Genomic DNA, 72,089 nt, shown 5'->3' with positions numbered 1-72,089 from the left:
TATATATATATACATATATATATATATATATACATATATATATATATATATATACATATATATATATATACATATATACATATACATATATATATACATATATATATATATACATATATATATATATATATATATATACATATATATATATACATATATATACATATATATATATACATATATATATATATATATATATATATACATATATATATATACATATATATATATATATACATATACATATATATATACATATATATATATATACATATATATATATACATATATATATATATACATATATATATATACATATATATACATATATATGTATATATATAGTCCTCTCTGCCTTTGGTTAAAATATATATTATCGCTTAAATGCTCTATTGGCACTCTTCCTTATAAAATACTTGTATAAAGGAAAAATTCTCAAAACACAACTTTCTCCGCCACTACACGGGTTTTGCATAGACCCCGGGGTTAACCCTCATCACAATCGCTATCGACTATGTCAACGGCTCATACACATATGAACCATCCCCCTTCTCTGACTCTGATCTTTGACTATCGAAGCGATAACACATGCTTTACGTTAAAAGGCCCACACCATATAACTATCGGAAATATTAACCATTCGGGAATACAAAGGAATTCCCACTCCGAACCGCATACGCCAGATTTCAAATCTTATCCAACCGCATTCATAACTATCATCGGGTTCACCTCCTCTACGCTGCCTTTGTGCTCTACGTTAGCCCGACACCTGATCGCTGATAAACCCAACGCTGATCGCCGATATCGCTATCGGTGATATCGTACCATCACAATCGATGTGTTTATTATCACCGCCCTTTGCACTTCCGACGGTCGATTGCGATTTAAATCGTGACCGTTGATCTAGCCACGATCCAACAGTCCACGGTTAATCGTTGCTCGCTTTTCACAAATCTCCAAGACTCGTTCCGATGACTTAAAAGGTTCTTCGCCGATGCGACACGATCTGGACCATTGATCTTAAGAGATCTAACGATACCTGTGTCTCACTCCTCATTCCTCCGTTCTTCCTTTTACAAAGAAATTACGCTAAGTCTTCAGTATTTCCTCTGTGACATGGTTTCTTCAAAGGTTCTGGTCTTCTGTTCTTTCGCTTCCATTGTTTAGCTTCCTCTGAACTGGACTCCTTATCGATTCTTGCTTCTCAACTCCTCTTCAAAGCTAACTCTGGGTTTCACTTGGATTCAATGATTCCTCGTGATTCCTCTAAAGCATATTACGCCTCTGCGTACTTCAGAACTCTGCTTGCAATTCATTACAGAACCTACGAGTTCATAATTTACATGTAATCCAATCATTCATTATCCATTCACACATCTATTCAGTTCCAAATGAACCTCTGTATATTAACATGAAAAATTGATTACAATTGAGACTCCCAGTCTCTCACACACACATAGGCCTGATTCTACCATTTGTGGCCTCCTCCCTCTTGAACATGCAGGTTCACTATTTATAAGAATGCATTGGATTGGATCATTGGAGGATCCGATCATCCCTCTAACAAAATCCTAAAGCTCTCTGCATGCATACATATGTGGAAGACTTTATCTACTCCATCTTTTTCTTTGTTTTAAAACATAAAAGACTCCTTATCAGCTCAATGGTCCATATCTACTCTAATTAATTCCTAAAAGCTCTCTCTTGCCCCTAGAGAGTTGGATTTAACTTCTACAGTTCATGTTCTCATTTATTTATTTTGAGAGCATTTACATATTCTCTCATTATCTAATTAAATCACACTTAAAAGCCTAACTATTTCCTAAAATGCATGACCCCCTATGTCTACTATTTACAATGATTTTCCCTTGGGTGAATGCTCCTGGATCAGACTCCCAAAGTAGAAAATATTCATGATCTCCTGATCATGTGTCTTCTGATCTTGGTCTTCTTGGATTCCACACTTTCATTTGTAGTGGTCCAAATGCTTTGTACCTTTGATGTTGTTGTGTGTCTGTTGTCTTTTGCTCCATGTTCTTCTTCTTGTCAATCAACTTCAAACTCTGATTGATCATCCTTCCTGCTGCTACCATTCTCCTCCAGTTGGACTGCTTCATCATCAGCTCCCACATTTATTTAATTTCTATGTCCAGCATATCTTTGAACTGGTCCATTTTCTACTTTGTATTTCTGTCTCTTTCTCTTTGTTTCAGGTTACTGTTGCTGTCTTCTATGCTGACTTTTTCTTTGCTTGCTCCAACTTTCGGTTTGCTTGCTCTCACTTCAATGCTTACTGTGACTCCTATGCTGACTTCTATTTTACTTGCTTCATTCTTTGGTTTACTGACTACCTCTCTATCATCCTTACCCTCTTTCATGATTAAATCATGACTACTCAACATTCTTTCCAGCATATTAATTTCTCCATTCCATGGATTGATTTCTTCCATAGAATTCTCTTCTTTCACCTTTATTTGGTTGTTCACTTGTGCCAAATCCCCTCCATAATTTGCAACAAAACCTGCACACTCAAAACACTTGTTAAAATAAAAAACATAAGGCTATTGTGCCTTATTTCCCTTTGGCAGCAATTGAGTTTGCTGCTCTATTTTCTCCTTCTCCTCTATCAACACATCAATATGCTGATTCGAATTCTCAGCAGAATTCATGAGACTATCCATTAGTCACTCTTTCACACCATTTGTTCTAATGATGTCTTCCTGCTTGGGTTCACTGTAGTGAATTTCTCCTCCTTTAACCTACTGCTGGTTATCTTCACTTTGAAATTGTTTAATTCCATCTTCAAACAACCTCTACTCAATATCTCTAATCACATACTCATACTCATTAATGCTTTTTAATGAACCTACCAAAAAATTATTACATCTTCCTGTCTCCATGGCTACTTGAGACACATCTTCTTCTTCAGAAACTATAACTGCAACTTCTGTTCTACTGCCAGGTTCTCTCATCAGTTTCTCCAGTAGTTTAATCTCCTCTTCACACTTAGCAAGCACTTCATCATAATGCTCTCTTCTTCCAGCTTAATCCTTTACATGCTGTGCTACAATATTAAAATATTGTCTTCTTCTGACCCTTGTGATCTCAAGGTCTCTCTGTTATAGCAAATCACTGCTTCCCTCATTCAAGAGGTCTTCTTCATCATACTTTGTTCTCCTAGAGTACTCCTCCAGACTTTCGACATCTTCAAAAGACTATCCATCCTCTTCAAAACACTCCTTTGTTAGTGTTCCTTTTTCCAAGGTTAAATCCCTTGCATAGGGTTCCTCCTTCTTAACATCTTTCAGTAGATGTCCTTCCTCCGTACTATCTGTCTCAACAGTTTCCATGGCTATCTCCACTGTGCCTAGCATCATAGTGAATTGATGATCCTTTACTATGTTTTCGGCTAACATAGTCTCTTCCTCAAGTTTTCCTTCAGTCCCTTGTTGTTTATCTCCTACGAAGATATCTTCAAATGGTTGCTTTTCTCCTGCAATATCTACCATCATACACAAACTATCAATTTTAAAAATATGAGACCCTATGGTCTCACTTGATGGTTCAGACATCATATCTTCTTGTTGTTCTAAATCATTCATATGATTCAGAAATTCTTTGATAGTCTCTTCTTCAATCTCCTCAAGCCCTTCACTTGGTTGCTTGACATCTTTCTTCAGCTGTATATGAGATTTATCTATCTCATCCTTTTCCATAATAAAATTTAGATTCTGTTGGTCTTCTTCCTTCTTCATGACAATATTAGCCAATTTTCCTTCTTTACATGTTTCACCTACAATCATACACAAATTGTCAGATTTAAAACCATCAGACCTTTTGATCTCACTTGAAGTTTCAGTCTTCAAGTCTTCATCTTCACTTTCTCCCAGAAATTCCCCTTGTTCTGGTTCATAAATGGATTCTTCCATTTCTAACTCAACTTCCTTGAGTTTTTCCTTCAACCACCTCACTTGATTTTGTTATAGCCTTCTCTGTATTTCATGCCATTCCACTAGCTTCTTCCTCAAGACCCAACCTAGTCTCTGGCTTTCCTCAAGCATTCTCCTTAATGCATTGAGTTGTTCTTTTAATTCAGCAACCTCTTTGTCAATTTCTTCTTGACTCATCCTCTTGCCATTTTCTTTGGCATCCTTCTTCTCATATCCTCTGTTGTGGCTTCTCTCTGAACCTCTGTTATGACTATCAGTAGTCATCTTCTTCTCTTCTTTCTTCATGAGCTCCTTTGCAACAAGCCTATGCAACAGCTAGTCCTCCTGGCTGCAATCTTACCTCACTAAGCTCTCCTTACTCAGTCTTTTGGTAAGCACAGGTCCTCTATCTAGAACCTCCACTTGAGAAACACCTTTGCTTCTTCTAGGCTTCTACAATCTCTCACTCTCTCTTGAGAACACTTCAGCTGTCCTCTTTGTCCAATCTCTTGTTGGATTCTTCAGGTTCACTGCCACTTCTTCTTTTAGAGTATTCTCCTTACTCTATCTTCAAGAACTCACTTGGTTCTTCTCTCACAGCTTCTCTTGCTATCACCTGTGCATTAGTATAAAAACACACATTCTTAATTTAAAACAAAACACTTTAACTCGCCTTCAAGATCTCATCACGATCTTGTTTCACCCATTCTTCTGCACTTTTGACTGGATTATCCTCTGGTTGGTTTCCAAGTCCTCTTTCTTTCCAAACTTGCATTAAGCAATCTTTCTTTCTCTTTCCTTTAAGGAATCCTCTATTCTTGTTTACTTCAAGCCTCTGCTGGAATGCTACAGTCTTCTAAGAACTTTAAAATTTCTCCTTTTACAGATTACAAATCTGCTCTGATACCACTAATGGTGCAGGGGTCCCTGGCATATAACCATCCTTAGTCAAACTGATGCCAAGGTAACACCTGCACATACCCACAATATGCATTTAACACAATAATGAATCCACAACTATCCCAGGTCATTCGACTCTACAATGGAGTCAAATCTTTAGACCTTAAATGGTCACAATCCATTCATCAGCAATTCCTATACATAGGAACTCAATCACCCCGCCAAACTCCTATCGGGATTATATGAACCCTTCAGAACTTTAGTTCAAACCTTTAGCCACAGATATATATATATAACCAACCCTCTCTGCCTTTGGTTAAAATATATATTATCGCTTAAATGATCTATTGGCTCTCTTCCTTATAAAATCCTTGTATAAAGGGAAAATGCTAAAAACACAACTTTCTTTGCCACTACACGAGTTCTGCACAAACCCCGAGGTTAACCCTCATCACAATCGCTATCGACTATGTCAACAGCTCATACACATATGAACCACCCCCCTTCTCCAACTCCGATCTCCGACTATCGGAGCGATAACACATGCTTTACGTTAAAAGGCCCACACCATATAACTATCGGAAATATTAACCATTCCGGAATCCAAAGGAATTCCCTCTCCGAACCGCATACGCGAATTCCTCTCCGAACTGCATACGCCGGATTTCAAATCTTATCCAACCACATTCATAACTATCGTCGGTTCCGCCTCGTCTACGCTGCCTTCGCGCTCTCCGATAGCCTGACACTCGATCATTGATAAATCCCAATGCCGATCCTTGATATCTCTATCGACGATATCGCACCGTCGCAATTGCTGTGTTTATTATCAACACCCTTTGCACTTTCGACTGCTGATTACAACTTAAATCGTGATCGTTGATCTGGCCACGATCTAATGGTCCACGGTTAATCGTTGCTCACTTTTCACAAATCTCCAAGGCTCGTTCTAATGACTTAAAAGGGTCTTCACCGATGCGACACGATCTGGACCGTTGATCTTAAGAGATTTAACGGTACTTGTGTCTCACTCCTCGTTTCTTCGTTCTTCCTTTTACAAAGAAATTACGTTAAGTATTCATTATTTCCTCTGTGACATGAGTCCTTCAAAGGTCCTGGTCTTCTGTTCTTTTGCTTCCACTGTTCAACTTCCTCTGAACTGGACTCCTTAGCGAATTCTTGCTTCGCAACTCCTCTCCAAAGCTAACTCTGGTTTTCACTTGGATTCAATGATTCCTCGTGATTCCTCTGAAGCATATTACGCCTCTGCGTACTTCAGAACTCTGCCTGCAATTCATTACAGAACCTACGAGTTCATAATTTACATGTAATCCAATCATTCATTATCCATTCACACATCTATTCAGTTCCAAATGAACCTCTGTATATTAACATGAACAATTGATTACAATCGAGACTCTCGGTCTCTAACACACACATAGGCCTGATTCTACCATTTGTGGCCTCCTCCCTCTTGAACACGTAGGTTCACAATTTATAAGAATGCATTGGATTGGATCATTGGAGGATCTGATCATCCCTTTAACAAAATCCTAAAGCTCTTTGCATGCATACATATGTGGCAGACTTTATCTACTCCATATTTTTCTCCATTTTAAAACAGAAAAATCTCCTTATCAGCTCAATGGTCCATATCTACTCTAATTAATTCCTAAAATTTCTCTCTTGCTCCTAGAGAGTTGGATTTGACTTCTACCACTCATGTTCTCATTTATTTATTTTGATATCTTTTACATATTCTCATTATCTAATTAAATCACACTTAAAAGCCTAAATATTTCTTAAAATGCATGACCCCCTATGTCTACTATTTACAATGATTTTCCCTTGGGTGAATGCTCCTGCATCAGAACACTTATTGACTCTAGGAAAAATGTCAATATTTTGAACTCAAAAATAGTACCTGCAAGGTATTGGGTAAAATCCTTTAGACAAGTGATTGGGTTAGGAAGCAAAGATCTACTGTATGAAGTCCCTCAGGCCTCTATTTGCTTTAAAGCGAATTGCATCAAATTAAAATTTGATATTGCAGAAATTCCTGTTGACTGTATTTTGGGGAATGCATTTTTAGCAGCTGTGTAGCCACATGGATCAACTAGATTGAAAAATGGCAAGGCTGGTTGTTTTATATCTGTACCAAGCTCAGATGGAAAATTACAAACAATCAAGTTATCTTTTGTCTCTACTCCTAGAGTGTCTACTATGGTACAAGCAATGCAACAGATCGAAAAAGAAAAAAATAAAATTGAAGAGCTCAAGGAGCTAAAGACCACCATAAATATAGGACACTATCTTCAGACTCCTATAATTAAACAAAGGATCTCAACTCTAAGATCATAGATAGAAAAAGAATGTTGTGTTGAAGAACCAAATGCGTTTTGGCATAGAAAACAGCACTGTGTAGAATTTCCCTACAAAGATAAGTATGAAGGGAAACCCTGCAAGAGCAAAGCAATCCCTATGAACAAAGAATATAGAGATCTCTTTCAAAAAGAGATACAAAGCCTCCTGGAGATAAGATTAATTAGAGAATCTAGCAGTCCTTGGAATTGTTATGGTTTTTATGTTAATAAACATTCAGAACAGTTAAGAGGTATCCCAAGACTCGTCATAAACTATAAACCTCTGAATATTGTCCTCTCAGATGATACTCACCCCATTCCTCACAAAGGAAATATTTTAGAAAGAATAGCAGGGGCTAAAGTATTTTCTAAATTTGATATGAAATCAAGATTTTGGCAGGTGGCAATTAATGAAGATGATAAGTTTAAGATTGCTTTCAGTGTCCCAGCAGGACACTATGAATGGAATGTCATGCCTTTCAGACTAAAGCATGCCCCCTCCAAATTCCAGAAGGTTATGGATAATATTTTCAAGCCATATTTTGATTGGTTACTAGTATACATTGATGATATACTTATATTTTCTAAAAACGTCCATGAACACTTTAAACATGTCCATAAATTTGTACAACTTTTCAAAACCAATGGATTGGTTCTTGGCAAGAAAAATATTGAATTATTTCATACAAGTATCAAGTTTCTTGGTCATACAATTAAATATGGGCAGATCACTCTGCAAAAACATGCTCTGGAATTTGCTGATAAATTTCCAGATATTATCACTGACAAAAATCAATTACAGATATTCTTGGGATGTTTAAACTATGTAAGAAACTTTTACAAAGATTGCACCAAAGATAGATCATTACTCAACAGAAGACTGCAAAAACATCCAGAACCTTGGTCTCAGGCCCACACTGAAGTTGTCAGAAGAATTAAAATGAAGGTAAAAAATCTTCCTATTCTTCATATCGTTGATGAAGATTCTTTCAAAATTGTTGAAATAGATGTCAGCAATCAAGGGTGGGGAGGAATTTTGAAGCAAAAGAAAGGAGGAGAAGAACAAATAGTTAAATTTGTCACAGGGACTTACAACCCACCTGAGAAAAACTATTCTACTATAGAAAAACTGGTCAAAGCAGCATGGAACTACATTGATAAATTTGATATCCACCTGATACACAAAAATTTTCTCTTAAGAACAGATGCCTCTGCACTTAAGAAAGTACTTAGTAAATCTATAAAGAAAGCAGGAGAAGCTAAGTTCACAAGGTGGCAGGCTCTATTTGCAAATTTCGACTTTGAAGTCAAACACATCAAAGGCGAAAAGAATTGTCTGCCTGAATTCCTAAGCAAAGAATATTTAAATCAGAAAGACATTGCCATGGTGATAGTAACAGAATGGGACCCTTCCTAACATACAGAGACTTTGAGAAGTATTTATGAGACACAGAATTGGGAATAATATTGTTCCAAATGGAAACCAACATGGCAGCTAAGAAACACAAAAGTGCTCGATGCAAATTTGCAACCTCATTCAGATATTCAGCACTTAGTACTTGAAAGGAAAGTCTACCCCAAAGGTAGCAAATGGATACACGACATGGTGTATTAAAGGAGTATGATGGCCGCACATTTGGCTGAAGAATCCCTAAGCCAAAATTTTAGAGATATCACTATGATTTGGACAGAAGGAAGCAACCAGAGGATAATCTTCAACAAATATCTTGCCATAAATCGAACCAGATGGCTGGGATGGTATGACATGCCAGAAATATGGCCACAGGGTAATCCAAGCATTATCTTCCCAAATACCATTTACAATGTTTTAGACTACAAAAAGTTGTGGTGGGACATCATGAATGTATATGGAAGAAACGAAACTCAATACATGAGTAAAATTTGGGGCCACGAGGACCACACAAAGACAACGGCAAGATGAATGGCTTCAACAATGGTGGAACGATTTCGGCCTCAACAAGACTGCTATGGATCCTCTTTTCTTCCAACGTGACTTTCAATATGAATGTGACACTTGTGGATTTTTAACTGAATTTCTCCATGTAAAACTATTGGAGATGTCAATAATTATCAAGACAATCAAATTCTTGGTTATTTTATGAAAGGACACCATGAATGGTTAGTTGTGACTAAGATTAAACACCAAATCATCTTAAGAAAGCCTATGATTGTATGAAGAATTTATACAGAGGCTTGGGATTCTTGTAGATATTCTCAGATAAGATTCTAAGGGCCACACCCTTGGGGGACTAATGGTTCTCATAGGCTTGTCCTTAAAGCTTCCATAGCGTAATAATGATGTCTAGTCACAAGACTGAATGTGACCAGTTTTCTCGTGGGCCTTTCTGTTTAAAAGTGTCCACTATGTAAAAGTTATTTACAGTACAATGTTTTCCGTGGGATTTGTTCAAATCTTCCACAGTATAACCTAGTACGAAGATTCTTCAGTAACGAGACTCGGAGCACTTCTTTGACTTTTGGTGAGCTTTGAGCCACATCTATTCGACTGACAAAAGATAGTACTGAATCTGTCTGCCTGATTGTCGAATGTTTGTCCCCTCATTTTCCTATATAAGGAAGAAGTAAGGCTCATTTTGGGCATTCAGAGTAGGAGTGTGATTTTGGTTATGTTTTTGAGATTTTGAGTTTGAGGAGAAAGTTCTTGCTTCCATCTCTTTAGAATCGAATCTGAGAAGCTTGCACATCAGAGTAAGAGCTCTGGTGAGAACCTAAAGTGGCCAGATTCTTAGGTTTTTGAAGTCTGTATTTTTTCATAAGAATTAAAGTTCCAAGACAAAGTCTGTGAAAGGCCAGGAAGCCTTCAAATAGCTTCTTGCTTGACAAGCCGCAACATTTGATAAATGCCTAAACAACCTATCTCTGGAAAGGAGCTTCAGGATTTCTCTCTAAATTTGTAAAGAATATTCTGCATAAATATATGAGTATCCATTTTCTGAGCATGATACATTCCACTTAAGTACATTTTTTTTTCTGCATGTGTTAAAATTGTTTATTTAGGTAGTATTTATGAGATAAGAGGTTCGCTTGAGGCTTGTCGAGGTCTGAGGAACACCAATCTGTTAAAGGTAGGAGGCCGTGTGAAGGATGCTAGAGTGTGAAAGTCCATAGGTTCATGTACGGGTTCGTGTATTGATCACAGAGAACAGACTCAATGAGAGCAAGTTTCGCATCTGAAGCCCCTGTAGCAAATTGGTATCAAAGCCAGTAACGTCTTCTTCATTACGGTTAGTACTCAAAATCTATAAGTCTCTAAAATGGATAATTCTAGAAGATCAGTCTCTTTCAAAGAGCTTGAAGCTTAAGAACAAGCTAAAGAAAACCCATTAAGAGATATGTTTGCTTCATCATCTAAAAGGATTATAAATTTTGTAGAACTTGAATATTTTGAAAGCCAACCTGCACCTAAGTGGTGTCTGTCTAGTATCTCCTCGTCAGAATTATATGATGACTTATCTATGTTCCATCTTAAAGCTGTAACTAGAATATCTATCAAAGAAAGTATTATTCAAATACAAGAGAACTCAGATTTTGTACAAACACTTTCTCTTCTTGACACTAAGAAACTTTAGGCTGAAGCCAAAAGACTGGGAACCAAATATTTGCATCTAGGGTGCATAAGGGTAGGGATCAATCCCTTAGTCCATAGAGGACTAAATACTTTTTTTCTTGTCACAGTCAAAGATCTGACACATAACAAGTATTCAGATTCATTAATAGGAGGAATGGTTGTTCCATTATCAAATGGAACAGTATACTTTTATTGTTATCCCAAATTTTCTTTATATACATTTGATGAGAACATCAAGGATATTTTACAACTATAGATTCAAACAACAGGGTTTGATATGAAGAAAAAGATAAATAATATTGCCATTCAAACTCGTTGTTTTAGACACACAAATACCCTCTATCCTATACTTCTCCATTCTCCCAGCAAAGAATCAAAATCTAGTGTGGTTGTTCTAACAAAAACCCAGAATCAAAAGTTAGAACATCAGATTATTAAATGGGAGGAACTAAGTTTCCCAGAACATTGGGTTGTTGATAACCCAAAACCTCCAACAATGCAAAGGATTACTTCTGCTAATATACAAGAAGGACCATCATCTATTGTAGTATCATTTGATCTACAATAGATTGCAGATGAATGAATTTATACACCCATCACAGATGAATGAATCCTTACAATAGGAGTAAAATTGCAGATGAATGAATCTATAGGAGTAAATGAGTTGCAGGTGAATGAATCTAAGGAGTAAATTAGTTGCAGATGAATGAAAACAAAATCCACATGGCCTGTTTGTACAACTTATTTACTCCTGGGCACGCTTGGTTTAACGACGCCATGATGCTCATATCATTCAAACAATTGGTATTGTACTGCAAATTTTATTCGACTTGTGAGAACAATATGGCAAAGGATGCTAAAGTACAATGTTTCATTCCTGCAAGGGATGAGGGTGGGATCACTGCACACATATGTTTTCATTCTAGTACCAATATATACACTGCTCCGATTTGTTTCCCATTACTGAAAACAATGGTATTGGCTTGGTTATGTAGGAATCACCATGCCCATTGCGCGTATGCTTTCATTGCACCCTTTATTTGGTCTTCTTCTAAATATTATGTTGGGTCCCTATAATACTATTGATTACCCCATTACTATTGTAGTTGTATCCCTTATTAATATTTTTGTGCCCCTATTGTCCCCATATTGTTATCACTGTGCCCCATAGAATCCCTCTTTTGTTATTTTCGTGGCTTTATATTATTATTGTTAGGTCGGCTAGGTTATGTTGTGACTCCTTAGACTCCCATATATAGAAAGTAGGTTTTGTCATTTGAAGTATCCAAGAATTGCTCATTTATGCAATGTAAAGGAGGTTGCCCCCTCGAAGAGGCTGAATTCTAAGGCGTGGATCTCTCTTTTCTATCTTTTTGTGAGCTGGTTTCATAACATTTGGTATCAGAGCTTTGGATTCTAGGGTTTCGCTACTCCAAACAGGTCATCGTGGAATTTTCTCTATAACTTTTTTTCTGCAACATTTCAAAAGCTAAAAAAAAACCATTTGAGAAGAAATCGTGCTGAATCTCGAGTCTGAATTTCAGAGTTTTTCGCACTATAATTGCGGAGATATGATCTGAGGAAGTTGGTCATTTTGCAGACTCCTGAATTACATTCCAAACATGTGACCTGGGGAAAATTTTCATAACTTTCTCTCTGAGCATCAGATTGAAATTTCGTAAGAAGGTATAGAAAGATGACGGACTGTAGTTTCTTGTATATCGTTTTTAGATCCAAAGGTCAAAACAGTGACTCGTGGCACGTTGTACAATTTCGCTCTACTAAACTAGTCTATAATCAGGTCATCTTGGGAGATTGTGCATAACTCTTCCTTGGAGAATCCAACTTGGATCAGACTAGTGGCATTGGAAAGAGGACACAGAGGGCTACTACAGGTCACAGTTTCAGAACTGGATGATCCAAAATTGCATAGATACATTAGATTCAATATCAAGCTTCTACAAAGTGAAAAAATGTGTGTAGTTTTTTTTAAATTTTTTCATAAGCTTGGTTTGAAAAATTAGTTTGAATCGGTAAGTGATGCCCCGAGGAAAGAAAATGAAAACACCTAGTAAGCAACCTAAAAGCTCTAGCATGACTTATGAAGAAGAGGAAGAAATGCAACATGATATATCAAAATTACGAGACCAAGTGCAACAAGTGTCACTTGCACAAAAAGCAACAGGATCTAAGATGGATGGTTTAAGGAAAGATGTAGAAGCTAAGATGGATGGTTTAGAGAAAGGTGTAGAAGCTAAGATGGATTGTTTAAAGAAAGGTGTAGAAGCTAAGATGGATGGCATGGAAGCTAATATGAATGGCATGGACGCTAAAATTGATGGCATGGATGATAAGATGGAAGAATTGAAGATAAATATGAATAAGTTGCTACAAGAAATGGTCACTAATGGTGAAAGGGTAGTAAAGGAAACTCATGATAAGAACAAAAGAAATGTTAATCATGATTCCATAGACTCTAATGTTGGATCGAAGACCCACCATATTTGTTAGGCCCCTATACTACTAGTGTAACCCCTTATTGTTATTAGTATAACCCACTTATTATATTGATGTACCCATGTAGTGCCCATATTGTTACTAATGTGCCCCATAGAAGCCCACTATTTTTATTATTGTGCCCTTACATTATTATTTTTATGTCGGCTCTAATTATGTTATGACCCCTTAGACTCCTATATATAGAAAGGAAGTATTTTCATTTGTATCATCCAAGAATTATTCATTTATGTAATGTAAAGGAGGTTGCCCCCTCGAAGAGGCTAAATTCTAAGGCGCTGATCTATCTTTTCGATCTTTTCGTGAGCTGGTTTCATAACATTTGGTATCAAAGCTTTGGATTCTAGGGTTTCGCTACTCCAAATAGGTCATCGTGGAATTTTCACTATAACGTTTTTTCTGCGATGTTTCAGAAGTTGCAAAAAAAAAACCATTTGAGAATAAATCACGTTGAACCTCGGTCCAAATTTCAGAGCTTTTCACGCTATATTTGCGGAGATATGATCTGAGAAATTTGGTATTTTTGCAAACTCCTGAATTACATTCCAAACAGGTGACCTGGGGAAAATCGTCATAACTTTCTCTCTGAGAATCAGATTGAAATTTCGTAAGAAGGTATAGAAAGGGGACGAACAGTAGTTTCTTGTAGATATTTTTCAGAGGCAAAGGTCAAAACAGTGACACGTCGCACTTCATACAAGTTCGCTCTTCTCGAAAGGTCTATAATCAGGTCATCTTGGGAGATTGTGCATAACTCTTTCTTGGAGAATCCAATTTGGATCAGGCTGGTGACATTGGAAAGAGAACACAGAGGGCTACTACAAATCATAATTTCAGAACTTAAAGATCTGTAAGTACAGAGTTACAGTCGTTTCAAGATCAAGCTCCTAAAATCAAGAAAAAGCAAGATGAGGAAGTTTGATGGCAAGGATCCGGTAAATTGGGTACTTCAGATGGAATAATATTTTGATCTACATGGTGTACCTGTTACACAAAATATCGTCACTATGATAATTTGTAGTCAGTATGGGTCTATCATCACTTGTACTGTCCTCGTAAGCAAGTCACAGACCTCAGCTCTTCAAGTCAAGCTTTGAAAATGAGAGAAAGACATTGAAAATCAACAAAGCTCTGGTTCCGCACTTTCTCTTACTATTACCTGCGGTCCCGCGCCTCCTGTTTACAAAAACTGTGGACCTGCCCACTCTGTCCCTGAAGCTGTGGGTGCAGACCCCTGTGAAAGTCAAAAAGGCGCAAGTTTATTCTAAAAAACTCACTTTGGGTTAATTCTAGATGATTCTAGAAGGAATTTTGACGTGGATTGGTCGCTCTTAGGTGGTTCATGCATCCCAAAAGAGAAGGAGCTAATCCCATGATGAGAGGAGTTATCCCTTTGAAGGAGGGCTTTATCCCTTTGAAGGAGGACCTAGTAACTTCCCTCCATTGCACTATAAATTAAGGCATTGGGCTGGTTGCTAGGGAGGTTAGAAGCTGAACATTTTTTAGGGTAAATGCTGGTGAAATTAAGACTTCCTAGTTGAGCTTGAGAGGAGAGATCACATACCCTATTTGGCTTCATTGGGAAGAGAGTGAAACTTGTCAAAGTAGAGGAGACTTCTTGCTGGACCCTGGGAGGAGCTTGTACAGTGTCAAGGCACAGGTTGTAAAGTTCTTCTTTGATTTGAATTAATACAATCAGATTCATTTTTCTCAACAAATTGTCTCATGTCATTTGTTTCATGAATTCCTTGACTTTCATGTTAAATATGTTTTATGATATTGGATTTTCAGGTGCTATTTAATTTGTTTGCTTGTTTGTGTTTGCAGATTCGCGACAAGGGAGCTCATTTGGATCGAAGGAGCGAGGCTTCCACAAACTTCCGTTGGACCTAAGGTAGGCCTAAAACACTTGTTTGCCTTTGTTTATAAAAGCATATTTAGAGAAAGATAGTGTGTGATTGGTTTGCTTGTCATTAGGTCTTCTTTAGATTCTAAGAAGGTCTATCTTTTCCACAAGATCGACTTATTCCGTGTGACAAAATGGCGACTCCACTGGGGACTTGATTTTTTCCTTGTTTTTACTTTGACCTGAGAAACTGTGTTTTTGTTTCTATTTTTGGCTTGTTGTGTGTGGAATTGGGTAGAAATTGTAGATCCAGGGTTATTTTTCATTTTTCATAACTTTGGGAAAGGACCACACGCTAGTATTTTGACACAGTGCGTACTTATCCACACTTTTGCTTTTAGCACAGAGCGGTATCGCACCTGTGTTAACTGTGGACCTGCGGACCCTGTCAAAATCTTGAAAAACCTAAGATTTCCTCTGTTAGTCAGCTTAGTTTTTGTTTAGAAGTTATTATCCACTGCCTAGACCTGCATATAACCTGTCAGAAGCTTTCCTTAGGTTGATTTCCTTGGTGTTAGGGTTTTAGGTGAAATTTCTAGGAGTTTTGCTTGTTGGGTTTGTTTTTCATTTTGGTCTTGTAGTAGCTAGGAGCTTAGAAGCTGTAGGGACCTCAGATCACCTTGGTTTCTGCCAGCCTTCTTATGAGTCTGACCATTTATGAAATCTACCCCTGTTGAGGAGTTTGCTTTGTGTTTTCTCTTTACAAAACTTCGAAAATCTTGTGTTTAAAAGTTTGGATTTTCATTTTTAAAAAGAAAACAAAATTGGTTGTTTTTGACTGATTTGTGATTCTACATAAATTGGTCCTTAGTTTACATTTAGCTAAGTAAAACATCCTTAAAAAAGACATCTTGTAGGCTTTGACTTCAAATAGGTTTTTATAATTTATAGATCTAAAAGTTAGTCGTTTCCATAGTTTTGAGTGTTTTATAAAAAATAAAAAAATCTCTTTTGGAAAAAGTTTGTTTTTGTAGTTATTGAGTGCTTTGAAAAAGAAAAGGGAATTTTTTTGTGAAAATAACTAGTTGTCTCGTTTTGAGTGCATTGGAAAGGACAAAAGCTCTTCTTTTAATTTGTTTGTTAAGAAAGATTTGTGTTTACAAATATTTGCATTCTCAAACTCTTTCCTAGCTAGAAGTTCATCGAAATATTGTTTAAATCATCTTAGGTGCATTTTTAGTGATTTTGAGTTGAGTCTTCATACCACGAGTTTCATCTCCGCATCTTTTGACTTAAACAAAAACCAATAAAAATAACGCTTAAAGTAAAATTCATCTAGTAACATTTTATTTCTAGGGCTCTGATACACCAACATAGCTTAGGCTAGTGTCTTGGAGTAGGAGAGTAATTAACTCTCCAAGACAGTAAAAACAAACACGTAGCTGTATCTTGTGGTAGGGAAGAAATCCAATTGTTGCATTTATGCTCCGGGAAAGCTCCTCTTAAAGGAGAAGCATGAGATCGTGTCCGAACCAGTGTGAGAATCAATCCTTCATCATTGGGAACGACGCCAGATATTCACGTATTAAAAACGGTAAACCTCGGATTAACCATTGTCGAGGAGCCTGGGGTCACTTGTTGGTAAAACTTGGATTATGTCAAGGAGCCTTCAAGGGGATTGAGCTTGCTACTCTGCCCTTGCATGCGTATCGGATCGTAGACTGTTCCCCCAGGTATATTTGTTTTAGTTGGTAACCTTAGTGGCCATATTCTTTAGGATTCTTCCTAAGGTGACAGTGGTGGGAAGATCCCACTGTACCTGGAGCAGACGTCTGCTAGACTCAGATTTTCTGGGGGGTTCTCTTCACTCGAGACGATTAAGTGGAGGAACTTGTGCCAGTCTATTCATTAAGCAGGTTATCGGGGTAACTGTTCCAACCGCTATTTCTGTATTGAACTCTGCGACGTTGGATTTCATCACCAACTAGTGTTTTCAGTACGGAAAGTTACTGTTTGTGTGTGTTTGATCTCCTAGATTCTTTAGGTGTGTGATTCAAATTTGTTTGGTTCTTTAGAGGCTTTAGGTGGTTTTCATTGAGATTTTACTTTGTTTGCCTGTGAAGTAGTTAAAATTTTTAACTATGGCTGAATTACCGAGGAAGTCCCGTAGACTTCGGAGCCAACCTCCTGAGTTTTCACCGAGCCAGCCTGAAGGGTTGAAAGTCCTCGTAACTCCTAGAGACAGTAGAGTTGGGTCGCCTGAACAACGAGAGTCTTCTATGGTAGTACATCCTGATTTTCAAGCTTTAGTAGCAGATTATAATCCACAATCAGTGTCTGTTTCCGAAGTTACTGGTAGCTTTTCGTCTACTAGTGATATAGGTGAGGAACCTGAAATATCTGAACCTGAAAGTGAATTTGCTGCTACTCTGACATCGGGGTTTGCTTCTCCAGCTTCTAGTGGTCCTGGTTCACCTAGGGTAGAAAGAGCAATTACCCAAGATCTTCCTTCTAGATATATAGCTATCGAAGAACTTGCTACTCCGGAAGAAGAAGTAGGCATCCCTATCCCTGAAAATCAACCTGTTATTGAGCTAAGGGAGCATGAATCAATTTTTTACAGTCCACCTAGGAGCAGTGCTTGGTATATTTCTTTGACTAATTTCTTAGAAAACCCAGGGTTAAGTTTTTCACCACCTCCTGTTCCTTATCACCCAACACCAAGAGGTTACTATCCTCCATTAAATATGTCAAGACAATCGTCCATGTTTACTCAATCGCCCGAATCTTTTTTGTACAGCGGTTCTTCTATTCCCTCTGGGTATCAGTCACTTTTTGGTACTTTTTCGGGAGCATCTCCTCAACCCATTGAACAAGGGTTATTAACTGGAAGCAATGGTACTAAGCCGTTGAGCGTAGAAGATATTCTCATGATGTCAGGTTCCATTCCCAATCCTCAACCTCAAGGTGGCCAGTTACTGCCTGGGGGGCAGCCTCAAAATCCTCAATTATCGCCTACGGGGCAACCTCAAGGTACCCAATTTGCACCTGGGGGCAACCTCAAGGACAGTACATACCTACGGGACAGTACGTTCCTCAAGGTCAACCCCAGACTCAATATGTACCCCAAGGTCAACCCCAGTATCAATTTATACCTCAAGGTCAACCCCAGTATCAGTACGTGCCTCAAGGGTATCAAACCCAAGGTCAGTACTCGAACCAAGGTTTCCAACCACCCTCCGGTCAATCATATGTTCAAGGAACGGGAAGTGTACCTTTGAATTACCAATCCTACCCTCAACTCGGTTATGGTCCTCAATATTCTCAACCTGTTATGGGTCCAACCCCAGAATCAATTTAGTGTGGGATCCATCGCAAACTCAATAGGTGTTGCAGCCAAATGTACAGTTTTCATCTCAAACTGGACAACCCTTAGTTTCTGGTACACCCCAGCAACCTGTCCAGTCTAATATTCAAACTTCTATACCTTCGGTAGTTTCTCAGCCTGGGCCTAGTACGCCTCGTACTCTGCCTCAAATGACTGCTGCAACTGTCGCAACATCTGTTCAATCTACCCCACCTACTTCTCGAGTATCGACAGCTCTGGTTTCTACTGTTCCTGTATCGACTCCTCAGACATCTTTACCACCGTCTGGATCCACGATTCAAACTTCGGTTCAGATGCCTGTAAGACAACCTGGTTCAAGTACGGTTGTCACAAGTCAACCACAATTTACCCGTATCAGGGACAGTACCAATTCGGTCCTGCTGTGCAACAGCGAGTCTATCAGTATCAACCATACCCTGGGTACACATATCAACAACCTCAACAACCCCAGTACGGTCCGGTTAATCCTGGTTTTCCAAGAGGATACAATATCCCAAATGTAATCCCTATTCCTAGTTATCCTGGATATCCTCCTCCTGGGGCTGGTCTCATGACCTAGAGTTTTAGGGACCCTAATCGTCAGTTACCATTTATCGCAACTTTGGACTTGCCTGACTTGTCGCGCCTAACGAACGATCCCATTAATTATCCTCCGTTTTGGCCGCCAATGCCGAATAAGTTGCCTAGTGATATTCCTAAGTTCGAAGGCAAATCAGGAGAGGACCCGTCGAACCATGTGATGACTTATCACCTCTGGTGTGCGTCTAACTCCATTTCAGATGATTCAATCCGCCTAAGACTTTTCCAGCGCACTCTAATTGGTCTCACAGCCAAGTGGTACATTGAGTTACCGCGAGGCACTTTTTATAATTTTAGTCAGTTAGCTACCTCGTTTTTAACTCATTTTCAGTTGCCAGTCCGATATGACAATGGCACGGAATTGTTAACTTCGTTAAAGCAATCGACGTCCACTTACATTTCAGATCATATTCATGAATGGAGACATCGACGGTGTTTAGTGAAGGTTTTTATTCCGGATCAGATCTTGGATGAGTGGTTTGTAAAATCTTTGTTGCCAAAGATCACTAAAGATGTTGCTAAGGCCGGAGTTGTTACTGAGGAGCAAGTAATTGCTCAAGCACAGTACCTTGACTTGGTCTATACTCAGTCAGGTACGTTACATGAGAAAATCCCCGATCTTCCCAAGCAAAATCAAATTGCTGCAGCTCCTTCGGGATCTCATGCCGTCGATGGTATGATTGGTACAGTTAACACTAAGAGTAAGAAGAAGAAGAATTCTTCTCCTATCATAACCTTGCCTGATTCCCCGACAGGAGATTCTTCCACAGAGATTTCCGCCGATGTTTATGTTGTAGAGTCATCTACAGCCAAATAAAAATCCGGTGGGAAGAAGAAAGGGAAGAAGAAGAATAAAACAGACGAAAATTCAAAGGAGAAACTTGAAAAATCGGAAACCAATGATGAAAAACGCAAACCTCGTTATCCTTGTCTCATTTGTGATGACGAACATTTTACAAGAGACTGCCCTCATCGTGCAGAGGTTGCGAAGATTGTCAAGGGTTCCCAAACTCCTGCTGTTTTGAAGGATCCTTTTCCAAGTCAAGACAATAAGATGATAGGTTCTTCCTCGAGTGCCAATGAAGAACCCATACTGATGATGTCCCATGTTAGGATTGCGACTCGATCACATGATTATGGTAGTAAAAGTCCTGTTGATGGTAAAGAAGCAGAATCTTCTCATTCTAACCCATCAACCTCAGCTCCCGGTTTTGATCCACTACAGATCGAGAAACCTAATCCAGACTTGGTAATCAAACCGCCCGCCAAGGGTATACTTCGAAAGTTAGCTTTCAATCCACATGCGAGAGCGGCTCAGAACTATAACATTGTTGAGGATTTAGCTGTTTCACCCTCAGCAATGTCGGCTTTGGAAGTGCTGCAATCATGTCCAGCACATCGTAAATTACTTTTGTCAGCTATAGGAGCTGTTGACGTTCAGGACTCAAACCTAATAATTTTCGATCTAGAAAATAGTACACCATGCTTACCTCATCAAATGGCTTTCCAGATTCCAGTGATAGTAAAAAACAGGCCTATTCATCAGACTGTGATTGACGAGGGAGCCTCAACGTGTATTATGTCGATACAGTGTTGGAGATCGCTTGGTTCTCCTTCGCTAAATCAATCCCCGATGATTCTAAAGGCCTTTGATGGTCGTGGGTTTCATCCTTTTGGCATTCTACAGGATTTGCCTATAGGGGTCGAAGGAAAAACCGTTAATCTAGATGTGGAGGTGGTTGATGGCCCTCTAGATTACAACCTTCTCTTGGGTCGTAGTTGGTCTTACGCTATGGCAGCTGTCGTTTCATCGGTCTTTCGGGTTATAAAGTTTCCTCATAATGGAAAGATCGTAACAATAGACCAACTGGCTTACTTTTCATCCTACCCAGCCTCTTCTGAAAGTATTCAGCATGTTGGTAAAACGACTATCCTGTATAAGGATGTTGGAGTAGGACTAGTTAAAGATGCTGGTTGACTGGGAACTTTTCCTTTTCCTCTGATCAACGCATCATCTTCATTTGCAACCATTCATATGATTGCGTCAGACACCATTGTTTATGATGATCCTTGGATCGTTCCTTCTGAATCTGAGATAGACTCATTTGGTGATGTCATGCCTTTGAGTCCATATGAAATTGCGTATGAGGCCGTGCAATCGTTTACCGACCCATCTTCAACCGAAATTGACTTAATGAATGTGGTCTGTGAAGAATCACTTTTCACATCAAGCTCGAATTCAATCATGTTTTCTGAACTTGTTCACTCTGATGAGCAAATTCGTGAAATCCTATGTGTAGATGATTTACCATGGGAAGATCTCCATCACAGATCTTCGTTCTTACCCGAGAATGATCGTTTTGAAAATGATTTTTCATCAATTTTTACGACTGAATATGTCAAGGGACCTCAAAATCCAATGAAACATCCTGATTTAGAGTTAAATTTGGGAAACATCTCTCGAACTATTCCTATTGACATTTCGGTTAAGCTTGGAATTGTTGAGAACATTCATATAGGTGCCTCGTGTACAGATGACGAAATTCAAATATATAAGGCCCTATTTCAAGAATTCCGTGACGTGTTTGCCTGGTCCTATGAGGAAATGCCAGGAATTGATCCCGCGATTGTTTTTCATGAGATCAAGACTTACCCGGACGCTAAACCCATCCGGCAACGTTTGTGTCAGATTCACCCAAGAAAAGCTACTGCAATTAAAGCAGAAGTTGAAAAATTACTCAAAGCAGGTTTCATTTATCCGATCCCGTTAACGGATTGGGTATCGAATATTGTTCCGGTTAACAAAAAGCAAGGGACAATAAGAATATGTATCGATTATAGGGACATTAATTGAGCCTGTCCAAAGGACAATTACCCAACTCCTTATATCGATCAAATCATTGATGATTGTGCCAGCAACGAAATATTCTCCTCCATGGATGGTTTTTCCGGATACAATCAAATCAATATTCTACCTGCCGATCAACCAAAAACGACTTTCATTTATCCATGGGGGACATTTGCTTATTGAAAATTACCTTTTGGGCTGAAGAATGCCGGAGAAACTTTTCAAAGGGCCATGTCTTATGCTTTTCATGACATCAGGCACATCGTGCAACCCTATCTCGATGATTTGCCTGCTCATTCATTACATTGAGCTGATCACCTCGTCCATTTACGAGCAATCTTTATGAGGTGCAGGCGTTATCGGATTTGGTTGAATCCACACAAATGTGTTTTCTGTATAGAAACGGGTCGATTGCTGGGGTTTGTAGTTTCGAAAGCCGACATTCGCGTCAATCCCTCGAAGGTCGAAGCTATTGTCAAATTGCCTCCTCCTTCGAGTCTTCGCCAACTCCAAAGTTTGCAAGGGAAAGCAAACTTTTTACGACGATTCATTCCTAACTACGCCGAGGTTACAAAGGGTTTTACCCAGTTGTTGAAACAGAATACTCCATTCTATTGGGATGAGATAGCTCAGAAATCTTTTGATGCACTAAAACACGTGTTGACCCATGCACTGTTATTGCATCCTCCCAACTACAACCAGGATTACTTCTTGTATCTCGCCGCCTCTCATTCCACCATTGGAATGGTCTTAGTTCAGGAAGATGAATTCGGTACTGAACATGTGATATATTACCTTAGTCAAACTTTAAATCCAACTGAGCTAAAATACTCACATGTGGAGAAATTGGCATTGGCAGCTGTTCAAGCTGTCCAACGTTTTCATCACTACATTTTACTACGTAAAACTACAGTAATTTCTGATTGCAACCCTATGATCTACATTTTGACCAAGCAATTGCTAGGGGGCAAGTACTCTAAATGCATCGTTATCCTGCAGGAGTTCGACTTGGAATTTAAAAAATCTAAGTCTAAGAAATCTTTAGTTTTTGCAGAGTTAATGTGTGACTTCCCGCGTGCTGACACGGAGATTGTGGCGGAGGAGCCCATTGCGGATGAATCCTTGTTTCTAATCAGCACTTTAGATCCATGGTATGGGTATATCATCGTTTATCTCCAGACCCAATCCTTTCGGCCGGAAATTTCAAGGCCAGAACGTCGGAAAATACGATTCCAGTCTCAACAATTTAGGATTATTGGAGATACTCTTTATCGCCGTGGGGCGGACTCTGTTTTTCGACGTTGTTTAACACATGAGGAAGCTGAAAGGGTTCTAAATGATTGTCACTCTGGAGCGTGTGGCGGTCATATGTCTGGGTATGCCACAGCCCAAAAGATATTTTGCGCTGGCTACTTCTGGTCGTCTTTGTTTAAAGATTGTATTACCGCGGTCCAAAAATGCCACAACTGCCAAATTTTCGATCGAAAGATGCACGCTCCACCTGCTCCTCTCCACCCTATAATTTCCGTTGGTCCTTTCGCCAAATGGGGTATCGATTTTATTACATGTAACCCTCACTCGGCCGGGGGCATGCGTATATCATCCTTGTGGTAGATTATTTTACCAAGTGGGCCGAGGCGATGCCTACATTTGAGGCAGACGGCAAGACAGCTGCAATTTTTGTGTTCAATCATATAATTGCTAGGTTTGGTGTCCCACAAGCGATTATCACTGATCATGGGCGTCATTTTCGAAACGTTATGATGACCGAACTTACAGGCCAGCTTGGTTTACGTCAAGATAGTTCAACTCCTTATTATCCACAAGCTAATGGTCTGGTTGAATCCATCAACAAAGTCTTAGTCATAATGATCTGATGAATCATTGGGATTCATCGGTCAAATTGGCATAACATTCTATTTTCAGCGCTTTGGGCATACCGAACTTCAGTAAAAACATCAAAAGGGTTCACTCCTTTCCAACTAGTTTATGGTCTGGAAGCTGTATTACCCATTGAATGCGAAATCCCGTCATTGCAAATGGCCGTCGAGTTACTTTCAGCCACATCCGAAGAGGAAAAGCATTTGTTATACTTGGCTCAATTAAATGAGAATCGACGTGATGCTGCATTGGCGATCGCGACTCACGCAAAACGTATGAAAGCTCAGTATGATCGAAATGTGACCCCTCGAAATTTTTCGGAAGGAGATCTAGTCTTAGTTTACGATCAAGCTAATGATAAATTAGGCGCCGGAAAATTCGTTCCTATGTGGCATGGTTCCTATGTTGTCAAGCGAAAGCTAGCAAAAGGGGCCTATGAATTGGTAGACTTTGACGGGGACTCTTTGGGTAAACCCAGAAATGGTCTTTACTTGAAGAGGTATTATGCTTAAAGAATGGGTATGGAGATTTTTAGTTAGGATAGTTTTTCTTTCTAGCTGGTGTGTTTTAGTTTTAAAAAGTGTGCTTAGCTTAGAGAGTGTTTTTCGTCATTATTCCTGCTTATCTTGGTTTTACTCTTGATATTGCAGATGTCGATGCCTCTCCAAACATACATTGGTTTTGCTGATGGTGCTTGTCGTAATACACGGAACATTTTTTCCGCAGCTTGGGTTATCTATTCGCCCTCTGACGAGTTGGTATCTATGCATGGGGTAAGCCTCGGTCAAACAATGAAAAACATTGCCGAGTATAGTGTAGTGATTGAGTTATTATCTGAATCTATTTCATTTGGGATTCGAAGTTTGATAGTGAGGTTAGATTCTGAACTCGTTGTATTACAGCTTAATAGAGTGTATGCCATTAGAAATCTAATGTTATTGAGATTATTTTTGAGAGTGTGTCTCTTGGAATATGAATTTGATTATATTGAATATCAGCATATTCCAAGATCTTTAAATACATTAGCAGATGCAATTGCTTCTCGAATGTTAAGTAGAAATTTGCAATAATCATACATGTAAATTTAAAACCATTCCATAACATGATTTACAAGATAAGCCGGTAATAGTGATATATATATAGGAGTGTGTCAAAAATTACATCGTCCTCGACCATAGGTTGAAAAAAACCTTATGATCAGCAAAAATGATAAGTACAAAAAACAAAAATTTCATATGTGCCCACAATAGGCGATCATCCTATCACTGGTGATGATCTCGATAAGAAACCACTGCACGGGCCACCTTGCAAAGGAACCTCCTAAAAGGTCTTGGGACCCCAATCACATAGCGCTGAAGTCGACGAGGAATGTCATCTATGGTGGTCTCCGGAATATCTCCTGTCAAGCGCTCTAGATGACCCTCCAACTTGGCTAAAATCTCTGCTGATTCGTCCTGTGGGGCTGGCGCGACTGCAACTGGTTGTTTCCTCTCATAAGGCCGGAGAGCGGCTGGTCGTTGTGGACCCACATCTGCATTTGAAACTTTTACTATCAGTTTTGGATGATAGAAAAATAAAAATAAAAAAATTAAAATAAGAAAAATGTTGAAAATGATTTTACCTGAGTCATCCCATTGCTCTCCTGGTGGAAGAGCCATGTCTGGGTCACCACGAAAACCTACCCGAGCGTAAGGGAAGTCCTGAATAGAAAAAACCTGGTTTTCCAACCATTGGAAATACTCAGGTTTGAATCAAACAACCTCTGTCCCCTCGTCCAGATGACGGGCCATAACTGCGACCCATCACATTAGTTTGGGCTCTCGAGGAAGCCCAGCTCCAGCAGTAAGGTGTTGCGGGATCAACATGGGAACCCTCTCCAGACCAAAGCTCACAACCAAAGCCCCATAACCAAAGGTCTTTAGTTGTCCGTTCTTTGCTCTGGTCAATTGGCCTTTCACATTGGCCAACACAGCATCACACCAGTTGAAGATGGTGCCTCGAAAGCAGTCAACTGCCATACGCATCTGGGATCTGGTGGCAATATGTAATGCGGCACTCCCGCAAAGTCTGGTGACAGTAAACGTGATCACCATGAGTTCAGGAAGGGATATGGTTTTTATGTCTATCCCTTTGTCTCTAGCCTGGCTGTTGCAGAACTCTAGCCGGAGGCTATCGACAGACTGGCCACCTGGCCTAGTCCCGAATAGAGTCAAGTCTTCGCCTCTCTTAGGCAAACCAGTCAAGAAATATATGTCTGCCGGCTCGATTTCGAGCTGGTGGCCACCAATGAAGAAGCACTGGTCCTGTATGCTCCATCTGTCAACCAGCCACCATAAGCAATCCACCTGGGCCCTCATGCCAGGTATGGCCCAGAATTTGTACAAGCCGCAGGCCTTCAATGCATCGATCGAAGGTTGATGATTCAACACGGCTAGATCCACGTCCTCATGCTCTCGTTCACGCCAATCTAGCATGATGTACTCTCTGCATCCAGTAAAAAGACAAATTAGAATGCTAGAAATTGATTTGTTTGGGCCAATTTTGAGAATTTTTGGGTTAAAAACCCTTGCTGCGGGGACCGCACCCTCTGGGTTAGAAACAGTGCGTGGGTCCGCACCTTGCCTACACAGGAGGTGCGGACCCCTGACTTTTTCCCCATTGAGAAAAAGTCGGGGTCCTGGGCTGGCAGTGTTACGCCTGCGGGCCCCCGCGCGTGGGTTTTAAGCCTAAAAACCCTCCAAAAATGAAATAAAAGCCTAGAACAAGAAATGAAATGGTTAAAAATGAAGAGTAGGATGATGTGGATTACCTGGAGAAGACGGTGTTCGATTCCGACGGTTGGATTTTCCACAATCTTCACGGGAAGTTTTTTGAACAAAAGCACTATTTTCTCACCCAAATCTCAAACGGTAAAAATGAATTGACGAAAGCCCTTTTTATAAGTTTTTTGAGTAAATAAATTGCAAATTTGTTTATGTTTCACTTTGGAAAGGTATTTTTGCAACATTTTTATCCATTTCAAACAGGTATGAGTAATGTTTGCATTTTTGTTCAGGATAACGAATTATTCAGGCGAAATCTATCATTTCGACGAAAAAAACATTTAGATTCACCTTTAAGCTCTTTTCTGACTCCTAAAACATGAAAAGATTGCCGAGTTTTTATTTTAAACTCGTTAAAACGGAACTAAAAGACGGTCCACTTACAGCTCTTTTCTAACCGTAAAAACATGAAAAGATTGCTGGATTTTTGTCGTTTCAAATTCGATATTGGTTATAAAACGACGTGTCGTTGATCATTTTTTTACTTTTTTGGATCAGGGGCACTAATTACGAAAAGTACTCCTTGGTCGTAAAGATCAAGCAGTTCTCTCAAGTATTATTTTATACTTTTTCGGGCTTGGGAGACACAAATTTACTTAAAACGTCAACCCTAGAGTCTTCTTAAGTTTTTTCAGACTCTCTAAAATTGAAAAACGCTGAGTTTCTCCTATACTGGACTCGTTAAAATTTCACAGTAAAGGACCTGTTCAATTACAAACAGGAACGAACCAATCCTTCTTAGGGTTCGAATTTAAACTAAGTTGGACTCATCCGAAGGATGAGCTTATAATCAAGAAAATGTTATCCTCCTCAAGCTTGTCAAAAATAAAGAGGTACTTGCCAGAAATGGTGGGGGAAAAGAAAGAAAAATGAGCATGTTTGTCATACTTTGTAACCACTCTTGAACACGACACTTTTATTCACCTGGGTTGGGAAATCCTTTGCCTAATAGTTGATCAAACCACATTGAAAGTCTTCAGCCGGTTTCTGGGTATTAACTTTGGGTCAATTGTCACCAAACCATCTTTTGTGTCGTTATGTGTTCAAGAGGTCACTACCAATAAGCCATTCATCTGCAAAATATCTGTCATCCATCTTGACCATCCCTTAGTCAGTCCTTGCAACTAAATTTCTTCAACTTGATCTATGATTTCATGTTGTGGGCTTGCCTGCAACGGATCACTTTCTATCGACTTCAGCTCATTATCTAGAAAGATGATCTAGAAATCGTCAGTACCTTCTGATCTGCATGCCTCAATGGCAGGTTTCTCGCCTTTGATGACAGGTTGCATCATTGACCTTCGATCAAAGGATTCCATGACATGTTTGACATCAACACATTTATTCACATCTCATGGATTGTATTGGGTACTTTGAGAGCCATTGACATCACTGGTGGTCTCTCTCACACTTGTTAACAGTTTACATCATTGACTGGTAATCAAGTGGTTTCTACCATGTTCGACATCAACACATTCATTCGCATGGATAGAATCGTATTGTTTCGGGAAGTAGAAATGAAGACCCTGGATCTAGTTTCCACAATCCAGGCTGCGAGGAATTTTGTATTCATTATATAATGGACTATTCATAAACAGATGGTTGCGTCCATACTGTGTCCACATGAATCTATACTTGTGATGTATTACAAGATCATTCCAGTATCAAAGCAGTAGTTAGTTTTCTAAGTCAGTTTTGATCTGAGTATGGGAATGCCTGCCTCAGCGATGATATGATCTCATATATATATCTTGCATTGAATGTTTTTACAGGTTCCGACCGGGCTCTCCACAAGATGATCCTCGAAATGATAAAGTACTTCACTCTTCCTAAATGATAAATGAAATCCTCATCTACTACAGACTTCGCACTTTAGGGGGCAATCTGTTACACAAAATATCATCACTATGATTATTTGCAGTCAGTATGGGTCTATCATCACTTGTACTGTCCTCCTAAGCAAGTCTCAGACCTCAGCTCTTCAAGTCAAGCTTTGAAAATGAGAGAAAGACATTGAAAATCAACAAAGCTCTGGTTCTGCACTTTCTCTCACTATTGCCTGCGGCCCCGCACCTCCTGTTTACAAAAGCTGCGGACCTGCCCTCTCTGTCCCTGAAGGTGTGGGTGCGGACCCCTGTGAAAGTAAAAAAGGCGCAAGTTTATTCTAAAAAACTCACTTTGGGTTAATTCTAGATGATTCTAGAAGGAATTTTGACGTGGATTGGTCGCTCTTAGGTGGTTCATGCATCCCAAAAGAGAAGGAGCTAATCCCTTGATGAGAGGAGCTATCCCTTTGAAGGAGGGCTTTATCCCTTTGAAGGAGGACCTAGTAACTTCCCTCCATTGCACTATAAATTAAGGCATTGGGCTGGTTGTTAGGGAGGTTAGAAGCTGAACAATTTTGAGGGTAAATGCTGGTGAAATTAAGACTTCCTAGTTGAGCTTGGGAGGAGAGATCACATACCCTCTTTGGCTTCATTGGGAAGAGAGTGAAACTTGTCAAAGTAGAGGAGACTTCTTGCTGGACCCTGGGAGGAGCTTGTACAACGTCAAGGCACAGGTTGTAAAGTTCTTCTTTGATTTGAATTAATACAATCAGATTCATTTTTCTCAACAAATTGTCTCATGTCATTTGTTTCATGAATTCCTTGACTTTCATGTTAAATATGTTTTATGATATTGGCTTTTCAGGTACTATTTAATTTGTTTGCTTGTTTGTGTTTGCAGATTTGCGACAAGGGAGCTCATTTGGATCGAAGGAGAAAGGCTTCCACAAACTTGTATTGGACCTAAGGTAGGCTTAAAACACTTGTTTGCCTTTGTTTATAAAAGCATATTTAAAGAAAGATAGTGTGTGATTGGTTTGCTTGTCATTAGGTCTTCTTTAGATTCTAGGAAGGTCTATCCTGTCCGCAAGATCGACTTATTCCATGTGACAGTACCACTGTTACAAAAGGTATGTATTGCATCTTCATATTTAGAACTGGATCAAGTTTTATGGTATGAAGGGCTTTGTTCTCATAAACAACGTGTTACGTGGTCAATTTTCATGCAGGAACTGATAGCACATTATGAGGATACAAAGAGCAACACCTTCTTTAGAGAAACACCACAACAATTGGAAAGAGTAAAAGGGCTTTGTGACATAGTGGAAAGCAAAATTATGGAAACCAGGAAGCATACCCCTCACAACTATAAAGATGGAAGTGTTGTTTCTCCTAGCCTTCCACAACCTACAAGGGTTACACCACAACAATTAGAAGAAAAAAGAGAAAAAGGGCTTTGTTACAATTGTGATAGCAAATGCACTAAAGGTCATAAGTGTGCTGAGAAGAAATTATTTTACATAGAATATGAAGAAGAGGAAGAAAAGGATCAAGAAACATCAAAAGAAGAAGATATACGCCAGGACCCCACCCTAGAGAAAGAAGAAATGAATCAGACCATATCTTGTAAAGCATTGGCAAGAATTACCACTCCTCAAACTCTTAAGATAGAAGGACATATCAAGAAGAAAAAGGTGCAAGAAGTGAAAGATCACATCGAGAAAGAAGAAATGAATCCAACCATATCTTGTAATTCATTGGTCGAAATTACCACTCCTCAAACTCTCAAGATAGAAGGACATATCAAGAAGAAAAAGGTGTAGGAAGTGAAATATCACATCGAGAAAGAAGAAATGAATCCAACCATATCTTGTAATTCATTGGTTGAAATTACCACTCCTTAAACTATCAAGATAGAAGGACATATCAAGAAAAAAAATGTTCAAGAAGTGAAAGATCACATCGAGCATCAAGAAATGAATCCAACCATATCTTGTAAAGGATTGGAAGAAATTACCACTCCTTAAACTCTAGAGATAGAAGGACATATCAAGAAGAAAAAGGTTCAAGTAGTGAAAGATCACATCGAGCATCAACAACAAGTTCTCCAACTTTTAAAGGATAACGCCACTTTAGTGCAAAATCAAACGAAACAACAGGTAGATCAACATCGTAGTGAAAAATGTTTTGATGTAGGTGATTGGGTATTTTTACTGCCACATCTCAAGCAAGTTGTTTATGAGAAAGAAATTTTGGCAATACTACATACACTTAAAAAATGGCGACCTTACCGAATGGGAAGACTCTTCAAGGATGAGGATGTGGAAGCATTGTTTTGTGTTATTTCTATTATCCAACTAGATTGGATAAGCGAAGCAAGGGATGAATGGAAGAAGGACGAAGAAGTATGGCCACTTATTCAAAAGTTGTAAAAGATCCCAATTCAAACAATATTGCCAGAAATTGAAGAGGAAGGAAAAATCATATTGGAACCTAGAGCAGACACAGAAACAAGAACCCGACAGCGACGAGATCGATCAATTTCAGAGTATCTCATTAAGTGGAAGAACTTACCCGCTGAAGATTCCACATGGGAGGACAAGAATTTTATACAGAACATCAAGAACTACTCAAGCGTTGAGGACAACGCTTTTTGAAGGAGAGGGGCATGTTAGGCCCCTATACTACTAGTGTAACCCCTTATTGTTATTAGTACAACCCACTTATTATATTGATGTACCCATGTAGTACCCATATTGTTACTATTGTGCCCCATAGAAGCCCACTATTATTATTATTGTGCCCTTACATTATTATTGTTATGTCGGCTCTAATTATGTTATGACCCCTTAGACTCCTATATATAGAAAGGAGGTATTTTCATTTGTATCATCCAAGAATTTTTCATTTATGTAATGTAAAGGAGGTTGCCCCCTCGAAGAGGCTGAATTCTAAGGCGTTGATTTATCTTTTCTATCTTTTCTTGAGGTGGTTTCATAACAATATTCCAAAAATCGATATGAGGAAGTTTGATGGCAAGGATCCTGCAACATGGATATTACAGATGGAGCAATTTTTCAATCTCAATAATGTGCAAAACACACAAAAGGTACGTATTGCAACTTTATATTTGGAACCAAATCAGTTTGTATGGTATCAATGGCTTTGCTCTCGTAAACAAATTATCACTTGGGCAATTTTTACGGAAGAATTGACAGCACATTATGAGGATACAAAAAGCAACACTTTTTTTAGCCAATTGATAAGTCTCAAACAAAAGGGTTCGATAATGGAACACATTGAGGAGTTCCAAAAATTGAACATAAGGGTAAAAAATATTCTAGAGGAGCATAGGATTGATGTGTTCATAGGGACTTTATAGGATAATATCCAACATGATGTTCGCCTTTGGGAACTTGATTCATTAGAGAAGGCATTCAGGTTAGCAAGAAAAATGGAAAGCAAAATTATGGCAACGAGGAAGCATACCACTCACAACTATAAAGATGGAAGTGTTGTTGCCCCTAGTCTTCCACAACCTATAAGGTTGACACCACAACAATTGGAAGAAAAAAGAGCAAAAGGGCTTTGTTACAGTTGTGATAGAAAATACACTAAAGGTCATAAGTGTGCTGAGAAGAAATTATTCTACATAGATTGTGAAGAGGAAGAAGAAAAGGAGAAAGAAAGGTCAAAAGAAGAGGATATACTGCAGGAACAAAGCCTAGATAAAGAAGAAATGAATTCGACCATATCTTGTAATGCATTGGTGGGAATTACCACTCCTCAAACCATCAAGATAGAAGGACAAATCAAGAAGAAAAAGGTAATAGTGTTGATTGATTCAGGAAGTACCCACAATTTTATTCATTGTAAGGTAGCAAAAGAATTGAATTGCTTCTTATATCCAGCACCAGAGTGTCAAGTGATGGTTGCAAATGGAGGAACAATAAATTTCTCTGGAAATTGCCATAATATCAAGCTATCCATGGGAGAATATGTCTTGACTAGCCCAATGCTTTCCATTCCAATGGGAGGTGCTGATGTTGTACTAGGAGTCCAATGGCTACAATCCTTGGGTACAATAGCTTTTAATTTTCAAGAATTTTTCATGAAATTTTCTGTGGAAGGAAAGGAAGTTGAATTAAGGGGTATTGCAGGGAAACCGGGAAAGATAATCAGCTCTAACGGTATGACAAAGCTTCTAAAAAAGGAACAAAGAGGTGTAATTGCACAATTATGTTCACTAGATGTTTCCACATTGGAATCATCTATTTCTCTAGATCTCCAAAACGTCTTGGACAATCATTCCAAGGTATTTGAGACTCCCAAAGGTCTCCCACCTATTCGTGATCATGATCATGCTATTCATCTGATTCCAGGAAGTATTCGTCCAAACATCAAGCCGTACAGATATCCCTATGCCCAAAAGAGTGAAATTGAACGTATGGTTGCAGAAAAGCTAGAGGCTGGTATAATTCAACCGAGTCAAAGTTATTTCTCTGCTCTAGTAGTATTGGTGCACAAGAAGGATGGATCATGGCGCATGTGTCCAGATTATAGGGAGCTCAACAAGCTCACTATTAGAGATAAGTTTCCCATTCCTGTCATTGATGAATTACTGGATGAATTGCATGGATCAATTTACTTGACCAAGTTGGATCTTCGTTCAGGATATCATCAAATCAGAATGAAGACTGAAGACATTCTGAAAATAGCATTTAGAACTCATGAGGGTCATTATGAATTTTTGGTCATGCCTTTTGGCCTTACCAATGCACCTTCAACATTTCAAGGTTTGATGAATTCCATTTTCAAACCATTCCTTAGAAAATTTGTGTTAGTATTTTTTGATGATATACTAATCTACAACAAGTCTTGGAAGGATCATGTTGAACATGTTGACAGGGTGCTACAACTATTGGAGGAGAAACAATTATATGCAAAAAGATCCAAATGTTTCTTTGGAGTACAAGAGGTGGAATATCTGGGTCATATGGTATCTCATGAAGGAATTAAGGTAGACCCTAGCAAAATTAAAGCCATTAAGGAATGGAAAATCCCCACATCCATAAAGCATCTGTGAGGATTTCTCAGGTTGACAGGGTATTATCACAAGTTTGTTAAGAATTATGGGAGAATAGTAGCACCTCTAACAACATTATTGAAGAAGGATGCATTTTCATGGGCTCCATAAGCAACAAAGGCCTTCGAGCATCTTAAAGGGGAAATGTGCCAAGCACCGGTCTTAGCTACACCAGACTTCACAAAAACCTTTATTGTGGAATGTGATGCCTCAGGAAATGGAATTGGTGCTGTTTTAATGCAAGATGAAAGACTCATTGCTTTTGAAATTCATCCAATCAAGGGAAAGTTTTTACACAAAGCTATTTATGAGAAGGAAATGTTGGCAATACTCCATGCACTTAAGAAATGGTGACCCTACCTAATGGGAAGACACTTCAAGGTAAAAACAGATCATGATAGCCTTAAATAATTTTTAGAACAAAAATTATCCTCTGAAGAGAAACAAAAGTGGGTCACAAAGATGTTGGGTTATGACTTTGAAATCATCTACAAAAAAGGGAAGCAAAATGTGGTGGCAGATGCACTCTCAAGAAAGGATGAGGATGTGGAGGCATTGTTGTGCGCCATTTCTATTATCCAACCAGATTGGATAAACGAAGCAAGGGAGGAATGGAAGAATGACGAAGAAGTGTGGGCACTTATTCGAAAGTTATAACAAGACTCTAGTACGTCTGATACATTTAGCTATAAAAATGATTCGTTATGGTACAAAGATCGCTTATACCTCTATAAGAATTCCCAGCTAAAACAAAAGATTCTTATCGAATTGCACACTTCTCCCTTAGGAGGGCACTCAAGATTTTTAAAAACTTACCACATGGTTAAGAAGGAATTTTTTTGGGAGGGCCTTAAATTAGATATTCAAAAGTTTGTGGCAGAATGTTTGGTTTGCCAACAAAATAAAGTTGAAACAATTAAGACACCAGGTCTATTACAACCTTTATCCATTCCAAGCCAACGTTGGGAGGAGGTTTCAATGGATTTTATCACAGGTTTACCCAAGTCTGAGGGAAGGAGTGTCATCATGGTGGTAGTTGACAGACTTACCAAGTATGCACACTTTTGTGCATTATCACATCCATTTAAAGCCAGTACAGTTTCTACTGCATTTATGGAAACAATTCAAAAGCTACATGGAAACCCAAAGATTATTGTAAGTGACAGAGATCCCATTTTCACTGGAAATTTTTGGACAGAATTATTTTCTTGTCTTGGTACTTAGTTAGCTCATAGCTCATCTTATCATCCTCAATCTGATGGGCAAACTAAGATAGTAGACAAATGTTTGGAAGGATATCTTCGTTGCTTTGTATATGATAAAAAGACACAATGGGTCAAATGGTTGCCTTTGGCTGAATGGTGGTATAACACTTCCTTCCATATAGCAACAAAAATGACCCCATTTATGGCACTTTATGGATATCAGCCACCATCCATCACATCATATTTAAGAGAAAATTCTAAGGTTCAAGCAGTGGAACATCACATCGAACATCAACAACATGTCCTCCAACTCTTAAAGGATAACCTCGTGTTGGCACAGAATAGAATGAAACAACAGGCAGATCAACATCATAGCGAAAGAAGTTTTGATGTAGGTGATTGGGTATTCTTACAGCTACAACCATATAAGAAAATGTCCCTCAAGCAAGCTAAGAAGGATAATAAATTATCACCAAAGTATTATGGTCCGTACAAGGTGTTGTAAAAGATTGGTACTATGGCATACAAATTGGAGCTTCCGGAAACTTCTCGATTGCACCCAATTTTCCATGTTTCATGTTTAAAAAAGGTTATAGGTGACAAGCTCCCAGTTCAAACAATATTGCCAGAACTTGACGAGGAAGGAAAAATTATATTGGAACCAGAAGCAGTCATAGAAATAAGAACTCGACAGTTACGAAATCGATCAATTTCGGAGTATCTTATCAAGTGGAAGAACTTATCCGCTGAAGATTCCACATGGGAGGATGAGAATTTTATACAGAAGCATCCAAAACTACTGAAGCGTTGAGGACAACACTTTTTCGAAGGAGAGGGGCATGTTGGGTCCCTATAATACTAGTGATTACCCCATTACTATTGTAGATAAATCCCATATTAATATTGTTGTGCCCCTATTGTCCCCATATTGTTATTAATGTGCCCCATAGAATCCCTCTTTTGTTATTTTTGTGGCTTTATATTATTATTGTTAGGTTGGCTGGGTTATATTGTGACTCCTTAGACTCCTATATATAGAAAGGAGGTTTTGTCATTTGAATTATCCAAGAATTTCTCATTTATGTAATGTAAAGGAGGGTTCCCACCTCGAAGAGGCTGAATTCTAAGGTGTGGATCTCTCTTTTCTATCTTTTTGTGAGCTGGTTTCATAACATATTATTTGGCTATACCAGTGTTATACAATGTGTCTTACCATTGGCTTCACCTTTGGTCTCCATCACACTCCTTAATTTTCCAGATGGATAGGAACCTTCAATTGGCCACTCAGTTTCATAGTCATGGTGAGGCCCTCTCAAATCATAATTCACCTCATCACATTTCACTGGCTTCAGTAATTCATTATATAGGTAATTTCAAAGCTCAATTGTGTATGTCAATAACCTATAAGTGCATAATCATACTCGTGGGCTCAGAGCTCTACCTCGGGGTTGTAAATTTAAGTTCTTGTCCTGCCGCAGCATAAGGTTCGTTGTTGGTATATTGGTGATAAAATCATCAACCCCTCCATGGTGAATAGGAAAGAGTCTCACGTTTCATGATGGCAAGAATGACTGAGTGTGGATGGTCTGGTCTCAAACGAAATTCATGTCTCAAAATTGGAATCATGGTTCATGGATAGAAAAAGGACAACTACCAATGGGACACAGACTTGGACTCTTGAGTTGAAGAATGGTTCGAGCTTCCTTGTTGCTAACTCTCTGAGGCTAATCAGCTCCACAAACCCCGTGGTGAACCAGGTTATGTTATGGCACACTTCCTTGTTTTAAATAGCTATGAATAGTGACTGGCAATTTTTGTTTAGTGTAGGCCGCTCTGTAGCACTAAGCCAATATTTTTGTATCTCCTGGCACAATATTAGACTTCATAGTTTCTCTTTTATTATGTGTGAAGGAATGATAAGAAGAAATATTAGCAATGTGAAGAAACTCAATCTATGATTTTAGGTCGGTTTCCTGTCAAGGTGGCCTTTTCCACATAGCAAAATCCCATGTAATATTCTAAAGCATTAACATAAAGTCGAGAATTAAACAAAGAAAAAATATGTTAAGTTATCACATTTTCTTATGTACACTACAGAACATGTTAACTAGTGTAGTCATAAAAATTAAACAACGAGTAAATTCTTATAGGCATCAATCTATGGGAAGCATTAAAACACCTGTTTCATGACAAATCTCACGTTCAAGCCAAGACTTTTAAAAAATTAAATAAATTATAAGTTTATTTTAAATAATCATCAATGTTGAGAATAAAAGAAATAATATATGAGTTAAACATATATAAATTTTAAAAAACATGTATCAAAATTATTAACCATGGAGATTTATTCACACTTAACAATGGAGATTATTACAGTAAATAAAGGTTTTTTTTTACAAAGGAAAAGTCGTAATTTTATTCAACATGAAACAATGAACAAAATTACATTCTATAGATGTTGTTAAGCATTGAGACATATCAATCTTTTGGGTGATTAACAATAATTTAAAAGAAAATTGTAACAAATTACATAAGTTTTTTCGGGGTTTAGTGTGATAAAAATCACTTAATTTCCCCTTTTTGCCCTTCCTTTTCTGAATTATTTTCCAAACCCCATGCTTCGGCTCAAAACAACATTTCCAATTCATTTCCAGCTACCTACAAAAGGACTTCATTGTCTAAGTTTGATATCTTAGATACATGAGTTCTCTTTATACCCCCTGTGCCCTTTTCATTGGGTGTTTCGTATTTCTGCTGCTCTGATGCTTTGGCCTCTACTAATTATGTACCTTTATGGATGTTTGTCACAGTTCTTGAATGAACCACAATATCTCCCTCTACTTTGTTACCTGGTTGTGCTTGTGCATCCATATTTGTATTTTTTGCCTTGGTATCTTCTTCTTCTTCCTCAGAAAGATGTGGTCAAATATTTGTCATCCCTTTGGCTTATGATCCTGCATCTTTATTGTTTTTGGTATCTTTTTTTCCCATGAGAATGTATTCTACAAGTGTCTTGTTTGAAAAAAATCAACATATAAATGTCGTGTTATCATAATATAAAACCCATGTCCAATGAAAGTTTTTATATTTCAGTTAGATACAATCATGTAGACCTTTATTGAGGTTGATTTATACACAAATTCTGGCAAAAGTGAAGATACCTTTTCTGTTTTGTCAAAGTCCGTCTTTTTGAATTTTTCAAGAGTATTTCTAGTATCCTCAAGGATGTGATGGTGCTATAAAGGAAGAGGGATATTTGGAAATCTCACCCAAACCAACATTTTTGTGACCACCATGGTTGTGGCATCAAAATATGGGAACAATGGGGTTATGAAAAGCCCATCTCTACCCCAAAACCATGACCCATTAGTTAGCACTTTCTCCAAATATTTTTGTGTATCAAATTGAACCATGAAGAAGCCTTTGGAACATAAGTAGATGTCATAATTGGGTGTCCAAGAAGAAAAAACCCACTGGTGTAAATGTTAGTGTGAAATTTCTTGGAAGGTGTACCAAAAACACTTCACTTAAGTCACTAGGTGACAAGTGACCCTAACAAAAATTTGATAGCCGCTTATGATTCACATCTACAATAAAAATGGAAAAACCTACAACAAAAACATATACTACCCAGAATAGAAAACAACAATAAAGATATCCAATGCAATAACCCAAATGGAAAGACTTTAATTGAATAAATTCTTTATTGAAAACACCTGTTGAAAGAGATCTACAAAAAGGGTCTTCAAATCCCCCTCGGTGGGATGGATCCTTTGATGTCCTTGATGCTTCAGTAAACGATCTTCTCTCTTAATATGTGAAAAAACCCAAATGATGTGAAGAACTCAAATGGGAGCTCAAAAGAAAAGAGACGGTAATAGTGACGATGATAATGATCATGGTGAAGATTTAATGGAAAACCCTCCTATTTATAACAAAGTATTGAGTTAATATAAAAAATGGAGAATAATAAAATAATATTGACCAAATCAATATCTAACCGCTTGGAATACTTTATTATATTTATAGGAAAGGGAAAATATATTTAAAATGGTTAAATATCTTTATTTAGAAATAATTAACAAATAAAATGATTTAATAATTATTTCATGAAAATTAAGAATGGTGTGAAATTGATTAATTATTAAATAGTGATTTAACAATTATTCCAATAATAGAAATAAGGAATAATAAATAAATAGTAATTTATTTAATTATTCCTAGGGGATTTAGTCAAATGTGACAAGGAATAATTATTTAAACAATGATTTAATAATTATTCCTAGAGAAAATTAAATAAATAATGATTTATCTAATTATTCTCATGGTTTTTTTTATTTAAATCATAAAATGATTTAATAAAAGCGGTTTAGTAAATTATTTTCCACAATGATAGTGATTTTACTATGATAAAATTAATCCTACATGGTGTATTTCGATCCACCTAGTTAGAAATGGCTAGGTGATCATTTTTTGGTGATAACCGTAAATCTTTAGATCTCGGCTAAAATCCATTAAATCTGCATATTAAAGCCTTGAATTAAAGATCATTAAAAAGCGAGTTTACCTCTAGATGTTTAACTTCCATTATTGGTGTTTGTTCTGTTTGTTCAACCATGTAGGGCCCTGACATATTTTGGAACTTGGTGACAGAAATGGTCGTCTTCCTTTTCACTACATCCTTGAAAGATATAGATCCATTAGGGATTCTTAAGCCTAAAGCTCCACCCCTCAATCTCTAATTTAATATTATGGTGGAGTTCATTGCAATATTGTAATCTTTCAGTTGAAAGGAATCCTGCAGCAATTTCCTCTCATATAGAAAACTTTGAAAATTGCAGGTATACTAAGGTTATTATGAATTTTTTGCTTCATCTTTTCCACTAGATTTGAATCTCAGATCCAGAAGGTGGAGGTCTTCCATTAATTTTTTTGACGAAAATGTGGAATTTCTCAATATTTGCCTATCTTTTGGCTAGATCTGAGAGTAAGAGACAGAAGGGATCCTTCTAATCTGATTTTTTAGTCAGATATTCTTTGATATGGTAGCTAAAGAAAGAAAATACATATAGATCTAAAACCCACCATCATATATAAAATAAAATGACACATGCACTGCACTGCAACAACACGCCTTCTCAAGGAATTCACCATGCAAATACAAAAACCAAACCCCATAGTTCTATGTAAGTGAGAAAGTTCCAAATCTTGTTGATGTGGGTATTTGTAAGGTAGCCCTAAAATGCTAGCCCAACACCACCACCACAGAGAAACCACGCCACCGCCAACGATACATATTATAGATTCATTTGTTCAAGATTGTTCCTAATCTGTTAGATTGTGGAGGAAACAATAGTGTGTGTGATTTATAGAAAAGTAGAAAATATTGCCCTCATGAAATAGTTTTAGCCAGCAACAAAGACAGTACATGAAATCTCTTTGCTCGTCGTCCAAATGGATGTGAGAAACTGAATCTTTGCTCCATTGCATTCCCTTGAAGAATATTACAGGCTCATGATCATCAGCAATGCCTAGAAAGGATACAGAGGGACAAAACCCTAACACAACTCTGATTCTCCATCTTTTGAATTCCAACTAATATATCTTTTCTATATTGGTAAACAAAACCTTAGCACAACTCTTGTTCTCCATCTTTCAAATTCCAACTAATATATCTTAATTCTATATTGGTAATTAAATAGAGTTTGTTAGAATACCATGATTTATCAATACCACATGCCTAAAAAACCATATCTCATCTCACATTACACTTGTTCATATGACATTTTTTTAATTAATCAATTTAATTAAAAAGATAGAAATGACATAACTACCTTTAAGATAAACTTCAATCTTTGATCAATGATTAATATTAACAATACTTTAAAATATTCCATTAAGATTAAGTGTCTTCCAGCCACTAATAATTATCAATAATTAGATTAAAAGTTAAAAAAACTATTCCAAAACAAACACAACAATCATAATTATTGTTTCTAAAATCTATAAAAATATATTTTTTTTTAAATCACAAATGATTTGTTTTTTTAAACATATATAATTTTTTTTTTAACTAATTTTAAAACTTAAATTTTACGATTATGACTCTATGAGCTAGACAAATATTAAAGAATTGTAATGGGTTAAATGAATTACTTTATCAATAATGAGTTCGTGTTTTCATTTTATCCAATTTCCTTTAATTCTGACAATGGAAGGAAATATCTTACATTTATCAATAAATCATTATAGCATGAACTCCTATATCTTTTTAAATAGTCAAATATTATAACTAAAATCCTTCATGTTGTTGTTTTAGGATATCTTTTTATCACTCAATAACCCACATCCTATAGAAATGAAGATTATTGTTATGCGGTACATATGAAACAACGAATCTATCACTCGTTTTTCCTATCATTGCCATCTCCTTTTGGTTGGTTATAGTCTTAGCTAGGGTAATTATATTTATTTGGAGAAAATAGAGTGATTGTGTTGTATTGGAAATAAATTCATGAATTTAGTAACTAATTATAGGTATTTTTATTTTGGAATTGAGTTCTTGTTATCCTCCACAATGTCCTAGGATGAGAGGAATCAATGGAGGTAACCACAGACCAAGCTTTTAGTTTAGTAGCTAGCCCTACCAAACCGGAGAGGGCTCTCTCTATAATATCACAGCCAAATAATTTACAAGAATATAAAAGGATTTTAGGCTAGATATGCTAGGCTCAGATAGGTTTTGAAAATTTAGAGTTTTGATGTTGGACAAGGGATGAAAACCAAGTAACTAGGTCATAGGATCCAAAGGGTAACAACAACAAAGATATAAAGGAGAAAGGTCGCAATAGTTTTGTGATGGCTTAAGGTTGTCAGTGTAGTGTAGTGTTCCGAAGAAACAAGAGGTCTTAATGAGCATATATATCATGAATTCATTAAGCAAGAATGAAAATAACACATAATGATATTTCCACCAAAACAAAGCTTTATGAAAAGAATTATGCTTATAAAATTAAGGAAAAACCATTGAAGAACTGATGAATGGAAAGAGAAGATGAATATCTTTCATATGAAACTATAATGGAGAAAATATAACATCACAAACTCACTGCACATGAATTCCTAGATAATAGTTGCAATTGTTCCTTTGATTTCCTAAAAATGCTCAAGCGCAAGCTACAAGATTTCTCTCCTCAAATGTCCAAACCTTCTCTTTGATTGAGAAAATGATACACATATGCAAAAATAAAAAGTTTCCCCATAGTTAGGGGTCGAATCCATGAGTGGTGGAATAGTTCCCAAGAATATCTCAACCAACAAGTGAGACTGAGAAGGTTGAATATAAACTCTTCATTTAGACTTTGATTTGAGTTTTTCCTCATTAATGAGGCCTAAGTTATCATAAAAACAACTTAATAAGATAATTTACCCATAATTACATCATCTAGACATCGAAATAGTAAAATTACATCACCCTTTTGACTTTTACCAAAGTTGAACTAGGAATTTTAAAAAAAATACAAAGTGAAAGTTCTATAAAAATCTCAGAAATTTCCAAGTGCGCAGCTAGCTGTTGGAGGCCATTTGTGAGTGCCTTACTGAAGTCCAAAGCCAGATACGAATATTGTTTTGGAATGGGAGAGTTTATATGTCTTTAGAGTATTTGTGCACTCAAAATGACCCATTTTTGTCTGAGATATGGCCATTCTCCCAAGGTGTCTCCAAGTGCGCAGCAAAATTAAAAAAGAGAGGCAGAAACGTGATTTGTGGCCGCTTTTTTGCAAATTTCTCAAAAACTAAGCCCTGGACCAGGAAAGTGGGAAAATGGGTTTTGAGAGGGGGTCATTATATTTCCAAAAATGTTGAGTTTCCATCATTTGGAGCTTGAGGAAGAAGCACAGCGTGAGCTCGCTGCACTCCTAGACATAAATTGCCAAAATTTGTTAGTTTGCACCAGTCTGCACCAAAACACAAAATTTTCTCCAAATCCTCCCAAAATTTGTATAGATATTCCTAATGAGGTATGTTATGCAACCATGGATGCATCAGCAAGAAAATATAACTTACCCTTCACCACTTAGCTGATTAGAGTTTCATCTAGTTGGGCCTTAAAATCCTTGATTTTTCCCTTGCAAAGTTGATTTTCCTTGTGGTAGTGGATGGTCATTTTCCTTTGCAACTTGTTATCCCTGTTGGCCTTGTAAAGGATCTTCTTAAGGTGGAAATTGAATTTTTCAAGCCAAAACTCCTTGTCCTCATTTATTTCCATGGCAAACCTCTCTTCAAAGGTCAATTCTTCTATTGGTGTCTTTTGTTCTCTTTCCCTCTGAAGTACCTTTCTATGACCCATTGTCCTTGGTCTCTTCCTTGCCACATGTCCTTGATGCTGCTCAATGTACTCATGGTCCACCATTGCCTTACCTTTCATCTCTTGCTTCTTGGCTTTGACCTTCTCTTTCTCCATGGCTAACTGTTTTGCCTTAAGTTGACCACTTTCTTGCTCAAGAAATGAAATGATGAATTTGGCCCTAGCCAAATTGTCCTTGAGATCCATGATCTGAGAATCCTTCTCTTTAATGACTTGTTTTAGGTTTTTATGCTCATCTTGTGCCTCTAAGTCAACTAGGTAAAAGTCATTCTCAATGGGCTCCCCATTTTGCAAAGAAACCTCATGATGTGATGGTGATCCCTGTTCTGTTGATGTAGTAGGCTTGGCCCCTTCCTCAATTTGAGGAGCAAACACAATCCTTCTACCTCCCTGATATTTCTTGATCAACTCAAGCCTAGGTGCCTTGGAAACCTCATTATGTTTTCTTGATGACCCCACCTCCATGGGTTGTGTTGATATGGTTTGGTGCTGGCTTGGTGAAGTGGTTATATGCATTTTCAAGGTTGTCTCAATGAAGGTGTCCCATGTCATGTTCTTCTCTGCCAACTTATGGAGTTGTATAACCTTTATTAGGCTATGGTGAAATAGGTTGGGGTAATGCTCTTTTCCTTTCAATTGCACCCTTTCAGACATTTTGGTTAGTCTCCTATACAAGTAGCTGCACAAATTGAGAGACTTGGCAGTTGTAAAGTGCATGAGCAGCCTTATGTGGTATTGACATATTCTGGAAAATCTTCCCTCACATGTGAATAACTTCATCACAACCTTCATCAATGGTGCATATCACTCCAACAAGTATCTGAATGGGAAACATGTGAGTGATCTCCTTTGTATTGTGATTTCAAATAGGGTTTGTACTCTTCTAGGTCTAGGTTCATGCCTTTGAACCATTTTTCACCATGGTTTGGTATGCCTATAGCTTGAGAGATGGAATTCACTGAAAACATGAAATCAGTGCCTATAATGGTGAGCTTGTCTTCCTTCAAGGCGAGGGAAACTATACTTGTGAGATGCTCATAGTAACCTACTTCCTGCACTCTTTGACAAAACCCTAAATAATCGACATCTTCAATGCATTTCATGACAAAAGGGGAGGAGGTGATTTCATTGCAATTAGAGGGCTCAAACCTTAGTATCATTCCCCCCTTATTGTACTTCCTCTTCTTTGATGGTGATGAGTCAGACTCCATATTCAAACCCTAGGTGAAAGGCAAGCAAAAAACAATGAAATTTGTTGTTGTGAGGGAATAAGGTGGTATGATGGACTTAGGAGTTGCCTAAAATTTTTAAGGAAATTTAGGAGAGTAGGGGATGATGTCAGTGAGTAGGAGAAGAAGGAATTTTGGGAAATGGGTGAGGGAAGAGGGTGGAAAAGGCCAAAACATAGGCCTACCCTAAAAAGAGATAGGGTAGACTAGGGTTTAGAGGAAAATGATAGAAAATGAGGGGATAAGTCTTTGTGATGCATGGAGATGGTGTATTAGTTGCAAATAGGGGTGTAGGGACAAGGAATCTAGGATTTAGGGCATAAATTCATCATTTGAAGATAAAAGCCACGAAAATCATGTAAACCCTAGGAGAAGAAGTATTTGATCAATTTCTTGACATATGAGTTAAAGGAGGGCATGAAAATGATTAAACTTACTTGTTATAGAGCCTAGAGGATTAAATGACGGAAGAGGAGCTTTGAAAAATGGATTTTGGTGGTCAAACACCAATTTTCGAAAACTATGCCCCGTGCGCAGTGAAGGCCTCCTGTGCATAGCATGTTGTCCAGGTGCGCAGCATGGGCTCTCTATGCGCAACGAGGACCAATTTTTGCTAGTGAGGGCTATGGAATTGCAATTTTTTGCAAAGGAGATGGGAGAGCTCGATGTTGAGATGGTAGTGAAGTGAAAATGAATGAGAATGAGCTTCTCCATGTGCTTTTATAATTTTATTTTCGTGTCTAAGTGATTAATGAGGTAGGATGGCCCACCTCACCAATTCACTTTCTTTTTTAGTTTTGTAGCCTTAGGACCTCTTCTTGTAACTTTAGAACCTTAGGAACATTATTACATATAAAACATAAATTACATTTGAAATCAAGTTTTATTGAACAAATTTACCTATTGCCACTCCTCATTTGCTGGATTTATACATGAAATGGTTGATTTTGTGACCTTAACCCTAATGACCTAATGGTGACACTGAGCTGAATAGAGACCATGATGATGTGACTGAAGTGATGTTAATGATGTTTTCACGATGGTAGATTCAAATGAGTGATGAAAGTGACCAATATATGAAATTCTTGAGAGAGTGGAAATAGCCCTAGACACACTAGCCAGTGACCAAATTTTTATTTGAAGATTCACTGAAATGACTTGACACCATAACAAGACCTTGTAAGAGCATATTTGATCACTGGTGATAGACATGATTGGCAGACACTAACATTGGCTCCAGCTGGGGATGGTAGCTCCTTAGAGGTGTTAAGAACAATGTAGACCACGTAGCCTTATTCATTGGGCATGGAGTCAAAATGCAATAGAACAAACTCAAAACTCAAAGCTGACTGACTAACTTACTTTTCTATGAAAAACACATTGAATGAACTTACTTGTGGCATTATACCATCAAGATCATAGGGCCTTCACCTCAAGCTTCAAATCCTGATGATAACCACCAACCTGTTGAAGATATATATACAAACATGTGAAATGATCCCTCCAGTGTAACCAATCCAACAAATGGCTACTTATTTGAATCATGCTCATACTTTCCTTGAGCAGGTAGAAAAAACAAAAGATTGGCCAATCCAAGTGTCCACTGAACATGTGCTCATGATCCACAAATACAAGAAAATTCATCTTCCCAGATGGTTGCAACAAATTGGAAATAGGGTCTATAATAATCTATAACATTAACATATCTTGAAAGTCAAAATAAATACAAGCACACTCTTCATTTTCTGAATCTGGAGGAAGATCATCATGTGCAAGAGGCTCTAAAACAACCTCTTCTTTATTGTTTCTCTCCTCTTCATAATCTGTTTGAAATGTTTGATGATTATTCTCTGTCATAATTACATTTTCTGAAACCTTCACACATGCCAATTCAAACTTATGATTTGCACGAATCTGCCCTTGAAATAGTGCTTCAGAAAATGGATGAGCTAGAGAGACATATGGGTGGTGAATGTATAGAGATCCCTGTTCATACATTTCATCAGAAACCTCATCTTGGTCTTCACAATCCTGATCTTGAAATAAAAACATAGAGAAAGAACAATCTGGAAAAACAAGTGAATGACTATCTTCATACCTCACATCCAAAAGACACGGTTTTGGAAGCTCATAGAAAACTTTAAAAGCAACAACCAATTCAAGTATATTTGATTCCTCATGTGATTCAGCAGGAATATATCAATTTGGTTGTCACAAAAATCAAGGAAAACAACTTCTTGTTCACTATTTCCTTGCAAAACTAGACGATCATTGTCATAAGATGGTTCACTACTTTAAGTTTTCTGTACATGCAATTTCAGAATTCTGACTTGGACAAATTTCTTCCTGACTGTTAGGATGCAGATTTGTTTCATCTTCAACCAAAGAAGGAGTTGATGTGTGCTGTGAATGATCCTTTGTATCAAAGCAGCTAATCTCTGTTATTTTATGTTGGGAAGAATATTCATAAAGAGCCTCTATGATCTCATAATCTAGACATTCTTCATCACCAAAAGTGTCTTCAAGGTATTGAATGGAATTTTCACAAGATTCACAACAATATTCGAACAACAAGAACGAATGATGCAATTTTCCATAAAACTCAAAGAATGTTATGTGGAATTCTTTAAGAGAGAATCAACTACTTGGCTTCAATCATTCATACCATGATCCTGTTTTTCCTTCTAGGGTAGCCATGGACATTTTCATCAAAAAATCCTCATGAAACCTAATCCCAAGCTTATGTATATGCCAATGAAATTTGATTAGATGCAGAATAGACTTATCCTTGTTTCCATCTATGAATTTGGGCAAACTAGTTTGCCAATCTATGCAAGGAATTTGATTCGGAAAACTAGGAAAATGAGTTGGATTCATAGGAGCATACCTTCGAGCAGTTGAATCCATCTTGAAACAGTTAAGTCATCAAGAAGTTCTTCAAACTACTAGTTTTTGAACAATGGAGTCGCCATGAAAATTCTAAACTTTTGGATTCTTCGACACTGGAGTCGCCAGGTGAAAGATGCACATCCTTTCTTGTGTCTGATCATTGTTCACCGTCAACAATCAGATCTGATCCTTGTCGTTCTTTACCAGGGGAGATATGATATTTTTATTTTGGAATAGAGTTATCATAATTTTAATTTAAATATTAATAATTGTTAAGTGGATGATAGGGATTTAACTTCTATAGAATATTTTAGAATATTCTTAGTAGTATACGCAAATTAAAAGTTGAAATTTATCTTCAAAGTAGTTATTACTTTTTTAGCTTTTTAATTAAATTCATTAATTAAAAAATAATAATAATAATATGGACGAGTGTGATATAAAATTATTTATGGTTTTTTGGGCATGTGGTATTGATAAGCCACCCTATTTACAAATTAAGAATCTTATTATAAAGTGGAGATAAATCTTTATGGTTAATAATCTTGTAACATGTTTATTTAAAATGTATGTGTGTTTAACTTATATGTTGATTATTTTTATCATTCTTAATAATAATAATAATAATAATAATAATTTCAAAGAAACTGATAATTTAGTTAATTTTTATGGTTTTTTAATTTTAGCAATGCAATGTGAGAAACACTTTACCACTGAGTATGGAGATGTTGTAGTGTTCATAAATTAGTTTGCTCAACCACATGACCTAAGTCAAGAGTGTTGAGAGAATTGAACATGTGACCTCTGTTGGGTCGTTAATATGCCATTATTATTATCACTTTTGAACACTTATCCCACCCATTTCCACTATTCTTCATCATATCATTTGTTATAATTTATCATTTAAATCCATTTTATAAATGATTTATGCTCTCATGGATGAATATTATTTATTCTCCTTTATTTCTAATAAATTGATGATTATGCATTATTTTATCAATGATAGTTCTAATAAGTTGGTTATAACATTATTCACCATTTTTAGCCTCCAAGGTAACTTCCAGATTGAAGATTTGATTTTTAAATCTGCCAACTCAGAAATTCGTTGGTTTAAGGAGTGACAGTTTTGCGGTTGAGATTCTGAGCAAATGAAGACGAATTTGAGAAATCCGGAACATGGGTTTTGTCCAGAACGGGCCCAATTAACTTTGCCAAAGAACGGTTTTCCCAAATTCGGCTTGTACAGAGAGAAACGTAGGGCTCTTTGAGCACGATTTTCTCAGATTTGCTGTTGCGGCCATCCTCCAAATCTCAGCTGCAAACCCAAATTCGTCTTGCTTTTGTTGAGAGATGAAAGGAAATATATTTTCTTGTTGATCATCTGGTTAGAATCAACCCAAATTTGTAAAAGAAATCATGTTGTAATTATCTATGTTATAACTGCTCTTTGATCTTTCTCTATTTAAAATGAAAACAAAGATCAGAGAGGGGGAGACTTCAGGATGACTTTGGGGATTCGAATGATGGCGAATTGATGATTTGAATTAGAGATTCAGAAGCAAGGATTCATGATAGGATAGGAGGAAGGAAGGATTGTTTTATGTTGTAATTCTCAAAGCTTCAACTATTGTAATGATTTCACTATTTAATGACTAATACATAATTTGGGCGTTGCTGTTCACTCTTTTCCTTCTGAAGTAACCCAGCAGCGTCCGCTGGCGGCTAAGGGCCCAGCCTCTGGTGGAGTACGCTGCTGCTGCTACTGTATATTATATTCTTTTGTTTTATGCGTGGTTTGCTTATCAGTTTTATTTGGTAATATGATATGTTATGTTATTTTACATCACAGCTCCGTTACATTTGATTTACTGAGTAATATCATTTCTAAAGACAAAACCGTTATATTAACTTTGCAACGCATTGTTGTTTCTTTAAGTGCTGATATAAATGGTTTTTACAGGATACCGTTGCTATTCAATTATGGAATGACTGTGTTGTAACATTTGACCATTGGTATTATTGAATTCATCTTAGAAATTATATTTCCTTGCGATTGTTGAATCTATGAACGTTGCTGTTACATTCTAAAAGACAATCGTATTATTTATAACTAAGACTGACAAGTGGATTACCAAGATCAGATTACTATATTAGCGTGTTGCGTGTATATATGATTGATCCCTGCTGTTCCATAAAGTATATTCCATCCAGTTTGCTTGAGGAGTGAAGAGTGTTATTTCATAGCAGAGTGTGAGTAAGTTGGTTTTGACTCGCGAGATTTAGTTCTTTTGATTGCTGTTTCATTTACTGTTGTTCTATTTCCTTTTGCTATTTCATTTTACTTGCTGCCATTCCATTTCCTTGCAATTGCTGCTTTGGTGTGAGAGAAGGTCTAAAGCTGTAGTGAGTCAGCAAGTCGCTGCTTAGCTCCCAGATCTTTGGTCCATACTCTATTTTCCTTTCCATCAATTTCTAGAGGAATGAGTTATTGCTACTGTATCCTCGATTGATGGTTGTTTGAATGAATGATTTAGTTTAGAACATTTCAGTTTCTTGTTGTTCCAATTAGATTTCTTTTTCAAGCATTCATTTACTTTTGGGTTTTAAGCACTATACTGCAAAACATTACTCTTGAGTAAATAGCCGCCTCAGACTGAGTACACTCTTGAAATACAAAGTCATCCCTGGGTTGATAATTAATGTGAAGGTAATTAGGAGTTCAAAAGACACCTTTTTATCGCTCCACATTTTGGCGCCGTTGCCGGGGAGAGTGTGGCCATTTCTAAATAGTAGTGTGAATCTGATGAGTGCCTGCTAGGGAAGAGTTGGATCTTAAAAACGGAAGGTAAGAACCTGCGTACGGAGCATGTAAAAGCCCTGCTCCCCCGTCCGCTTTCCAGCAGGACTGTTAAAGAACCTAGAGTAGAAATAGATGTTTGAATTTTTGTGTGAATAATTAGGAAAAAGATAGAAATTTTTAAAAAATGAATCACATGATCTCACGCAAGTGGTGATGTAAGCACCACCCATTTCACTAACCGATTGACAGGAACATTTGAAGAAGGAGCCTTGAAGAAACACATGAAGAACATCTTATATTATGGTAAGAAATGGCTCACGTTTCTACTTTTAAATTTCCTATCAAAAATCTAGGAGAAGTGACACAAATGCACATAATTCCCCATCTTTACCAAATTTTCATGGTTTAGCAAATGAAGATCCAGATACATTTTTATTTGAGTTCGAAATACTTTGTAGAGGATATGATTATTGTACTAATGATCAAAGATTGAAAGTGTTTCCTATTACTCTAAAAGGAGTAGCTCTCCGATGGTTCATGAGCCTAGGTGGGAATTGCATCCAATCATGGGAGGACATCGAGAACATATTCTTGAAGAAGTACGAAGACTATTGCAAATCCAATGAAGATATTTTCGGTATTCAAGAGGAATCTCCAAGGCTGGTTCATAAAAATCAAGAATTGGATGAAGTGTTTTACCCTCAGGACCGAAAGGAGCATCTCATAGATACTCACTCTTCCTTATCTAGGATGGAAGTAGCATATCAAAGAGGTAAGAAAGCTGCAACAAGGCCTACAGGTATGGTTCAAAACACTTTTTCTCCATTGTCATACTTGCATAATCCATTATGGAATGCTAATGTGTTAGGGCAGCCATGTCAATTTCAATATAACCACCTATCTTGTTTACAAGTTGGGCATGGTTCATCTTATGATGGCATGACTACTCTCCCTCATCTTGTAGCACAAGCACATTCTCCATATTCTCCACCAGCTCTTTCACAACACCTTGCTTGCCCATCAAAACCATTCACACAACCCAATCAACCACATCATCAAAATGCTCCATTCCATACACATTTTCCTACTCAACTAATTTCACACCCTCACCATAATAAACCAGTACAACATGCTTACAATGTTGAACTGGAAAATTTACCCACCCTTCCCACCCATTCTATCTCACATGTGTTATTAGAGAAAACCTACAATGAGATTCAGAATGTTTCAAATGCAAAAATTGTAGAAGCTATGGAAGAAAATGAGGTTTCTTTTACTATGCATCAACAAGCTATTTTAAAAGCTCAAGAACTTCATGATATGATGGCTATGCGAAATCAAGAAAATAAAGGATACATTGAAGATTGGTTTCACTCCATCATTTGTTTGCAACATCACTCCATGCTTCAACAATTTTTTATACCATTTTTTGAAGGGAAGTTGGCTTCTCATACCCTAATATCCATTAACATGCATTTTTCAAATTTGGGTATGTGCATACGTGAAGCCGTATTTCGAAAATGGTTTCACTGAAAGTACTCATATACGTAGTCATATTCATCCTTCAAACAAAGTAGGTTAGTGAAAAAATAAAATAAAAAAAAATAAGGACATAAATAAGTGCATTTTGTTCTTTTGTAAAACTAGTTGTTTTTGTTGCAACATGCTATCGAAATCAACATCGGTGATAATTTTTTTAATAATTTGTGTATGTAGATGATTTACAATGGAAATAATAAGTTCTACAAACACTCATTTTCATTTTTATCACCAATTTGAAAAAATGCTTGAATTTCATTTCTTTGGCTTGTGGGCTTGATGAACTTTCTGGAAAAACAGTCGGGACAGTCATGTTTTGAGGGACCAAAAGTGAATATTTCTAAAACTTGTTTCTACCCCACATAGCCCTTGATGTCTACTTTCTAACCCAATTTGAATCACTCAATTTGGATTTGAAACGAAAAAGTTAGAACCAAAACATTGACTAGCGGGCAGCTCAGGAACAGAGTTGGGAAAGTCAGTTTTTGGAGGCCTAAATGACCATATTTTTAAAACCTGTTTCTACCCTAAGTAGCCCTTGATGTATACTTTCTAACCCAATTTGAATCACTCAATTTTGATTTGAAACGAAAAAGTTAGAGCCAAAACATTGACCGGATGTCTAGCGGGCAGCTTAGGAACAGAGTTGGGACAGTCAGTTTTTGGAGGCCTAAATGAATGAATTTTTAAAACCTGTTTCTATGGTAGATTCCCCTATGAATCTAATTTACAATGCAATTATAATCACTCATTTTCGATATCGTATGGGGAAGTTATGATCAAAATACTGACTGTCTATCGTAAATCAACACTCTTAACACTATGTCTTTCTGGCTGTTTCTTACAGTATTTGACCTATCAATTCTTCTTGTCTTCAAAACCTGTTTCTATTGGAGATAAATAAATGAATCTATTTTCATTTCCAATTTGAATCATTCAAATCCGACATCAAACGAAAAAGTTACGCTTGAAATATCAACTGTTGGTCTAAGCCGGGTAATAGACAATGACTCTGTTATGCAGGTTGTTCTAACTAAAATTGACATATCATATCATTGAATCTTTAAAACCTACTTCTAATGGAGATAAAGCTTCGAATTAGCTCTCATTTGGTTTTGGAATCACTCAATTTCGACGAAAAACAAAGAAGTTGTGATTAAAACATTGCAGGTTAGTATGATTGGCCACTGCTCTCCCGCAGGTAACAAATAAACTTTACTTTGTTATTTTTTCCAAGGATTTGTTCTACAGAGTAACTACTTGTTAGTTTTTTACATAATTCTTGGATTAGGGGAGCCCGCGCACCTCTCTTTCTCCATGATTTAATGTTTTATTGCAGGTAGATACTCGTTTTTTGCAGGTCTTGGGAAAATAAATAAGGTCAATTTATGGACGAGTGATTTTTGAAAGAAATTTTAAATGAAACAAAGGAATTTCATCCAACTCATTACCCAACGGATTCATAATAGAAGAAATGAAGATTTGATTTCCATTTGAAAATTCATGTCTTGTCACTGTTGCCAAAACATTTTTCAAATAGATCATTTTTTTGACATAACATCATAGCTGTTGTAACTCAATTTATTTATTTACATACTGCTTTTTGTTGCTTTTTTTCTAATTTCTCTTATATTTTGTGTTTCAGGTGTTGCTTCATTCAAAGTGCAACTCATCCTCAACATCAATGCAGTGAATAGCTAATTCATTCTTTGCGTGTTTGCATTTTATGGTTGTGTATTTTGTTGTTCCTTTTCTGAAGGGACAACATTTGTGTGCATTTTTGTCGTTCTGGCTGTTCCTTTTTCAAAGGGACATCATTTTCGTTTTGCTATTTATTTTCTAAAGGAATAGCACTTTTTGGTTCAGCCATTCATTTTGCTGTTCCTTTTTCACAGTTCATTTTGCTGTTCCTTTTCGAAATGGAACAGCTGCTGTTCCTTTTCGAAATGGAACAACACTTTTGCACTTTCACGTTTTGCTGTTCCTTTTCGAAATGGAACAGCACTTTTTCACTTTCACATTTTGCTGTTCCTTTTCGAAATGGAACAGCTGCTGTTCCTTTTCGAAATGGAACAACACTTTTGCACTTTCACGTTTTGCTGTTCCTTTTCGAAATGGAACAACACTTTTGCACTTTCACGTTTTGTTGTTCCTTTTCGAAATGGAACAACACTTTTTCACTTTCACATTTTGCTGTTCCTTTTCGAAATGGAACAGCTGCTGTCCCTTTTCGAATTGGAACAGCACTTCTGCACTTTCATTTTTTGCCAAATTAAAAGTTGAAATTTATCTTCAAAGTAGTTATTACTTTTTTAGCTTTTTAATTAAATTCATTAATTAAAAAATAATAATAATAATATGGACGAGTGTGATATAAAATTATTTATGGTTTTTTGGGCATGTGGTATTGATAAGCCACCCTATTTACAAATTAAGAATCTTATTATAAAGTGGAGATAAATCTTTATGGTTAATAATCTTGTAACATGTTTATTTAAAATGTATGTGTGTTTAACTTATATGTTGATTATTTTTATCATTCTTAATAATAATAATAATAATTTCAAAGAAACTGATAATTTAGTTAATTTTTATGGTTTTTTAATTTTAGCAATGCAATGTGAGAAACACTTTACCACTGAGTATGGAGATGTTGTAGTGTTCATAAATTATTTTGCTCAACCACATGACCTAAGTCAAGAGTGTTGAGAGAATTGAACATGTGACCTCTTCAATAGAAGAGGTGCTTTAACAACGGGAACTCAACCAACTGGGCTAACCCTTGAGGCTAAGTTAATAAATTTAATTAATAAACCAATAATTAAAAATAAAAATATTGTTAAATATAGAAATGTAAAATATATACAAAATATAAATAATAAATATAAATTAATATTTTTTTAACCATATAAAATAAATAACAAGTCATATTTCTAATCATCAAAACTTAGTATTTAAAATTAATTAATAAACATAAAAATTCAATATTTACAATAAACTAAACCCCTAAGTTATGTATTTATATCATCAATTCTATACATATCATATTAAAAGAATAAATTAAAAAAAAAAACTATAAAACATGTCAAAGAAAAACAATGTAGACATATGTAACTATATGTATTATAAGGTTTTAAAAAATAAAAAATAAGAATACTTCTATGTATAGAGGTGAAACTTATATAAATATAAATAACATTATTAATAACCATCATAGATCCATTTGAACTCCGAATCTACCAAGCATCCAGAGGAGTCAAATCTCTCTTGGTGCAAACATTTCCTCAAGTTTTGCACTCAAAAGGAAGTTTACATCTTAAGAGATTTGATCCTTCTCTAGGTTGGTAGATTGGCGTTATGATGAATCTATGCTAGTTTATTTTAATCTACATTATTAGTATAACTTGTCAAGTTAAATTTAATTATTTTTCAAACATATGTTTATTTACAAAAAATTATGTATATTAAGTATGTTGTATTATAAGGTAATAGTTTTTACATCTATATAGGTTTATGTGCATTAAATTATATTTTATATAAACTTGTTATCCTTTCTTCTTTTACTCACTTACAATAAGTGTATAAAATTTTTGCATTGGAATTCAAGACATTGAAAGGGATCTATGAAGTCTTTTGTTGTGCCCTATGGTTTTCTCTTTGCTCCATGGTTACAAGATTGAGAGGACCTACACCTTTGCCTACTCTGGATATTGGAGCTTCTAACAATCTAGTGGCTAATGGGCCAAAATATCAAAAGGAAAATCCCTTTCACATTGTCAATAAGCTCAATAAAATCCCCAAAGTTGAGATTTTCTCCTCCTAGACATGATCTCAGGCCCAACAGTTGGCTGAGTGTAGTCTAGTAGGCTAGTTCATGGGGACATGGCCATCCCCACACTCTCTGAAATTGTGGGTGGAAAAAAATTCGAAACCCTTGATCAAGGGTTCGGTCACATTTTCCTTTTGTGGGAAGGGTTTTTCCACCTTGCTGTTTGAAAATAAAGTAAAATTTGGCTTGATCTTTAAAATGGGTATTACTATATGGGAGCTCAAGGGTTGTATTTGGATTGATGGAGCCCTAATTTCAACCCTGAAAGTGATGTGCCTTTTCCTGTCTCAATGTAGGTGAAGCTTCCATTCCCCCACCTCCATTGTTGGAATGGGGTAACTTTTATAAGTATTGGAAATTCCCTTAATAAATACATTGAGCATGCCAAGCCATAAGAGGGTATGCTTTCTTATGCAAGAATTCATGTGGAAGTAGATATGGATAAGGGGATTTTTGGTGGCCATAATATGAATTTATAACTAGTCTCATATCTAAGAAGTGGACAATGACTAGTTTCCCTTTAAATGCAAAACACACCATGAGTGCGACCACTTTCCTAGAAGTTATAAGAAGAAATGGGAGGAACAACAAAAACACATGGAAGAGGGATATGAATGGAAATATCCAAAGAGAATAACAAGCCCACCAAGACAAGCTAATAATTAGCCTAGGAAACCTGATCCAAATGGGAAAAAAAGGAAAGGACCAACTTCCCCAAAAAATATCAAGACTAGCAAAGGGAGAAGGATCTAGTAAGACCAATGGGAAGAAAAACATCCATAATAGATATAAATATTTGAATCTAATTATGAAGAAAGATAAATCTAGCTAAACAATCCTCCTATTTCCCCACAAAAGGAGCCTCATCCTGCTTCATATTTTAGGGCCATTCCAAATATTTGGAATATAATGCCTTTAGAGGATGTCCTAAACCAACACAACTGGTTGAAGACTATTCCTCGGAGGACAAATAATATCATTCACCTTGGATCATCAAAATTGGCCCTGCCTTTGCAAGTTCTACTAATGAGAAATCAGAAACTAAGAAGGAAAAGGAGCAATATTGGCTCCACCAAAAGGTAGGTAGGAATATTGATCAGGAGGTAAGAATGGAAAATATATAGAAAGAAAAAGAATTAGGAACTCAATCAACACTAGATCCAAGGTTCATCCACGGAGGAAAAAATACAAGAAAAGGAGGAAACTCATCCCATCATCAAGGGAAAACTAAAACACATAGTAAATTATGAATATTATATCTTGGAATTGTAGGGGGTTAGGGTTTGAGAAAAGGACGTCAGTAGTAAAATCCCTAGTTAAAAGAGAAAAGCCTCTAACTACTCCAAGAGACTAAGATGGGGGATCAATAAATCCTTCAACACTAGTGCAAATTATGGAATGACAGTGGTATTTTATCAATGAATTCAAGAGGATTATTTGACGGACTTTGTACCCTTTGGACGTAATCCTCAATCAAACTATTGGACTAGTACACCTCTTCATATTGGCTGGGAGAGAAATTTGAACATTTGGCTTTCTCTTTAAGGTAATGTCAAATTTTGGTTTTGATAGTAAATTTATTCACTAGATATCTCTATGCATTTTGTATCCTTGGATATTTCCATTGGCTAATGGAAGATCATTAAGATTTTTCATACTTTCGAGGGGCCTACAACAAGGCTACCTTCTATCCCCTTTTTTTATATATATCATAGTTGCAGATTCTCTAAACCGAATATTGGATTTCAAGAGAAGAAGCAAAAGGCTTCCAGGAATTCAATTTGCAAGGGGAATCAAGAGCATAAATCATTCTCAATTTGAAAATGACACTTCATGTATGGGAGAATCTTCTTCCATTATGGATAGAAGGTTTAAATAAGTCTTAGACCATTTTTGCAAGGCCTTAGGAGGCATGATAAACTCTGGGAAATCACAACTCAATTATTAGAATATTAGTGCCAAAAATAAATGTAAATTGCAAGGATTTTGGGATTTCAATATGTGGAAACCTTGAAAGAAATTAAACATCTTGGCATCCCTATGTGCCTGAAATCAAACTCTGCACAGGCTTGAGCAAGTAAAGTTTCAAAATTAAAATCAAAATTTTCTCAATGGGGAGTCTACTAGTTGAATCTCAACAGTCGTATAGTATTGATTAAGGTTGTTATTTTAGCATTGCACCTCTATCATTTGTTTTTCTCTCTTGGCCCCTCAAAACATCCTCTCTTTAATGACTAAATAAATTTAGAAGTTCTTATGTAAGCGAGGTACAACCAATGCTAACATCTAGTAAATGGGCTACTGTTCGACATCCTTAAGCACATGGGGGACTCGGTATCAAAGCTTTAGTGCTCATGAATAAATAAATTAGAGCTAAATTCGCCTGGTGCTTTATCTCCCCAAAAGTTGAATGGTGGAAGGTGGTATTGTTATTAAAATACCTCCCTTCTAGATGTGATTCTTTCCTAGTTGCATTCCCTCCTCCTCGAGGAGGATTTATAGTGTGGAAGATGTTTATGAATTCAAATCTCTTATAAATAAATAATTTTTTAGAAGCTTGATAATGGAGAGAGTATTAATATAAGGGTGGACATGATTATGAATAATACTCTGTTAGAAAAGGATAAATATTTAATGCCACTCAAGAATGTATTTATTGCATATAGGAAATTCTCCCTTGCTAATATTTATTCTTAGGATGGAAGAGAAAAGTAGTGTGGTTGGAACCTTCAGTTCATATCCCACACCTACTTTGTCTTACCTAGAAACTTCGTAATGCTCTTGTTGGATGCTTCCTTCGAGTCGTGATGTGCCTAATAAGCAAGGTTCAAATAATTAGGTGTATACATTTTGGGATGGGTATGCTTCTCTTGTTTTTCCACATGGTTCTCCTACAAAATCTTGTTGTTGAGAAAAAAATTGGCATCCTAACAACTTTGTCAAGATTAATTCCTTTTTTTGGTTATCGGTGAATGAGAATATTTTGACCACATAAAATCTTGAAAAGAGGGGAATCCAAGGCCCCTGTTAATGCCAGTTATGCAGGAACAGTGAAAAATCTATACAACACATTTTTTTGGAGTGCCCCTATATAGAAAATGTATGGATTGTATTTCTCACCCCATTAATAGACAAACTGATATCATTGTGTTTGTTCCAAGATATATTTTCTTCCTAGACATTGCAATACCTAGGTTGATTCATTCAAAAGCCTTCTTTTAAACGAGTTTGGGAAGCCATTACCAAGTTCATTTGTTGGAAAGTATAGTTAGAAAGGAACAAAAATATTTTTAACAATACTTAATTGCTTCCCCAATCGATAACATTGAAATCTTTGCATTTATGCTCTAAATTTTGGGCCCAAATCCCTTGTAAAGTATTCTCTCCCAAATCTGGATGTCAGTAATATTCTTGGATTTAAAATCTCTCCCTTCCAAAGGAAATCAATTTGGTTCTAGGGATGCTACAAAAATTATTTCAAGAAAAATGGAAATTATACCTCTCTTAGGAAGCCTTCAAGGATCGCAAGGCACATCTCTCAAGACTTTTCCTTAGCTTTGATGGTGACTAAAAAAGGAAGCAAGGGATGATAAGAGGGGGAGAGGTACTTCATGGCCCTAATGGAAGTAAATTATTGAAGTGCTCATGGGGATTGGAAAATATGAAAAATAATCAAGTAGAAGCATATTGTATTCTATAAGACCTCCTTATAACTATAGAAAATATTGTTCCTTGTCTTATTTTATTGGGGGGTTCCCTTTTAATTATTCAACACATGGTAAAAGGGTACTCTTCAAGGGATAAGAAATTGGAAAACCTATTAAATCACATCAAAAAGGTTTCAAAAGAAACCCCTTCAATTAACTATTTCCACGTTTTATGGGATAGAAATAAAGAAGCAAATGAATGTGCTACTGAAGGTTACATCCTAAAGTGCAGTGAATTAAAGGTGGATGGCCAATTAAGTGTATTGCCCTTACCAGATCCTATTATCTTACATTGTGTTAATAACCTAGTAGTTGAATGATTGTTCTCAGAGCTTGATTATGATAAGTATTATTAGTATATGTATGAGTTATGGATATGCTAGCTACATACCCATACCTCACATAAATACGCTAGTATCCTATAACTTATTATGTTAGACAATTAATTAACAGTTAAGCTTAATTAACAGTCAACATTCCCCCCCCTTAATCTGAAGGGATGTTGGTGATTCCAAGCATCATTCTGAATCATTCAAGCATTTCCTTTCCAAGTGCTTTGGTGAAGATGTCTGCAATTTGCTCATTTGTGGAACAATGACAGAGATGGATTGTTTTGGCCTCAACATGATGTCGAATCAGATGATATTTAGTATTGATATGCTTTGTTCGATCATGGAACTTTGGATTCTTGGCCAACTTTATTGCAGAGGTGTTATCAATCATGAGTGGAGTTGATTGTACTTGTTTTACCTGCAAATCTTCAAGAATTTTCCTCAGCCACACAATTTCTTTCGTTGCTTCAACTGCTTCCACGTATTCTGCTTTAGTTGTGGAATCTGTTGGAACTGATTGTTTGCGTGATCTCCAGGAGACAGCTCCTGATCCAAGACTCATAGCATATCCTGAAGTAGATACCCCAGTTTCTTTGTCTCCATCGAAGTCTGAATCAGAGTATCCAATCAAGCTGAAGTCGTCCACTTGTGTATACTTGATTCCAAGGTCTTGAGTTCCCTTCAAGTACCTTAGAACTCTTTTTGCAGCAGACCAATGTCCCTCACAAGGCTTTTGCATGAACCTGGAGAGGATTCCAACAGTAAATGAAATGTCTGGTCTGGTAGTAGTGAGGTAGATGAGACTTCCTACAAGCTGTCTATACTTTGTTGCATCCTCAAATTCCTTTCCTTCAATAGATGTGAGCTTTAAGTTTTGTTCCATTGGAGTAGAAAGAGGATTGCACTCTGTCATGCCAAATCTGTTTAACAAATCTCCAATGTATTTCTTTTGAGAAAGAAAAATGGATTTTGGATGTTGGGTTACTTCAATGCCAAGATAGTAATGAACATAGCCCAAATCAGTCATTTCAAAACTTTTCCCTAATTCCTTCTTTATGGATGCAATGTAGCTTTCATTGTTCCCTGTCATTAAAAGATAATCTACATATACCACAAGATACACAACTGTTTTGCCAACTTTCTTGACAAATAAAGTTTCATCATCAAGATCAAAATGATTGAAGTTGAGTTTCAGAAGATGCTCAGTTAGTTTTTCATACCAAGCTCGCGGTGCTTGTTTGAGGCCATACAAGGACTTCACAAGTTTGCATACTTTTTGTTCATGTCCTTTCACAGCAAATCCTTCAGGCTGGGATATAAAAACATTCTCTTTTAGATCTCCATTCAAGAATGCATTTTTTACATCCATTTGATGGACTTTCCAACCGTTCTGAGCTGCTAGTGCAAAGAGTGTCCGGATGGTGGCCCATTTTGCTGTGGGGGCAAAAGTTTCCTCATAATCGACCCCTTCCTTCTATGCAAAACCTTTTACCACAAGCTTAGCTTTGTGCTTGTCAAGTGAGCCATCAGCTTTGTATTTGTTCTTGTAGACCCACTTGCAGCCAATTGGTTTGGTTCCAAATGGAGGATCAACCAGCTTCCAAGTGCCATTCTTTATGAGGGCATCATACTCCTTTTTCATCGCTTCTTTCCATTCATCATGAGAAGCAGCTTCTTTGAAGGAAGTTGGTTCAAAATCTGTAGACAAGTTCAATTCACAATCATAAGTAACATCCATATCAACAGGTGAATTAGAGTCATCTACATCACCTCCATTTTGTCGGTTTGAATTTCTGGTTCCTATTTTTCCAATTTCATCAGGATGAACACTTTCAAGTGTCTTTGTCAGCCATTTTTGGGGACCTTTCTGAGATGGTCCAGGCTGCTCTGTTGATTGAGTTGGGACTGAATCAAGATTGAGTCTCCCAATTCTATCAATTACATCACTTAAAGCATCATCCGGTGTTGGAGTTTCATGCAGGGGAGATTGTTCTTAAAAAGAAGATTCCACATGTTGTTCTAGTATAGGAATCCCCCCTTCAAGATGTGGAATCTGATTATCAAATTCTTGAAATGATTTCGTTTTTGCGAATCTATCCAAGCGATCAAGTTGCCGCTCAACAACAATTTCAGATTTGGATGATTCAAGAAAAATGACATCTCTAGATACAACGAACTTTTTATTTACTTCATCATAGAGGCTGTATGCTTTAGAGGTGTTTGAATACCCCAGGAAGATACACTTACGACTTCTAGCACCAAGTTTGTTTCTATGTACCTTTGGTGTCAAAGCATAACAGGTGGAACCAAAGATCCTGAGATGTTTTACCGAAGGAACATGTCCATACCACAATTCATAAGGAGTCTTGTTTCTTATAGCATTAGATGGACATCTATTCTTTATATATGCAGCACATAGAACAGCATCAGCCCAAAACATTATCTTTACATTTTTGAAGAAAAGCATGGACTGTACCATATTCAAAATTGTTCTATTCATTCTTTTTGCTACACCATTATGTTGGGGATTATAAGGTACAGTTGTTTGATGTTTGATCCCATGTTGGCGAAGATAGTTTTCAAATTCATTTGATGTATATTCTTTTCCATTATCAGTGCGAATAGACCCAATATGAGATTGTGCATCATTTTCAATCCATTTATGAAAATTCTTGAATGTTTGAAAAGCATCAGATTTGTTCTTCAATAAATAAACCCAACACATTCTAGTGTAATCATCAATAAATGTCATGATATATTTATTTCCATTTGCAGAAGGAATAGGCATTGGACCACATAAATCTGAATGAATGAGTTCAAGCTTCCTATGTGCTCTTGAATGTGAATCATGAAAAGACTGTTTGCTATGCTTTCCTAGAATGCAAGCATCACATTGCTTATGTTTCCTAGGAATTGTAGGCAAACGAGCAACACCATTTTTCTTCAATAAGCGGAGGCTGTCATAGTTTAAATGTCCAAATCTAGCATGCCATAATAAACTTGATGGAAGTGTACCTTCTTCATGATGAGAAATATATGAGAAATGTTGTGCATGAGCAGAGGTTCCTTGCAGTTTGAGAATCCTTTCTTCTTCTATTCCCCTCATGACAAGTGAGTGGTCAGATGCTTTTCTTACCTCAAGCTTGCCATGAAACATATGAATGGAGTGACCTTGCTGGCGGATGTGGACCAAGCACAACAAGTTTCTCTTGAGCTGTGGGAGATATAGAACATGATCCAGAAGAAAGTCTGGAAGACCAGGCAGTTTAAGCCTGATTGTGCCAAGCCCTGATGCCTTGATTTTTGAGTGATCTGCAAAGTATACCGCTCCATCAACATTGTCAGTGAAATCTTCAAAAAAATCTTTCCTATGAGTCATATGACAGGTTGCTCCTGAAGCAAGCAACCAATCATTTTTCGAAGAAGTAAGTGAAGCATTAAACAAATCTTCATTTACTCCAATGTTACATTGTGCCTCAATATAGTGAGCGGATTCAGGTGCTTTACCTTTGTATGTATCATCAGTTTTACCTTTCTGCTGGTTTCTTTTCTGCTCAATTTTGTCCCATGGTAGCTTGCATGTAGAAGCATCATGTGATCCATTTTGTTTGCAGCGAATGCAATGCAGATCTGCTTTTTCTCCTTGAGAATGTCTGCCCCCCTGCCTCTGAAGTATCTTCCTCTTCCTCTTCGTCCACCTCTTCCTCTTGTAGAATCTTGAGCAGGATGCTTTTCTTTATGAGCAAGGCAAACAGTCCCTTCAGAAGATTCAGGGACTGTCTTCTTTCCAAAGGCTTTCTCTCTTTCAGCAAACTTTTTCACAAGAGAGTCAAAGGTTATATCTTTAAGATTTCCATTTGCTTGTAATGACTCAAGATAATTGGAGTAAGTAGGATAGAGTGCCTTGAGAAAAGCAATAAGAGGGATATCCAGCTCAACCTTAGTGGATTTGATATCATGCATTATCGATTTTACTTCAGATGCAAGAGCAAGAGGATCATTATTTTTCAGTTCAAGAGTGAAGAGTTTAATCATGAGATGAACAACTTCAAGTGCAGAATGTGAGTCATAGAGTTCTTTGAGCTTTTGTAAAGCTTCAAAGGCAGTTGAATATGATGAAATATGGCGACTTACTTCTTCATTTACAGATGCTGCGATTAATGCATATTCTTTGCTGTTCTTGTTATCCCAAATGACGAGCTCTTTGTCTGATGTAGGCTGTATTGGGTCATTGTCTCCTTCTCCGACACACACTCCCTTCCACAACTCATTGAAGATGAGGGTGTGTTTTATCATCCGGGACCATTCAGGATAGTTCTCCTTGCCAGTGAGAACTATTCCTACCATAGAGATGATTGAATGCATTTTGTAAAAAAAAAATACTTCTGCTGAAAAAAAACTTCCTTACGTTACAGCCTTATGCACTATATTTTCTTCAAATCCCTCTAATGTTTGATAGAAGCATTAGCATTTCATTGTACATATCACTTCAATATATCACTTTAATGCTTTAACTTTTCAACACAGCATTAACATTCAAATGATAAAAAATTGTGCAATACTGCTATGTTTTGAATGATATATAAAACGCGCAATACCACAAATGCTTTGATATATAAACCACTTTGAAAACTGCGCAATACTTTGAATGATATATAAACGCTTTGAATGATATAAACTGCGCAATACTTTGAATTCAACAAACACTTTGAATGATATAAACTGCGCAATACTTTGAATTCAACACGTATCCACGGACTTTGAATTCAACACGTATCAGAGCCCAGAGGCCAGTGAGTAACAAATCCAGTGTTGAGCGGATGCAATGTCGGGCATCTCAGGTTTGTTCTTCAGATTTATAGGTTATGGCCGGAACGAAAATCACTTATGCGTAAACAATTCCTTGAGACTTATCCTATCGTCGATTTGTCGTTTCTTCCTTTAAGGAAGCTTCAATGCCTCTAGATTAGGTGGCACGTTCAGATCAAAAGCTGCGTTCCTCTGTAACGCTCTTTCAAGGAACCGTGTAACAGGGTGAGCTTCAATGCCTCTGGCTGACAACAAGCGGATATCATTGACGGGAGATATCATCTTCTGGAGATTTAAACTCCAGATTTTGAATACTGCCTTCAACATCGGCCATTACCATGAGGAGCAATCAGTACAGGACTTGAAACTATTAACTATAAACCGCAACTATCTTGCTATTTACATATTCTTCAAAAAAAAATTCATGGCAACGGGTGGCAGACACATAGGAACTTATACAAACACCGTCCAAGGTAAACAACGTTCAAGTCAAACACAAACAGCGCGTTCAAAACATAAACAAAACACCGTTACAAGCTTTAATGCACTGCGCATTCAAAACGATGATACCACATTCTTATCAGGCAGCGTTCAACAGTCCAGCTGCGCCCTCCACGATGGAGATTTGCATCACCGGAATGGCACCAAAATCTGGATTCCACGTCTCAAAAAACTTTCCAACTGGTAAGAGGATGAAAAACCTTGGATCAGGCAGCGTTCAACGATGGATGAAAACCCTGGATCAGGCAGCGTTCAACAGTCCAGCTGCGCATGGAATCTCTCAGAACGGTGAGAGCGTTAGGTGAGAGAACGTTAACAACCATGAGCGTTGGGTCCAACGCATCTCTGGGCAGCGACAGAGGCAGAGCAGTGCAGTGCATCATCATTTCTGGGCAGCGACAGAGGCAGAGCAGTGCAGTGCAACATCATTTCTGGACAGAGGCAGTGGCAGAGATGAAGGGAGTTACGACTATTCTTAGGACTGGCTCTGATACCATGTCAGGCCAAGTAGTAACTCTCCAAAGGCAGAAAAACTGATTCGTCTGATTATTCCATAGGTATGTTATTGTTTTATACATTAGGAGTGATTGTTCAGTTCATCTTCCGATGACTGTTCACATTCCTGATTTATTTATATTACAAATTCCCCAATCATGAAGATTAGGTGTCAAAATTAATTGATTGGACTCTTGGCAATCCATAAAGTTGACTAACATGATTAAATATTATTATTTTATGCATTATCATTATTTTACTGTTATTTCTTCTTAGGTCTGACAAAGATGTTCCCTCAAATTAATTCAAGGATAAGGGAGAGGAGGATGGGCTCGAGCAGAGGCATGGGGTAAAATTTAATGACATTTAATTTGAAGGGAGTGCGTGACATTGATTTTGAAAGGAGTGGTTGGAATTTATGGGGAGGGAGGCATAAGTGCAAGAGAGTGGGAAGGTCAAAGGGAAACACTAGTTTTTGGTTATTTTTGGTTTTTGGGGTCATGGGGAAGAAGGGTGAGAGGGAGAATTGAGAAGAGGGAGGAAACTAGGAGAGGAGAGTGAGAAATCAGAATTGGTTTTAGTTTGTAGTTTGGAGAGTGTTATATTGGTTCCAGACACACTATGATTGTGGTTGCACTTGTGCTCAGAGGGTTAGGGAACTTATGGAGGTTCCTTAGGCTAGGAAGTCGGAGACTTTCCTAGTTGGCAGAGTGGCATATTCAGTCTGGGGGTTCCAATAGGAACATCACAACAAAGCCACCGTAATGTAACTAGGTATTCTTTTCTTTTTTGTAAATCAATAATTTCTAATACTTCAAAAGATTACATTGTTTCATGATGTCTTTCAAAAACTTATTGGCCTCACTCTTACTATATTTTTGGCGAACAAGTCCATGCAAAAATACCTGATATAATACTAATATTAACTGACAACCATTGTCAAAAGAATAACAAAAAAAAAACCAACACACATTAGGTATCAACAAAATTTACCGAGACAAGGTGGTGTGGAGTTGAGCTCGGACATGATGGGGGTTTAAAATCACTATAGGTTTGACCCTCCATGTGAGCCAACATGGATTCCTACCAGTTCAGTTGCTCCTGAATGTGCCTCTTTCCTCTCCAAAGACTCACCATTCTATCATGCATTTCCAACATATTTCGTTGCAGCTAGTTCATGATGTCAATGATATCATTATGGTAATCTTACTAGACTCGGTTAAGATAGACCAATGCACTATGCAACTATTGAAGGATATTAACACTAACATCCGATAAGGGAGTATTTCTAGTTGGAGGGAGGAAGTGGGGAAATGGAGGATCCATTATTTCACCGTGTCCCTATTCTTGTTGTTGACGACAACGTTGGACTCTTCTCATTTCCAACTTGTAATGTGCCCTGCCTCTTGGAGTGTTCATGTTCCACTTCGCACCTAGGTATTCTTGAATCCAAAAAATCCCCTTGCCAAAACACCCGCTACCCCATCTAGGCAGAGAAGTGTAGATCCACAATTTTGAGAGTGTTCCAGCTACCCAAAACTACCACCACACACTATAAGAACTGCATAGATTTTCCCTAACGACCACAGGGATATACAAAGAAAGTATCATAGCAATAGTTATGTCCCCATTTTCCACTTCAAACCCATGGGAGAGAAATCCCCCCCACCAATCCACATTTAACAAATCAACTTTAAACCCATGAAAGCAGGACATCAAGGTCAATGACACCCCATAGTTGAATGAGCAATCCAACCCCCTCCCACACTTACTAGTTGGCCACCCAAGGGTGGGTCCAAACACCCACTGAAACCACTCAAGACAACCACACTTCCCCAGATCCTCCATAGAGGGCATACTGAGATTTTCTTTTTCAAACCGAACCTCTAGAACACCACACCCAGCTTTCCAAAGACTAAAAAACACAAAAACAACCAACGCATAGAAAGAAACATGACAAAGATGTTTATACCTAGTATGAATTTCCCATAGAACCTCTACAAAAGGCACCTACGCAGTGAAAATAATAATATATCCTAGTGAATTCACAGTGAGTCTCCCATCTTTGCTCACAACGCTAAATTCCTCGCTGCATAGAGCCTCCTACTTACTCAGGTTTACAAGACCAAAACTTCCCTGGAATCCCCTCTCCTCTCCTATGCTCAGACCTAGACTCTGTGGCTTGGAGAAAATCATTGTGAACAATTCCAGAACAATCCTAACCAACATTATTGCCCATAAATTCCCCTGGGTACTCAACCACTGTTGTCTAAACCACCATCTATGCATCAAATACCCTAACATTACATCTATTATGAATTTCATTAATTGGCAATCCTTAAAGAATGGACTCCACATACATGATTGCACGTGTCCCACCCACCAAACGATCCCTCTTCCTAATTCAAGAGTGGGGTGTAGGGTAGAGAGCCTTCGCCACATTCTCTGTTATCCCACTGTCTATCACCCCCATAGGGGTAACCAAGTATTCTTCCTGTGGTTTAAATTACATAAATTGTTGTAACTAAAATATGTTATTTTATTATATATGTAGCATTGTCAAAAACAATTATTGTGTTGTGAATATGCTATACTTTTTGCTATGAAATTATGTGGAAATTTTAGTTTTGGTTGGAGACCTCGGGATGGGTCTTACATTAAGGCCATCCTTTGTTCAACAATTTGGTTATGAACATGAATGACTTAGTTAGTTCAAGTGGTTTGACAACAAATAATTGCCCAGATTTGAATGAACCTATGGATCTGGGCAATTGCAATGTAATGAAGGATTTTATCCTCAAATGGGTTGGATGTTTTGCAGATTTTGCTTTATTTTGGGGTCCTTTGGAAGGTTTTCACCTCCAAAAACCCATACTTTGTCTGTCAATTTAGCATTCCTTGACAGAGGAAAATTTTGATATAAATTATTTTGATTATACCTTAAATATATGACAAAATTGAATTATAACCTCGATGTAAAATTTTGAACTAAAAATCGATTTTAAAATTAATATAAATATTATTATTATTATTTAAAAAATAAACAAAAAAAAATAATTATTTTTAAATCTTTATAATTTTGTTTTAAAAATATTTAACCAATGCACTAAATTTATTTACATTAACCAATATTTCACATTAACATCTTCTAAACAAAATTTCAAATGTTGTTAAGTGGCCAAATGCCTCTCTTCATTTATAAAATACATCATAACATTTTCGAGGTAATGTCTTTTCCACTTAAGCAAAGTGTCTTTGTTGACCTCTATTGATAAATGTCACTGAAGAGACATTTTTGTCAATTCAAAATATCCAAACGTATTTTTGTGTTGATATTGCTAAATATCTGTGGCCAATATTTAGATGTTTAAATATGAGTTAGGTGGCAACCCATATACATTTCAAAATTAGTTTTGATATTGGTAATTTCTTATTCATAATTTTTCAAAGTATTTTGTTTTTTTGGCTTTTGAATGCATTTTTGAGGTGGGGATTTAATTCAATTTTCTAATGTTCTTTGTTCTTTCCAATAAGTTAAAAAAGACCAACAAGAAAGTAGTGATAAAGAATTTATGATCCCACTCAGGCTCTCCTTTTTTTAAACAACTTAGATTTATTTAAGTTAGTATTTATGTTCATTAGTAATCATTCGAAGATAAGGGTTTTTTTAACATCACCATGTAAGGTTGTTTCAACATCTTATTATGGAATTTTCTCCATTGAGCACAATTTTCATATTTCTTCTCAAAATAAATTACCATAATTCTAATCACTTTATATTAATATATAAATTGTAATTTTGTATTTATGAATAAAATTTGATTTTTTATTGTAATAATTTAATAATATATTTTAATATTCTTTTATTACATTCTCACTTTAATTTAAATCAAAACATTTTTAATTAAACATACTTATATCAATATTACAAAACAATATTTCTAAAACATTTTTAATTAAACATACTTATATCAATATTAAAAAACAATATTTCTAATTAGACATATTTATATCAACATTACAACATTACAAAATAATATTTCTAAGTAAATATATTTATATTTAAAGTTGTGATGTCGGAAATTGTTTCATAATAGACATTTTTATCATCAATATTTCAACTCTAAACTAGGACCCAATGTCAAGACAAGGTCAAGAAAAAAGTAAATGAAAAATAGATAATATAAATCGAAAGAGTGTGATATGAAAAATGGCCAATAATATGAGATTGTTTAATGTTGACAAAGGGTGGTGTGAGATCAAAATAATTGCATATTTATGTTTGTTTATATCTATTTATATTTATATTTATATTTTTAAAATTGTTCAAAAAAATATTAATACTCTGAAAGACATCTTGCAAACATAGTTAAAGAGTTGTTAATGAAAATTTAAAATAATATTCACATCTCCCAAACCTAGTTAAAAAGTTGTTTATGAAAATTTAAATATATATATATATATATATATATATATATATATATATATATAAAAGTGTTTCTATATGTGTTTTTTATTATTTTTTCCCCTATCCCAAGTGAACCATGTATATTCAAGGCAAATGTACTTAATTGAGTTCACTAATATATTTTAATTTAGTCAACATAAACGTCTTTAGGATGTAAAATAATTCTCAATTGAATGTACAAAAATGTTTCGTAGGATGCGATTAATGTATATTTTAATAGATGTTATTATGTGGATAATTATATTTATTTTGGAATAGGTTTTCCAAATATCTATTATAATAATATGTATGCTTATTTTGGAATAGAGCTTTCAAAATTTTAATTTCATATCAATAATTGTTAGGTGGATGGCATGGATTTAACCTCCATGGAATAGTCTAAAATATTCTTAATTGTGTTGAGAGGCACTCTCCAACCCAGTATGGAAGAGATGTTGTCCTATCCTATTATGTTATGTAAACATTTTGACTCAATCAATTACATAAACATAAAAATAAAATAAAATAAAATTTAATGAAATAAATTAAATAATTATAATTAATTATTAAATTAGTCTAAATCTGTGTTAACTATGAACCTACCAAGCGCACAGAGGGATTTTAGTGTGAAAAGAGATTTGATCCCTCTTGGCTTGGTAGATTATAAAATATTCTTAATAGTATACACAAATTAAAGGTTGACATATATCTCCAAAATTATTATGTTATTTTTACTCTTTTAATTAAATTGATTCATGAAAAAATGTCATGTGAAATGAGTTATTATTTTTGGGCATGTGGTATTAATAAGCTATGGTATTGACCCATGGTATTGTAACAAAATCTATTTATAAATTAGGAATCTCCATGATAAAGTGGAGGTAAATCTCTATGGATCAGTGTAGATCCATATTAAGTTTGGATATACCAAGAGTTGAGAGGGATCAAATTTATTTTCACTCTAAAATAGGTTTGCATCTCATGAGATTTAATCTCTTAGCACTTGGTAGATCTGAAGTTAAGATGAATCTAGGTTGATTTAATTACAATTATAAATATAATTATTAATTTTATGTTTTTTATTTTTTTTTTATTTTTTTTTTTTTTATTTTATTTTATCTTGACCGAGTCAGAATATTAAACATGACATTGCATACTTGGCTGGAGAATATATTTATTTTTTTTTACCATGTCAAAATATTTGTTGGGTTGTGTTATATTCTTTCCACGTAGTTAACAAGGGGTTTGAGGGGCACCCATAACCCCACTTTATGGGGTTCGGGGCAACGCCCCGGAAAATTTTTGTTTTGGACCCTATGTTAGGTTGGGCGAACCCACTTATGTTTTTGTGCATAATTTTCGCACATGTTTTTTGGACGCGATGGTTTTCGGTCCATGGTATTGGATGCTTCGACATGTATAAATATGTTTTATAACATTGAAAGGAACATAATGAAAAATCAAGCTGGTAGTCCCAGTTTTGGGATCCAAGGGAAAATCTCTGTGTATATGTGTTTTCTGTGTTCTTCTCTCGCATTATTTATTTTCTATGTTTTAGAATTCATATGCAGGTAATTTCTGTACAGGGTTAAAACCTACATTTGGTATCAGAGCAAATTTGGCTTCAAGGGAACGCCTTTGTTGCTGAGGGGTTTTGCTCGGGCCTGTGGTAGACCGTGTTCAGTCGGAGATCTGCGAGATCGATTCTGGTGGTGAAAGAAGATGGTGAGCAGTGGAAAGATAGAGATCGAGAAATTTAATGGTCAGAGTTTTGAGTTGTGGAAACTCAAGATGGAGGATCTGTTGGTGGATAAAGATCAGTGGATCGCAATAGATCCAGGTACTAAACCAACGGGAGTGTCTGATGAAGAATGGAAGAAGTTGGATCGGAAGGCAAAGAGCACAATATGATTGTGTGTCTCAGATTCAGTATTGTTGAATGTATCAGGGGAAGCTACAGCAAAGGCTTTGTGGGACAAGTTAGGGACTTTGTACCAATCTAAGTCTCTAGTGAATAAATTGTTCCTGCGGAAAAAGCTATATAACCTGAGAAAGAAAGATGGAGACTCGGTGACAAAGCATCTGAACGCATTTAATACTGTGGTAAGTCAGTTAGCATCTGTTGATATTAAAATTTCAGATGAAGATAAGTGCATCAGTTTGTTGTGTTCTCTACCAGATTCGTGGGATAGTCTGGTTATTGCAATAGGTAGCAATGCAACTGCGTTGCAGTTTGATGAAATAGTCTCAACCCTGCTGGCGGAGGAGATGAGACGGATAAATATGGAGAGCCAAAATGGTGATGCCTTGTCTGTACGAGTACGGTCCCAAAACAAAAACAAAA

This window comes from Pinus tabuliformis, chromosome Q (genome assembly GCF_031772625.1).
Source record: "Pinus tabuliformis cultivar Carrire ecotype Pingquan chromosome Q, CPIR1, whole genome shotgun sequence".
Lineage (NCBI taxonomy): Eukaryota > Viridiplantae > Streptophyta > Pinopsida > Pinales > Pinaceae > Pinus > Pinus tabuliformis.
The sequence above is the reverse complement of the archived record's forward strand: the minus strand, read 5'-3'. Positions refer to the sequence as shown.